Raw genomic sequence first — 52,666 nt, forward strand, 5'->3', positions numbered from 1 at the left:
CGGAAACCGTGCAGTGTGTTTATGTGACTTAATGGCGGAGCGGAGACGAGCAGAGAAGACCAGATTCGTTCGCTGGGTTCAATCGTAGGCGGACCGTTTCTTGCTCCTCTTTTAGGTCTGAACGAGAGCAAACGAGTGAGTCCAACGGCATTTCAACCCAGCAGGTTGCGATGACCTGACAGTCACCTTGCAGAGGACGTGCGAGTTGGTGCCTCGGATGCCGACTCCGGTCAGCACTCGAAGGCCCCTTCAAGCACTTGCCGGTTATATTTTCTGGGCGAAACACAGAAATTCCACTTCCGAAAGCCGAGAACTTCACGTGATGTAACAGTCCCAATCGCAGTCGCCGCCACGCAGTAATATTTCCCAGACTGCGACGTGCGGGTAGGGCTATGCAGCACCCTACGCGTTTGCTCGCGCCATTTTGACACAGAACTACGTATCAGAAGCGTGATCGGGATCTGTTCCATCAACAGCTGTCAACCACAAGACGGCCACCGGCTAACGGTAAGAACATGTTTCTTCATTTTATTCCCTAATCTGATTGATGAAATAAATTAAAGAAGTGAGTTATGAATGCTGTTAATATAAGAACCACTGACATCAACCAAGGATCCATTTATATTCGATAGCCAGTTTCGATGAACTAATAGTGTATTTAGCCATGAAATTATTAACCATCAGTCATAGAATGTATTGATGGAATGAGGTTCCCACCAGCCTGATGTTTTTTAAAACTTGCTGTTGCTATGGTCGCTGTACATACCGTGTCATTGTGTTGCAGAGAGGAATGGAGAAGAGCAAACAGACAACCTCCCGTCTAGGAAGAAACAGAAGAAGAGTGGACGTGGACTGAGCCTCACCTCTTTCCTCTTGTTTCATCAACTGTTGGTGGTCTGACGTGGTGGTCAGTTGTCTTTTTTTGGGTCCTTGCTTTGGACAATCCAAGATCCGTCTCAAAAATGGACAGCCTCAGCTCTCGAACAACAAAAATTCAGGTCAGCTGGGGGAAAATATTCAGTCAAGTTCTTCAGTGAAGAATATAATACAGTATATTTGTCGAATATTTGACAAATGTTTTGCCAGTGGATATTTTTGTTAAATTACAGCTCTCGACTCCAAACAAGTTAAATTTGATAAAAAAAAATCTGACTTAAAATTCGAAGAATTTGGGGAAAAAACATCCCTAAATTATTGAATATGTAGGGAAACATTTGAACGATAAAATTTAATAGAAAGAACAAAAAAAATGACTGAACTTGGATCGAAGTAGAAATATTCTCCTTGGCTTTATTCTATTTTTTGGAAGGACAGTGGAAGTTATTTGTATACAAATTTTCTGCCATTGCAAATGTAATCCCGTTTTATAATCTCTGGCCTTATTTTCCTGTGGTGGTCGAAAGTACTCTGCTCACTTGTCTCTCAACAGATGACGTGTTTTGCTCTGTCAGATAATACTGATTGTTTTTCGTAATAAACGATGTTGAACAAATGTCACCGTATCGGTGGTTTTATTCTGCGTGGACACTCAGTGACACTCGAGGGATTGAATGTAAATAACCTCCAGCGTCACTGTGTTATAATCTGATTGTTGATGTGTGTCGACTGATAATAAGTTTGTGTCGTTTCCTTGTAATAATGCGTTCTGCTGCCGTTGTCTGTGACGCTGCCGGTCTGCAACGACTCACACACCTTCGATGTGCTGACTCACTCTACTACCACGTCAGCGCTCCTCATGCAGGTTATTTGAACTCATCTGTGTTTGAAGTGTGTGTCTCTGTACGTTCACCACTCATTAACCTTCCTTAAAATGCCAAACAGTATGGTTCGGGCTGAGCGGGTTGGCACGAGGATCACGTTCGCTGTTGCGTTCAAAAGCAAATCATGTTCTGTTTGATGGGCGATAAGTTCATGTTTACTTCGTCAGACCAGCCTTTTGTCATCGACCTGAGCCTTTTTCGTTGGACGGACGACACCGACAGGTTCATCCTGCTGCAGTATGATTAAATTTGTTCGAAATAGCACAAAAACTCAATTTGAATTTGTGTTGCCGCGGAGGGGTGAATAACTCACAGTCACACTGCACAAGATGTTCGGGCAGCAGGTGCTTTTGGACATATGTAGAAGAGATAAGTTTCAGGTGCCACACCGAGGGAGTGAGTAAAAAGGGTTTGAGCGACTAGTGTGACATATTTAATTTATCGTTCTTTTTGCTCAAACCATAAAACGATGGTTTTCCTTTTGGGCGGACCGTACAGTTGGAAGTCCTGGTTGTGAATTTCCGCCGCCAGAAAGTGATGCTGATCGGTTTGTGACCACATGAATCCGGAGGTCCCACCGCAGGCTCGCTGGGTCGCTAGGCTGCTTTGCTTCTCGCAACTTGTGAGGTCAGAGATGGAGATGCGGGCCAGCTCTTTCGGAATGAAGGTTTGCCTAGGGTGATACTGCGCTCTGGTTTGGACCTTTACACCTCATCGGCTTGTCAGGGAAGGACACAGTTTGGGGCAATGCTCCTTTTAGTGGTTTAATTTGTATGCAAAGTGTTGGAGTGTCTGAAAATAAACGGGGAGGACTTCAGCAGAGGGGGTCAAACAAAAAGCACTGACCCGCAGCCCCCAGTTCTTCAAATATCCTGTTTTAATATGAATGTCAGCTCATCCAAAACAATGTATGTATGTTTGTGTGTATGTTTTTTGTATGTACACTACTCGTTCAAAAGTTTGGGGTCATCCAGACAATTCCAGTTTTGTAGCTTCTCTAATCAACAGTGTTCATGTGTGCAAACATAATTGCGCAAAGGTTTTTCTAATCACCATTCACCTTTTAACATGATTAGCTAACAAAATGTAGCATTAGCACACAGGAGTGATGGTTGGTGGAAAAGATCTCTGTAGGTGTAGGTAGATATTCCCATGAAAATCAGATGTTCACAGCTTCGAATAGTCATTTACCACATGTCTGGACGAGTCGGATTCGTTTTAACGTTGTCGTCATTGGGAAAAGAAAAAAGCTTTTCTTTCAAAAAGAACATTTCTAAGTGACCCCAAACTTATGAACGGTTAGTGTATGTCTGTGTATAATGTTAAAATAGTAAGAGGATATAACGCCCCCCCCCCTCGCAGCCATGAATAAATGTTTTTTTCTTTCAGTGATTTAGAATCGCAAGGAAAGGTGCAGCTGGCGTGTTTGTGACGATGGAGGCTGATATTTGCGTGAATCTGGTTCGACTGTTGGGATGTTTCCATTAGTTTGAGCAGATGATGTCATGGGAACTCATATCCGGGTGGTTCTTCGTTCTCGCGTCATTGGCTTAAAACTGTCACCGCTGACGGCTGCGCTCGTGCGCCGATTAATGTTGCCAGTGGTAACAGGTTGTGTCGTGGATGGATATTAGAAAAGTTCACCTTGAGCCGAACTACGTGTTCAATAAACCGTTCTAACACACAGCTGTCAGCCAATCAGAAAAGAGTATTCACCCAGATCATTGTGTGTGTGTGTGTGTGTGTGTGTGTGTGTGTGTGTGTGTGTATATACGTACGTAGACATATGTTAAGTTGCTGCTTTGTGCAGATACTGTTGGGTTAATTACGAGCTGCCAGTTTGCCTCGCTGCTTTAAATAAGCATGACTTCATATGTCCTTAAGCACTTAATAGGCTGAAATCATTACCACTCAACCATCATGTGATTCTCCTTCAGGAGAAGACGAATTGTCTTTTTTTTAATGTGCCCATCAGATGGACCATAATGGCTCATATGATCTCATCCGGCCCGGTCATTTTAAAGGTTAATAATGAAATTGCCCTGCTGAAGCGTTGTATTGGGTGTGTGTGTACTAAGTGGATTATATCTGTGTGCTTCCTGGATGACTGATTATTCTGTAATAGCCAGGTCTTACTGACAGTATCTCTTGGTCTTCTCTAGACACACTGCAACAATGAACAAGTCTCTGCTCTTTCAGATACAGCAAACAGCGCCATGGAGGATGCACGCTCCCTGAACTTATATGTGTTCAGTTGGGTGACATGTACGCACACACCTTCGCCGTGCGTGCACTTTTTTTTTTTTTTTTTTTGCTGCAATATTGTGAGGCTGTAAACACGACGCTGAGTGAGACACACCTGCTCCCTTGCTCAGGCGTGCAGACTCATCCTCAGACTGCAAACTCAGGATTACGTAACGGGTGAAATCTCCTGGACCAGCTAATGCAGGAGCCACAGCAGGTTATTCCGCTAGCTTTGTGCAGCACTGTGAGTGGGGGAGGGGAGGGGAGGGGAGGGGAGCCGGTTGGGGTTCAGGAGGTGGAACGGGCCGTCGAGTTTTTTTTGGCTCCTCTAGTCTGTGTGTATTTGAGCATGAACCTGACTGTGACTGTGATTAATGTTTGGGAACTGGTGAATAGTTTGTACATAAACTTGTATAAAATTTGTACATAAACCCTCTGTTGCCATCTCTTGACATTTTCTGTACCCGTTTGAGTGATGTTTCTCAGTAGCAGTTGAGCAATTTGAGGTAGAACTTGGCAAACATGACCAGCTAAAAAATATTCAGCGGCTTGCTCCTATTGCTCCTATTTGTTGTCTGTCTGACTTCATGCTCTTTACTCAACCTTTTTGATTTGGCAATGCTGAAACCGAACCATGGGCGACACGGTGGTGCAGTGGCTAGCCTCATAGCAAGAACCTGACTCGCTTCCTGGGCATCTTTCTGTGTGGAGTTTGCACGCTCTCCCTGGGTGCTCCTGGTTCCTCCCACCTCCAACAGCATGCTGAGGTTCCGTAGGTGTGAATGCGAGTATGAATGGTTGTCTGTCCTTCAGCTGGTGACCCGTCTGGGTTGTTCACTGACATTCAGTCGTTGACAGGATGGGATCGGCTCCAGCACAACCAGCAACGGGAGAAGATGAATGAATGAAACTGAACTTTATCCCCTGTCTCGCCCAGGGATAACTAGTCCTTAGATCAGTTCTTACTTCTTTGCAGACTGTCTCCCATTTATGCAAGTGGAAGATTTTCCTAAAATAAGTTACTCAAATCCACACACACATCACATCACATCACAGAAGTCAGTTCAGGAAAGCGAAAACTATTGTAAGCAGTGAATATCAGCTGATTCTGTCAGAACATCACGTTGATCCTTGTCCAAAAAGCTCAGACGTTGTATTTTATTCGTGCCACCTCGGTGAGTTCTTCCTAACCCCATGGGGGCTTTCACACCCTATATTTTTTCCGTTTGACTTTTCTGTTCGATCCAACCCAAATTTAGAGATGTGAAAGCTTCCTGGACCATGATCCAGCCATCTTTGCTTAGTGGTAAACAGTGCTAACTAGCTAGCTAGCCCCCCTTCCAGCCAATCAATGTCCACGTCCGGGGAGATGCGAAAGACATCAGTAATGACGACAGAACGTCAGTAGATCGTTGGTCCTCTGGTGTTTGTGCAGACTGAAACCAGAACCATATCCGTGTAGGATCTCTCGTCTTTACATGTAATGTGGAGTGCTGAGATGGTCTACAGTCTTCCCCTCCTCGCTATGTAGGCTGCTGTGTTCCGTCAGATGCTCTGTTCTCCCCTCCTCCGCGTGCCACGGCGAATCGGTGATGTCATTCTGCAGTCCGACCCTATTGTCCATTCAGTGGGAGCAGCTCTTTGACTGGACTGCCTTGTCCCCCAGTTGGGGTGAAAGTGGCCTAAATCACTCTGCGGGCGTCCTTCATCCTCCTTATGTTGAGGTCAATCAGATAAAGCCGTGGACACTGTTGCTACACAGTCGGCTGTTTGTGTTTTCTTCTTGCAACGTGTTACATAAATGAAGCAGTAGACTCAAAACGTAACATTTCACAATGCTGTATTGCGTCCTGATAATGTACTAAATGACGTTTCCACTGAAAGTTTACGTAGATTCATCTTGTTTATCCAACATGAACCAACTTCAACTTGCACATGATCACAATATTATAATTTTATACAATTTGTGACATTAACAGATTTCCTTGTGTTTGTCTTGACTTTGAATGAAAAAAAAAAATCATACATTGCCACAACCTCCTCCCCACTGCTGGGGGTGCAGCCTCTGGCAGGCCCCCACCCCCCCACCCGCTGCGTGCTGTCTGCAGCGATTCTCTTGTGACCCACATTCACAAATGAACTGGTGCATGTCTACCAAACCTATTTTTGTGGCAGCTTCAGCAGTGGGGCTGTGTGTTTGTCTTGAATTTTAGAAAATACACAAATATCAAATGCTGCGTTTTATCACAGGACACTTTGTTTGATTGTATGTGTGTGTGGGGGGGGTAGTAGTGTAAATCTGTTAATTTCATTGCAGGTGGTTTCAGCATTAACTTGTTGAAACCTTAGTTGTAACTGATATTCAGCTTGTGTGTCTGGTTTGATGAAACATGAAGAGCAGATGAAATACAGGTTCGTTATATTTATTACAATTATATTATTATAAATGTCACTGCTTGGTGTCAAGTCATTGTGGAAAATCTGGATTGTTGCTTCCAAACTAAAAGATCTGTTGAGCCGAATATGCACACCATTTTTGTACACAGGTTACATATGTGACAGTTCAGCGACACATATTCGTTTCCAGTGTAAGTTGTGCACACGCCCTCTGATCAGGAGTGTATTTGCGTACTGTATACGGTATTTGACAATCATCTCTTTGGTATTTCCAGTGACAGACATTCTGCAGCTCAGTTGCAAGTGCAGTTGTGATGCAATACAACAAGAAGTGGGTCATTGATCTATGTTTATCTTTTTATTAATTCCAGCATTGTGTTGTTCATTATAATTGAAGGACAAGAAGGAACCTCAGTCCTTTGAGGCCCATTTTTGTCCTTGTGCTGTGATTTTATTTAATCAATCTGGTTCTGAGGATGTACATTGTGTTCACGAAATTACCCGTACTGATAATGGGTTCCCTACTTCAAATTTATTTACCACCATATGTTTCCACCTTTTTGTTGGCTGGTGCTGCCTTAAATCACTCTCCCACTCTGCTGAAGAGCGAAAGCAGCTTTTGTTTTCTTCCGTTCCAGTCGTTCCAGTCCAACCACTTAGGTTTTTGATTTGTGCCGAGCACTTTCAAATGTGATTTTCTCCGGTTCAGTTTGGCTAGAAGTGACTTTGACACAGTTTCTCCACTTAATCTGGCTCAGCATGAAGACAAATGAGTCATTAAAGCCAAACAGGCGACACAGAATGGGGAGTTCGACAGTTGGTTGGTGGACTCATTAATCATCACCTCAGATGGATTTTGGAAGATAATACAGCAGGTTTTTTTGTATTGTAAACACAACAAAGGTGACATGTTTTTTGGGACTCTCACCACTCCCTTATTATCTACTGATAAATGTCTCCTGTGGGAAGTAAATATGCAGGCTTTATTTATTTTTCTTCATCTAGTTCACACAGTAAATGTAACTATTGACTCAATATATGGGTGCAATAATGATCAGTCCAATAACTTCTATTCTTTTTTTTTTTTGCACAACAGGAAGAAGTCTTTTCTCTTCTCGGCCCTCTACGCTGCTTGTATCCTCGGCGGACGCCATGTCATGAAGCAGAGGGGAGAAGTTTGAGCTAAGGAAACCGCTGGTGCTATGGTCGCTCACACTTGCAGTATTCAGGTAATTTCTGAGCTTTAGTTCAACATCCATTGCTTTCCTACTTGTTTTTTTTTAAATTGGTAATTAATTGAATACATGAACTAAAGACGTAGTCAAACAATTTCAAAGATGCACACACTTCAGTTTTACTTCAACACATCATCTTAAATGCACTTATAAAGTGAGATAGTGAGACTTGTGCTTGTAACATAAATGTTCTTGCCAGCTGAATATTGTTAATAGACAAGTAAGGATTATACCCATCCATCAGACAGAAGTAGTCTCTGTTGATGTCCCCTGTCCTGTGGTACAATCTCAGTGGGATTCAGTGGATTTGCAAACACGTAGGTGCCAAGTTTCCCCTGTTGATGAACATCTGATGATGGATGGCAAAGGAGTTCAGTCACATGAAGCCAAAAGAGCTCAATCGCCCCCTGGTGGCTGGTTAGAGTATAAGTCACTTACCTTGTGTTGGCAGAGATCAGGACCATACATAGCCCTTTGTTGTATACACAAAGTTTAGACTCTCTTTACCAGCTCATATCTAGTGAGGTCAACAGTATGTCTGTGTTGTTCCTTGTCCATGTAGTATATTTGGTGCCCATCCGCACTGGGAGCTACATGATGTACATCCTGATTGACAAAAGGGCTTAAACAGTCGGTTGTGTGACCAGAGCTTCTACAATGGGCCTGTCAGCAAATTTTGGGCGTATGCATTTGTACTAAGTAAAGCTCCGGAACTGGGTAAGTTTATACTGTTTGTACCAATCCAACTAGTGCTATTGTTTTTAGTTTTGTTTTTTTTTTAAATTATTTGCACGTTTTTTCCATTTGAGTATCATTTTCATTTGACAAGTTTATATCTGTTGTTTGTATATATGGTTTAGTAAAATGTGCATGTGTTTTTGATATTTGATTTGGATTTTACTGTTTGGATCTACCGAAGCAAAGAATTAATATACTTGTCTAATCTAAGTGAAAACCCATGTTAATGGCTTTTTAAATTATTATTAGTGGGCCAGTCAATTGGAGCACCCTGACATCAGAGGACAAAATACAAATCGAATGTAAACATTATACTATTTGTTCAGTCACACTTCCTTCCTTTTTGTTTTTTTCTCCTTCTCACCCACGCGTCTCCCACTGTGTCCTCTCCCAACTTCCTCCTGTCTTGCCCTCAGGTGACACTCTCTTCATCGTGCTGAGGAAACAGAAGCTCATCTTCCTCCACTGGTACCACCACATCACCGTGCTGCTCTACTCTTGGTACTCCTACAAAGACATGGTGGCGGGGGGTGGATGGTTTCATGACCATGAACTACTTGGGTCCCACGCTGTCATGTACTCTTACTACGCCTTGCGTGCTGCCGGATTCAAGCTGTCGCGCCAATTTCGCCATGTTCATCACGCTGACCCAGATCACCCAGATGCTGATGGGCTGCGTGGTGAACTACCTGGTGTACTCGTGGATGCAGCAGGGCCAGGAGTGTCCATCGCACATGCAGAACATTGTGTGGTCGTCCCCTCATGTACCTCAGCTACTTTGTGCTCTTTGTCCAGTTCTTTGTCGGGGGCCTATTTTGGCAAATCCAAATCAGCCAGTGTAGCTGTCACCAAGAAGATCGAGTAAAATAAATTTAAAAAAAAAAAAAAAAAGAAGGGAGATGACGAAGAAAAGGGCAATGAGAATGGATAGCAGGGATCGCTGACTTAGAGCTTGGTGAGTTGGAACGGTGGATTGGAGGCAGGTGGGCAGGAGGGTCAGTAACATGGCTGGTGTTTCTTGTTTGAGCATAACTAGAAATGTGCAAATGTAACAATGTCCCGATGGAGCCGAAATGGAGAAAGAGCGCCACCATGATCGGAAGCCATCACAAGGTTAAATGGTCCGGTCAGAAGTCACTGTTGATAGTTTTTAAAAAATAAAATGACAAAAACACAAAATTAAAAAAAAGATCTTCCACAAGCTTATGTTTGATATCTTAAAAAGATCATAACTGGTGCATATGATGATTGATGACGTAAGCGTGAGCTGTCTGAGTATGTTCTTGTCTGTCTTTTGTCAGTGTTTTTTTGTTTTTGTTCTGATCTGACAAATGTCTTCAGATACTGAGTGTGTTGGTTGATGTGAACTCGTGGGTTGAACGGCACTGTATCGTCTGGTGTCTTACATTACAAATGTGATATTTTTCTCAGGGTCTCAATTACTTTCTTTCTTAAAATGATTATAAAATATGCATATCAAGTAGACGTGTTTAACATCTGCAACAGTTTACAGTATGTCTGTAATTTCACACACACACACACAAACAAAAACTATGAATAGTTGGATGACTCTGATGATCGCACTCCTCTTGGGCATGATGGAGAACAGATGCTGACAGTGCAGTGCCCCGCTTCCCCGCTTGACCTTGCAGATGTTGCCAACTACACTTGGAAAATAACTTGACTTGTTGATTTTCAAATGCTTTTAAATGGTCCCTGACTCATGAAGAACTCTGTTTGAATGATTGAAAGGAGCGCAAACGTTTTTCATTTTAACAAAAGAAACACAAAAAAAATCATGCAGATTGTTAATCTGCTGTATTGACTTAAACATGTGTATCCTTAATGGTGTATGTTGTGCTATTGTGCATTTGCACTGTATTGATGTTACAAAAATGGCAGAGAACTTACCATATGAACAAAGACTGTAAAATGTGACATTCGCCTGTGGTGGTGGTGATTTTATTTTTATTTTCCTGGTTTGTACAAATCCCTGTTGTGAATACTAAAAAACAAACATAAAAAAACTATATTACAGTTACATGAAACTGGTAGGACAACAGATAAAAAGAGCATTCCTCCATATGCGTTGTATTCTTTGCATGCAAAACACTGTAGTTTAGTCTCCTCCCTAGAGGCAAAATTACAGCTCATTGAAGACCTCTTCATCGTTTTTGTTGAGTTTGAGAACATTTTTAACTTTTAAAATCTATACATCATTGATATTGCAAGCCACTCCTTGATTTATAACCACTATACTTGATTATGAATACCACCATTACAGCTTTTGGATGGATAAGACTATGTCAGGCGAAATGTCAGTGTAGACCAAATGAGTATAAACAGATAAGTTACTGAGGTGGATGTGTATAGTGGGCAAGTAATTGGTCTTACAGACCTTGGTGTAAATTCCCAGTGCAGGAAATCCGCTTTACGTCCCCAAGTACGTTAAATTCCTCTGTTAGCCTCGTCACGAAAAGCTAAATTAGCTAATGTAGCTAACGTATGCTAGCCGTGCCAAAGTTGATCTGGTTTACATTAACTCCGGTGTAGCCGCACGCACGGAAAAAAAAAAACATTTGTCGGGTTGAAATAAGGGTAGGAAGTGGAACAACTGGAAGCCAGTGTTGGTCTCATGGCTTCTACTTACTTACACGATGAAAAAACAACCTGCCAGGTGAGTTGATTTCTCCCTAAAACGAAATATAAATATGAAACCGCGAGCTTAGAAATTCCGTTAGATGAATGATTATTAATGATTACTAACAGCAGTCTAATACTGTAGCCTATGTATATTTTCACATTTTTACATCATATTTTAAATATATACTAAGGCCCACAGCACATCCCAGCTCTGACATAATCAAGTACAGATATTTATCAATAAGAATAAACCACTTCTCATGAATATATGTCCACCACTGCGAATGATGTTACTGTGAAAACATCAAATTGGGTTTTTATTGTTGTAATCTCAAAACTAATATAAGGAATTGTGTGTGCAGATGCATGCATCACTTCACACCGTCCTGTAACAAGTAATTTGGATACATTTGCAGCAGGATACTAAAACAACATCCAGACGTGAACTGGTTGATCGGATGTCTACAAAATGCAGTAAATCCCAAATCATTCACACTCATAGCACAGCACTTTTTTGAGTTCTACTTTTGAGTTACTGATGAATCATGTAGATAAAAGAGCTGTTGCTGCTACAGGCTGTCCAGATTGGTATATTTGTATCACCCTTGTATTTGAATGTCCTAAATTCAATCTGTTCCTCAAGACTCTGTCGCCATCTACTGGAAAAGAGAGCACCTAAACTCAGCATATGTTTGATGAATAATTCCTACTGTATATCTGCCTTATTTTTGGACTGTCACGTGACATAAGAATCTGGAAAAGGTTGCGCATGCTGACTTGGTCCGTGTTTGTACATCAAACGTTTCTCAGTTTTTTTTTTTTTTTTTGATGAATAAAATCTGGGGCTCACAGTATCATAGTGTTTTGAGCTTAACAACCATCACAATCTGTTTTACCCATTTACTTGATGTAGCGCTCTGAAAGTTAATCAATTGATAACCACATAGTAAAACACAATTTGATTTAAATCATTTTATAGACGAAAATGACTGATCAGTTTATGGAAGAAACGAATCAACATTATTTGCGGCCTCGATTTCATTATTGTAGCACAGCTGATCTCATTTGACAAAATGTAATTGAATTCCTGAGCAAATTATTGTTTTGAAGACATGTTCATGGATAAAGTATGCACTGCTTGCCACAAAAAGGAAAAGCGGGATTCACATATCCCGTCTTACCTTCCCTCTGGAGGTAAAACTGCCAAGGGAACTTCCAGGTTTGCCACTTTATCCCTCCTGGTGCAAACTATAGATTGTGGCTCATGTGTCCATGTCCAATACATGCATTAGACCCCCCTCCCCCTTTTGATTTCCAAATCTTCCTAAATCCTTGCAAACTAGTATTACTCTGTCCTGCAATGGAGCCAGAGGAACTGAATACTGACCTGGAGGATCAGAGCAAAGCCTTTGAGTGGGTTGCTAATTCCCCATTTAGGCCTCATCAGCTGTCCTCTGGGCTATGATGGAGTTAGGAGTGAGACAGCAAAGCTCGCCCCATCTGGCCGTGAAAACCCACAAAATTAGCTAAAAGAGACAGATTGAAAACACTTTTTCTTGAAGTGTGTTCAATATTTCATTGTGTTCATAAAAGCATTGCAGTCATACTTTTATTCATTTTTACTGCAGTAATCCATTGATACTTGAACTGCTTTAAAAACTACGTTTGATGCAGAGAGAGCCACCTCATACTTTATGGTGTTGTGACTAAATTCCACAGCTGGCTTAAAATTCACTCCAATGAACAATGAGAACCGGGTGGTCACAAAAGGTGGTGGAGTTTTTTGTGCAAACAAATGGATAAAGCTTAATTACTTGCAACTGTAATTATACACGTTAATACATGTGTTATTAACTATTTCAGATACAATGTGCAGAGTAAATCATGAATCTAAACACCATCCACTGTTGAAAGGAGTTAACTTAAGGCCGGGCTCCTTTACATTGTCAGTAACTGTATTGGCCCCTGAATCCCAAGTTGAGGCTTGATACAAGATAAATAGACACAGGCGCCAATCTCATCTTTTCTGTAGGGCCGATCTGCTGCTGTTTAGACCCGGTGCCCTCACCTATCTGTTAGCCCCCTAATGGAAGCCAATATATAGATAAGTGTCTTGCCAGGAAAATCAATATCAATGTGGCTGCTGATGTTTTTTGTGTTTAAGTGCTTTGTTTTCTGCCACAGCCCTTCGAAACAAACAGAGTCCTTTTTATGAACAATTCTCAGTCAACCTTGAGACTGAGTCTCAGACGGACATAGAAATGGAAGTAGACCCAGATGGGAGGTGGTGGTGATGGTGGAGGTGAAAGGTAGACTGATCTGGCCGATATCGCTAGAGCGTTAGATTTGGTGGTGGATAGAAAAGTATCATCAGCTCTGAAGAGGGTCTGATGGAGTGTAACGGGGCAGAGATGAGGTATGAGTGGCCTAAATAATCTTTCAATCATAGAAAAATAATATCATTAAATACGTTTATTTTCCAAAGAAAATTTGAAAAGAACGTTTTTGTGTATCCAGTGGTGTTAAGGGGTGTAGTCATTAACAAACCACCAGATTTTTGAATACACATTTATTCCAGTAAAAGCTTCCAGTGTCCATCCTCTCACCATTTTGCATGTGATTAGTTGTAAACATTAGCGTACTGGAACCTTCCCTTTACAAAACCAAACGATCCATCGGACTAGTCTTCCCTCAGGCTTGTTATAGGAAAGGAAGAAGAAAAACTTAATCGGCATTGTGCTGTACATAAAAAAGATGCAGACTATCGAAAGTTCAACTGAAATATCACTCAACACTGAACTAAACATGCTTCTCATTACACTACATCCTGCCATGTGGTCAGTAATCTGTGTATAAGGAAGTACTTAATATTAATAATAATAATAATAATAGACTAAATCTGAGAATGATATATTCAAATTCATTTAAATAATGGGTAATTATTAATGAATGCTATCCCACTACTGTTAAAGAGCAGGAGCGACAGCCCTACAATTTCCTAATCTCCCTATTAGCAATGGGGATTTATTTAGATATTATCGAATGTTTCTTTGGAACTGGTTTACAGTTCACATTTGGCTTTGGGTGTTTGCACATAAACTCGGCCACTCAACTATAGGATTTCCTTTTTCTGTGGCTTTGTGCATCACAAGACTTTTCTGTCTTGTGATGCAGTGGGTTTGTGTTGGTAGCACACGTTGGTTTTCACAGGTCTCCTGAACGGCTCCACTTGTCACCGTGTGGGAGTAACCTCCTTATGCCGATGTAAAATGTCTAGATAAGTCATCTCTCTGGTCAACTAGAAAGCAGGTGATTCTGGAGCAGGAGGCTTGAAGGTTTTACAGTAATATGAGCTTGGTGACTGACTTGAGGGATAGGTGGTAGGTTGCGTGGTCTCCATGGCAACAGCTGACACCATGGAGCACTCGTACCCTTGGTTGTGTTTGGACAATATTCCTGTCTCTTGAGATGTGGAGTTTTCACCTGATAAAAACAGAAAAGTCTAAGTCTGGCAGAAATTAAAATAAAATCTGTATAGACATGTTGCTTGGGTGTTGATGTCTAAAGATACCTGGCTCTGAGGAGCAGGATGGACACACTGCTCTCCTGGGACAGCCCATAGCTTTTCCCTTTTTCTCTGTTTTCTTCCACTGTGTAGAACTGTATAATTAAGTCATCAAATAATATGTTAATGTACACTGTTTGATTTTATCATAGCTGTGTCATTGGCTTACCTGAGGCACACTGGTTGTGGTTGTCTCTGACACGTCCTCATCAGTCACACTGGTCTCACTCACATTGTCCACTGAGGGCTGCTTACGGAAGAGTCCTCTGGTTCTTCATAGGGGAAGGTAAACACACAGGTATTTTAATCATTTTATAAATCTCAAGGGCCCTGCAGTTCATAGTGAGTGTAGTAGAGAATTAATCCTGATTTAGAAATCCACATATTCAGTGTCTGTGTGTGTTGATTTTAGAGTCCCGGCAACAGTTTTTTTTAGCCCCTGTCACTCTGCACTGTGAGATATTTTCCTTGTGCGTGTGGAATACAGTATGTGAGTTGGAGAGGGAAGTAAACCACCCACCAAACTCTAAAACACTGCACAAGTGCACTTGCAGTGAAGTGCAGAGGCAATTTGAAGCATAGCTATTGGAGGCCATGTAGCGTTTCCACTGGGGTCATACCTCACCGCCTCTATATTGTAGCTGAGAAATGACCTATTTTTATGTGTAATTGCTGTAGAACAAGCTAAACCAAGCATGTAATTGAAAGCGTGCCACTTCCACAGGCGAACTGAGACTGCAAACCGTTCAGAAGTCGTCGGATGAGTGTGTGCGTGTGCTTTGTGAGTCAAAAGAGTGGAGAATGCCAACAGCCTTGTCCATAAGCCAGCGAAACAACAGTAAAGCAAATCAGCTAGAGCCAGAGACAGCTCAGGTGGAAATGAAAAGGGTGGGGGGGCTCCAGTATGTGACCTGTGTATGCCCACTCTCAGCTAACTACAGCTGCATGCTGCCATTCGTTCCACATGTGACCTGCTCCCCGACCCCCCTGCTGCCCTACTGAGACGCCGATTACACGGCTCATGCCACCCTGAGTTTGATAGACACCTCTAAATGCTGTCAGCTCATTCATGTGTGGAGCTGCTCCTCCCGGGCGGTCTGTGTCCACAGTACTGCTCATACATTATTACTACACACACGAGCACACACATACAGAAATGAGTGCTGATATACATAGAAAATAGTCCAAATATTCCCAAAAGATGATGATAGACAATTTACTTTTCAGCATTCTCGTGCAAATGGAACATCACATTGTTGCATTCACACTTTTTTACCTTTTATACCCCCACCAAGGAGGTTCTATGTTTGTCTGTTAGCAAAAGAACTCAAAAAGATTTTTATGAAATGCTCAGTAAATGCCTCTAATGGACCAGGTCCAGATGTTGGTGGTGTTGGTGGTTTCCTATATTTTTCTTCGGTGAATGTCAAATCATCATAAAAAGTGCTCAGTGTTATCTGACAAAACTTTTTTTTTAACTGTCGCTGTATTAAAATACACATAAAAAACAAAGATGCGCCTCATTACTCCATTGTAACGCAGCACTGTCATGTACCCTGATTCTCACCCACCCCCCTTCTCCTCTCTCACCCGTAGCAGTAGGTGACACAGGCAGCCAGGGAGAGCAGGGAGATTAAAACCACCATGCAGGCTGCGATGACCACGTTCCTCCTCTTCTCCTCTTCAGCCTGCTGAAGCTCCCACCACTCCAAGTCGCTGAACTGACAACGTTCCCCCATATAGCCTGACACGCAACTGAAACCAGGTGAACCAGACAAACATTCACATTTTTTGAATAAACCTAATCAAGGTGGTAAGAGAACAAAAACACAATTGTCTTTCATCATAATTATGTACTGGACACAATATGAACATATTTATCTCCACTGATCTCTAAGTCTTTGGTTCTTACATAAGATGAATTAACAGACTAATCCTATGTAAATGTGTAGCTTTGTTACTTATTATGCTGACACAGAATTTTTATATCTGGATGTCTCTTTGTCCCTTTACAATTACAAGAATATTTCTATAATCTTTGTAATCTGGACCTTTCCTGTTGGCTCTACTATGGAACAATGGTGACACCTACTGTTTGAAAACTGTCACAGATGACACGAGGGAACAAAAAAGTAGCTCCATCAGTGGACATCATGATCACACACAAGAAGGTTATTTACTTGCAGGCGTAGGACTCCATCTCAGGAAAGTAGAGCAAACACCCTGGTAACAAACAGTAAGTCTCATGGGTGGAGGGACAACTCTCGACTGAGTTACTGTTTGCGTTCTTATCGGTGACATCACCAGTGCTGCTCGTCGTCACCCATGATGTTTTGGTTAGCAGCTCTGTGGGCAGAGTTTAAGATGCCGTGTCATCAGATTGGGACACGGTTTGTTGTGTCTGACAGTGATGTGAATGGGTTAATGTCTTTAAGGCACAGACAGTGAGAGAGTTTTTGAAGTGAAGAAGAATGTTGGAGACAGCAAACTGCTTTAGGAAAGGGAAAAGAAGTGTTTTGGCTGTTATACCAGATAATAAACATTGAAACATGGAAAACACATGTGTCTAAAAAAGTGTCTAAAAATATTTCTTTTCTAAGTAATTCAAAATATGTATTAGATTTTAAAGCATTTTTAAAGTATTGTTCACTTATTATGACATATTTGAGTTATTGCATTGAAGCAGGGGGAAACACATACAGTATATGAGTAACATAATGCTATTGTTTTTTTTTTTTTACAGAAAACAGCAAGAAGAAGAATGCACAATGTTAATTTCAGGGAACAAACACACAAAAGTTGTTTATTTAATCAGGGTTGTTTAAGTTTCAATAGTTAGCCAAATTAAGGACATTGTTGGTTATGTTTAGAGCCATAAATGGACTTTTGCCAGCAAATTTACACATATTTGTTTTAGATTTAGGTTTGATTATTTTGTTTTAGTGTGGGTGAACTGTTTTAATATGATAGAAGGAGGTTTAATGTTAAACAGCAAAGGGCCAATGGTGTCAAAATGTGGAATTCCTTGGCAATGGAAGAGAAGAGCTATACAAATATTTTTTAAGGTCTAAGATGTTTTATAAGGAAAGACTAGAGAGGCGATATAAAATGAGTAATGAAGTAGTTTAAACTTATGAGTTTTGGATTTTTTGTTGTTGACTGCTGCGTTACAGTTATATCGTTTTCCAAAAGGGGCAGGTTTTATACGTTTACTTCATCCTGCTCCTTTCCAGGCATTCAGATTGGAATGAATAAATAAATGAAATGAGGTGAAAACTGATTAATAACGATGTCCTTTCCTTTGGCCTTTGCCTTCTCTCCCTCTCTCTAATATTATTTAAATATTAACTTAAATTCTTCTGAATAGATTATGTATATCTGAACTGACTGTTATGACAGTGAAAATCATGCTTTAATCTGGAATTCAGGAAATATTACCCACCGACACACGATTGTCCATCACCTGTGAAGCCCTTCTAGACACAAGCAGACATGGCTGCCAGCCGTCAGGCGGCACTGTGCATTCTGACCACATTGTAATGAGTCACAGTCATTCTGGTCTGACAGTGAAGTGGACATGGAGAATTAGGACTGTGATCTGGCCCTGCAACAACCAGTCATTTGCTTTAATAAAGGTAAACTGTCACCTGACACCATCTTCTCTGTGAAGAGCTGTGGCTCCATAGCTGAGTCCGGATCACTCTCCCCTTTCGTCCCTGGGGATGATGTTGTCTGAGGTGAGCTCTCATCATTGAGCGTCTTGTTTCTAAGATCTGTTAAAACAGAATAAACGCTGTCTACAGACTCCATAGAATAAACATCACTATAGATTTCTATCGTTATAGGTTAATACAGTATGACAGGAAAAGGAATAACCTGCTGTTCTATTTGAAGGCAAGCAAGCCCTTCCATCATCAGCGAGAACATATCGTGACAGACAGGAGCAGTGTGCAAACCCCAGCCGGCTTTCACACAACTGGGCACAGCCGCCATTCTGGTGAAGGCAAACGTCTGCCCCTGAGGAATAACAGATGTTCAGGTTCAGATTTTTCAGGAATTTGACAAGAAAACACTCCAAAGTCGAAGTTCACACCTGGAAACACTAATTCAGTTTTTACAGACAAGTCATTGACAAAACATTTTTTTTTGTTGTTGTTTCTCTACCTGGTTTAGCAAGGGGATGAACCACCACAATGGATGCTGGTCGGACCAGGTTGCCATGGATACGCTGAAGCGTCTTCCCAGTCCGCTTGTGTATGCTCCTCAGCTCTTGATGCTCCCTGTCAGAGATCCATAGCCTGTCCTCAAAGACTGCCAGGTCAAAAGGTCGTCCTGGGCCATTCAAATAGAAGGATAGAGTTAACTAACCAGGTGAGAACTACACCAGTTGGTCATGACGAAGCAAGAACACTGCATTTCAAAACAGGTGGAACCTTTGTTTTTCAGCCTGCTGAAAATATACTCTGCTCAAAATATACTTTTTTGCTATAAATATACTTTTAAACTCCGCCTTCATCAGTGAGAGGCAGACTATCTGAAGATTAAAATGGGTTTTACTCATTCTGTGAAGCTTCTCTGATGATTTATCACCGATACATTCGTGTTCTACTTGTTTGCATATGCATGTATGCCCGACACAGTACTTGACACTTGATTCCGCCACAAGGGGAAGCTCAGGAAGCCTCACCTACTTGGTTCTCTGATAGGACCCGTCGGTCTGACCCGTCCAGGGCACAGGTCTCTATCAGGGTCCTCCTGTGGTTGCACCAGAACAGACGATCCTCTGTGAAATCGATGGTCAGACCACTGGGTGACACAAGGTCAGCATTTGCAATGACAATGCGTTCCTTCCCTTCCAAAGAGGCACTTTCCACCACAGGTTGAGCTCCTATGTCAGTCCAAAACAACTTCCTCAAAAAAGGAAAGAAAACATGTAAATGGAAGTGAAAACGAATGATTCTTTTCTGGGGTATTGTCAATGTGACCGGGAATGTTGGCACTGATACGGTAAGTTGTTTTAAAGTAGGATTGTTGTCAAACTCACTTTTCCAGTGGATGAACTGCAATTCCTGTTGGTTTTTCAAGCCCTTTGTTCACAATAGTTTCTCTGTTCAGTCCGTCCAAATTACTGCAGTCAACAGTTGAATGGCTGGAAAAATGTGAAACAGAGAACTGAAATCATCTCACATCTCTAGATATGATAAAAAAAAAAAGAAATCGTAACACCGGACGGAGCAGAAGATGAGGAATGAATGAATAATAACTTAAAACCAAAAAAGTACCCATACCTTTTGTCCGTCCAGTACATTTTGCGATGGACCCAGTCAATTGCCAGTCCCTCAGGAGAGCCCAGGCCTTCAGAAATGAGAAGCTCTCTGGAGCCTCCATTCATATCAACCCGTTCAATTGTCCTCTGGAATTCACTGGCAAAGTACACCTTTGAAATGCATTCAAAAATATGAAATATAACATGTACAAACACTAAAACATGCTAAAAGTCAATTATAAAGTATCTCTCCCCAGTGTGTCTCATGTCTGTCCACTAGATGTCATTAAATATCCATGCCACAACCTGCATTTTGTCAGCATGTGCCACAGACTTAAAAGAGCAGTGCTTTTTTTTTTTTTTTTTACATCAACACTTACACTTACACACCTTTCCTATAACTGCTTCTATTTGAAAGAAAAAAAAAGATCAGGAAAGGATGATTACTTTCCTTCTTACATTAGTTTCAACAGGGTCATAGTCAAAGCTGTAATTGTTCCTCTGGGCTCCTCCACAAGGGTTTGGTCTCCTGTGCCATCAGGATTAATCCTTATCACACCCTCCTAGACTGGCAACTATTAGATATGGAGGCGGGTCCTGAAGAATATAATATATATATACGTTTTTCATTATTAAATGAATTTTATTTAGTGTAACATTTGTTTAAAAATTGTCTGTGGAAGTGTAGACAGAGAGGAGTGTGTTAATAATATGACTCACCAGTGGCTATGCAGCGCCTGCCGTCGTGATGGAGCTGGTAGCCAGGCAGACAACCACACCGCCACCCACTAGGGATAACAGGAGTACAGAGCTGGCTGCAGTCCCCTCTGTCTGCAGATGAGCAGCCTGGAATTTCAGAAAAGCTTCTGTTCTTGTATCTTTCACTGTATTATTCTCTCTAATCGTCACCCATATACATATAATCTACATCTTTATATTTGGGAAAGCAGAGACACTAGATGGCACATTTTCACAATGTGGTCACTTTATCATGAATATGACAGAAATTAGTTTCAGTGTAAAGGGATGATATTGTCTAAATAGAAGTCATACCAGTACAGGCCTGTCCATCCTCCTGCAGTGTAGAGCCCACAGGACAAACACAAACAGGACCCTCATCTGTTTCCAGGCATCCATGACCGCATTCAGTGGTATTGGCTTCACATGGTACGATCTCTGACGGTGGGAGAAAAATTGTATTTACACAAACTAGTTTCTGTCAGTACCAAAGTGTTGACGTGTTGGATTTGTCCGTGTTATTTTTGACACTAGCAGCAGGTAGTAGTAGATTGTAACCGAGCCAGATGGGCAACAATCTTCTTATGTCGTGGCCTGGTAAAATCCCTTTATAAAGTCAGGCCTAATCCTATAAAAATAGGTGAAAGCATGATTAGAAGTAAAGGCCCACACCGTGAGAGTGATGACATGTTCTCTTCCATGGTATCTTCTGCAGTTGTGCATACGGGCCAGGTATACACAGGCATATGAAACATATTGCAAAATAGTTATTGGCATTGCCTTTTGTGGGTAACCTCATCTTAATGTAGTTGATAAAATCAGTGTTTCCAAATTTCTGCATTCTTCTTGGAATTTTTGTCAGGTCCAATGTGTGCCACAGCAGGAAGGAATTGTTGATCTTAAGGCTGCACTGAATAAACGAAATTTGCCACAATAAAATGCACTTACATGCAGTAACAAATGAATGGGGTTTTATCGGAATGGAAAGAAAAGGCAGCAGCTCCGTTCAGCGCTAACCTAATCTAGTGTTGTGTCCATTTCAAGCCTGCTGCTTGACCACATGTTTATTTTCATCTGGACCTTGGCAAAGGTTGTCTGCTAACCAGCTTACAGGGACAAAGCTGCTGACCAGATATGTTCCCTGTTGCAAATGTCACTTCATCATCTAATCCCATTGTCTCTGTAAAGCCTTTCTGTTGTCTTGGCTTCGTGGCTGTGAGATTAGAGGGGTTAGATTGATTAGAAAGTGTCCCTATTTTGAACTGTAATGAATTTAATAAAAAAGGCAATGAAAAACTATTTTAATGTGACAAGTAGCAATGTTAGCATTCACCTTCAATGCTTGAAACAAAAATACAATAATTAAGATTTAAGGAAATTACATCACTGTTGAACTGATTGTGGGGTAGTCCTGTATTAATGCAGTCACTTTTGATTACTATCAGTGTCCCCAGTTCTTGAAATTAAACATTTGACTAAAAGGGCTTATGCTCGAATGGCTAGCTAGTCACGTTATCCACTGCCCTTAGCTTGATTTCAATATATACACCAATCGTGCACTTAAATTGTTTTGGTGGGTGTGCTAGTTTTTGAGGCCCTCCACTTCCCCTTATTAAATATCAAGCATATTTCACCACCGTGTCTAAGGATTTCAATCCAAAAGGGGGTAGTGACATTAATGCATTCACTGCATTTCTTCAGGACAGCAACAAATATGATAGCCAGTACCACAGTGTCTCTAATTCATTTTTAAGCTATACAATAGTTGAGTTCATGTTCGTTCACCACTCTTAAAATGCAGCAGTTAATCAAAATGCTATGTTATTTTTCCCAACTTGAATGAAACTTTGTACTTTACAAAACGTGTTTACAGTCCTCAGCTTTAGGAGCATAACAAAGTGTTAGTGTTTTGAGCCAAGTAACACACAATTGGCAGCTCACATAATGTCGAGTCTGTCTGGCAGTCTGTGACCCAGCATTTTTATTGACTCTCTGGGGTCAAAGTAGTGTCTGGGGGACAAATGCCACCTTTCATAGCACTGCAAATAGGAGATCAGACATGAAATTTGCAGGAGGAACGTGATACAGAATTCTACATGATTTCCAAACCACCTGTTTTTTTTTTTGTTGGTTTGTTTCATCATCACACAGATATGTTTCCACCCTACCTTGGCATGTTCTTCTGTCCGGTAAGAGCGCGTATCCCGCAGGAGCAGGTACAAAAATAGGAGCCTGCCATGTTTTCACAACCAAGAGAGCAGCCATGATTCCAGTGGGCACATTCATTGACATCTGTGGTACACAGAGTAAACAAAAACAAGATTATGATTTCTACACTCTTATTTAAATGTCATGGTGTGTAGGGCCCTGGAATAGAATGACATTCTAAACTGGAATATCCAACTATCTTCTACTTATGGCTATGAATTAGTGACTCCTTGTCATTTCAATGTTAAGGTCCCCTTTTTTGTTCATTAAAAAGAACTAAAACTAACCTTCACAATATGTGGCCTTGCCTGCTCAGAACAAAGCCTTCACTGCACTGGCAAACCCCCTGCTCCGCAACACTGGAACACACACTGACACAGTTTCCACTGTGGTTCCTCACAATCTATGAAAGAGTTTGTTAAAAGATGAATATGTAAGTAAATGCTCTCATGGAGTTTTAACGAAATTAAATGTGCGTACAGGTCAAACATACTGACATTTAGTAGTCAAAGAAAAAAGTTGCCGTAACTGTAAATGGAGTCAGTGAGTCTGCCATTGGCTGATTGCGAAGATGAACCACTTTGATATCAACTGGGGATTTTGCCATTTGTTTCATATTGACATCCAACGGCTGTCCACCAGTGTACTTGTTGACTTGTTTTATAGCCCGAGATTCAACGTCGGTGTAGTATATGTGGTCAAGAAACACCGACAGTCCCAGTGAATTTGACCTGATACAAGAGAGAAACACCAGGAGTCAGAATCATAATGAGTTTTCAGCTTTGTGATTTTACACATTTTTACATTCTAACTTTGCTGTTTTGACCTTAACAGCAACATTCATGATAACTAGTGTAACATACTTACCGAAGTGGCTGATCTATGATGTGCAGGACTTTTCCATTGTAGTTAGATGAAGCAATGACACGTTCTCCGCTCAGACCAAACTGAACCCAGAAAAGTCGTTTGTCTTCCTGGTCAATGGACAGCGCTGTCAGCTGCACTGCAGTCTTTATTAATGTGGTTTTCATCTGTCCTGTCAAGTCTGACCGCTGGATACTTGGAGTCATCCCACCAGACAGCCAAAACAAAAGCCTGCAAAATACATATTTCCACTCTATATTGTTACACTGACTTGTTGGGACTGAATGCAGCAGTTTACAAATATCTCCTACTCATTTCACAGTGTATATCCCCTTTTTGTTCTTTAATAATGCATTCTTTTAAAGAAACACTAATCCTGAGAGATTGGTGCTATAGTTCAGTCTGTTGTTCTGTCTCCATACCTGACATGTTGGATGGATTTTTGATAACCCACAATACATATTGCTAGAAATCTGAAAACAACTACTCATGGGCAATCATGTAATATCTTTACTATATAATGGGATCCCTCTTTTTCCTTACCTGCCCAGGTAAAAAGAACAACATAATAACAAGAAGCACAAAGGTTACATGTACCTTTTGTTGGGGTCAGTCACTATAGAATTTGGTTCAGTCAAGTGTCTTAATAGAGTCCTCTCATTTTTCCCATTTATATCCATTCTCTTGATCCGTCCTTTTCCCGGCTTGTCCAATAAACACTATTCCAAATCCAGTCCACTGCAAGGCCAGAGATATGTTTGTCGGATGCGTAGAGTTTCTGGGGAACAAACGAAAACATTTTTACACCAACCAGATGCAGTGCAAGTGATTGAGAATTTCATTTAATGACATTTATATTTGACTACATAATCACCTGTCTGTGTGCTCCTCTACGGATGCTTTGTGGATGACTCCAGTATGTGTGTCAGCCCAGTAAACTCTCTCTTCTCTGAAATGAAAATCCAGCAGTACCGAACTTCCTACCCTGACACAAGCCGTCGGTGGTTCTTCCCATCAAGATCCATCCTGTGTATGGCTTTACCATGTCCAAATATCAGGAAGGCCGTGTGAAGCTTGATGAAAAACATTTTGTTAGTTAGTCTTTAACTCTCAAAGATGCACTGTGCAGGCTTTGGTCCTTTGGGACTTTTTAACTGAACACACACCACACACACACACACACATCTGTCACATTTCTACCTGAACAACAATACTACAATCAACCAGTAAATAGGTAGTTAAATGAAATGACAGAACGGTAACTATAGCACCAGGTTTCGATAGTGTATACAATGCTCTCTGTGCCGTTAAACTTGTCAAATTATCTGCATCTTCAGAAAAATCCTATTCATTCATTCATTCATTCATGACTGGGGTGAAGTTCAAGGATGCTCATGGGTAAGACATCATCCCTTAGCAACTAATGGCTTTTGCATCTGTTAACTTTCTGAAAATACTTTACAGACTGAAGGTGTCACGGGTGTCTGCTGCAAAAAGTTACTGAACATACTACAGAATACTGAAGGTGGAAATAAGTATTCATTTAATAGAACTTAGGTCCAACATGGAATCATATTTATTAAAGAATTGTCATTTGTTGTCGAGATGTATTTACCCTGACAAATGGAACAAAACAAGATTGTGTGTGCAACCATGGATACTATGCTAAACTCTGTGGAATGACGAAAACAATGAGCAACACCAGACAAACAACATAATGAAACGTCTGGCCTGAGATCCCAAAGACGGCCTGTGACTAAGGTCACAGAGTGGTCAGCGTGTCAATTGATTTAGTTTAAGTGGTATTGGCAGCATGGTGAGTTCATAGGAATTTTCTTTGCAGCCAAATGTTTTTTCACCTAAACGTTCAACTTTGTAACGTTCAACATCACACATTGATAGTTTGACAAAGTATACCGAAATAATAAATATATTTGTGCTTTTGGTAAATCTGGTAGAATATGGCTGTTGTTAGAAAGAATCAGTAGCACTTTAAAAATAATCTGACCCTTGACCCAGACTTTTAACCTCTCTGAGATAACAGAATAGCATTGTTTTTTTGTTTTTTTTTAGCTATGATCTAATGGTATACAACTTCTAAGCAGAACTGGTAGGTAATTTCACTTAATGCACTTTCAAGACTAAACAGTAATTTACATTGGGTTTTTAGTAAATAGCCAAATAATGATGAACTCAGTTTGTGCTCAATAGGGTCTCTATCAATTGTGAGAATTGGCCCTGCCTTTAGCTCACCAAACACTAGAGATCCACATTGGGTTGACTGGATCGGCCCCTAAATGCAGTCAGTATTTTTGATTTGGTTCATGTTACAGTCATCCACCAGGTTTGGTGAAAATCAGCTGGGTAGTTCTTGCGTAATCCTGCTAACAAGCAAATACACACAGCCACAAGCAAACACACAAGGTCAAACGTGACCTCCTTGGTGGGAGGTAACTTGGGTCTCAGTAGTCTCATATGTCAGCAATTTTTATCCACGTATACAACTTTATCTAAAATATCTATGTTTCCATAATGCTAATTGATTGTTATACTTAGTTCAAACTCTTTGACATTCACAAAGAATTGTTTTAAAAATGGTGTAAAACAACATGTGGACAAACTCACCCAGCACAGCTGCTGTTTCTCCCCGCTCGTGTCAGACGCTCATCCCAACATGCTGTGCCAAGAACCAACACTCCACTATTTTGCACTGTGAAGTAGATCAGTGCTGCTGTAATCATCACAGCCAACATAATCCTGCACTCCGTCTCTTCTGTGGGAGCTGCACTCGCTCACTTTTTCTCAGGCATTCCCACTCAGGGCACCGGCGTACAAGAATTTCCCCAAATTAAGTAACATTTGCTCAGGGATGGTTGGCATCCTTGTCCAAGACTTCAGCGTTGGGAGCCGATGGAGCTTCACATACCAGGTGGTATCACACCAGAGAGAGATTGAAAGACCAAATGAAAAGGTGGAATACTCAGAACGAAGATGGCAAAAAAAACCCAGAGTGGATCCCACTCACTCCCTACTTTGGCCCCCATGCTGCCCGTCTGTTTTGGAAGTAAAGTTTTGAAATTCCTGACACCCCCATGGTAAATTTTGCACATGCTAGCTCAGCACTGGAGCAAAATGTCCTTTAAGCTGCAGTCAGTCTCCCAAATAGAATGTGGAATATGCAAGAAATGAGGCTGGGCAAAAGAAATGTCCCATACTATACCAACATCTTACCCTCACTCCACCCCCTCACTCATGTCATTTCTCTGTGTGTCTGGGAGAGGAGGAGACATTTCACGTAACCCAACACCAATGTCAACTTGTATGGGACCATGTTTGACATCTTAAATTAAAAAAAAAAAAAAAAAGCAATATGGATATAGCATTGGGCCAAACAAAAATCTATTATATATATATTTTTTAACCTTAATTGACATTTGTCAGCTTATTTCAAGCAAAAACATGATCGTTACATACAGTACAAGTTCACATGCTGTAGGCAGTAGACACTCTGTTTTGGGTCTGGTGTATTGAGAGGCCAGCGTGGTCCCACTGTCTCCTGTACAAATGTATCCGGCTCCCACTGGGAATCCGTAGAACGAGTAGTTTATAGAGAACGGAGGACTGCATCACATTAGCCCTTAATTGTTTGTCCTCCTTTTACCCAGGAGAACAACTAACAAATGGCAGGAACTAAAACCTCTATTCATACCCGCCATGACTGGTATATTGTCAGCACTAGCGTCAACATTAACCTTGTAGAGGAGCAGTGGAAGATGTACACAGCTGAAAGAGATGCACTCTCTCCAGACTAATGGAAGCAGCAGGGAAGGCTCTGACCTTTTCCCTCAATTTTCTCCCAGGCAGAAGAACAATGAAAATGAGTCTATCTATAATTTGACTTTTGGTGACTTTGCTGTGTCAGAATGACACATGAATCTGAATCATCATTATCAGGAAGAGTTGGTGGAACACACACACACACAGGCATACACTGATACAACATTTATCCCCCACCATACAAACAGGAATGCTCAGCTTCAATAAAAATTGAAAAGCTTTGTAGATGTTCAACTGTCCAAAACGATACTGCCTTATTATACTAAGAAAACATTTTTGTTCATGCAGGTTTATTCGGATAAGAGAATGGTGGATACATCTGGTAGAAAACAATGTGACTGATTTAACATGTTTCACAAGGAATTAAAATATGTCAGATGTGTAACGTTGGTGTCAGAGTGGATAATAGCTGTGAATAAAATGACATCGATGTTCTACTCCCATGCCTGCTAAATTAAAATCGCATTCAGAATTATAGCCTGTTGGGCTGTTGTTGGTGTTGTGTTTCAGTGGCTAATGTCAATGCTGGCAGTCCTGAGGCGTGGCTCAGCTAAGACAAATGCAGCCTTTACCTTTTGTATTGTCACAGCTTCAAAGACCAGATAAAGGCAAATGTAAGGAAACACGTCAATTAAAACTTCTGGTTATTTAATACGTTTAAAATGAATTTATTGTAGAGAATTGGTGATTGTTTCCCTCATTAAAGACGAGGGAGCATGGTTTGCCTCCCAGTCTGAGGGGGCAAAGCCTGGTGGGAGAAGTGACCCTAGTTCTTGTAGTCTTGTAACAGCCTCTCTGTGTTTTCCCAGGAGGGATGATTTAGCCTCCTTTGTAAATTAATACCAAAATTATATATTTTTCTCTCTATTTCCCTTAATGGTATGGCAACAGTTACCCACCAGGGTCCACTGTCTGTTCACTTTGTTTGTGAAAATAACCTGACAGTTGCCATGTTGACACCTGACATCAGATTACTCAGAGCCCCTGGGTCGTACAACTGGTGGCTTAGTGGTGTCCATGTGATCTCTTTTCCAGGAAGATGCGTCATCTTCAGGAGTTAAGGCAGCATAAGATGTTTAGAATGTGTTTCACCGGTTTAAGCCCACACAAGGGCTCCCATCTTTGCTGTAGGGCCTGTACAGCTTAGATTGTTGTGATATAATACCAAACTGTGTTTTGTTTTTGTTAATTATCAGTTTTGGAGTAGCATGTATTCATTTTTTACGACTGGTGAAAAGAGGACTACTAAACCTTTATTTGACATTATTTTCTGAAAGTTGTATTTTTGTATATGAGACAGGTATGTGTCCATCAACCTGGCACAACAGAAGAGTAGCGCATGTATTTTTACAGTTGTCTGGTTTATTAATACAAATATTACACATTTATAGACAAATATATCTGTATAATCATAGAAACACATTTTAGAAGGGTCACATATGTTCTATAAACACACTTACAGTACTTCCTTTCCAGTAAGGCAACAATCTGCTTGATGCTTGAAGCGACAATGGTATCACATTTGTGATGGGGTGTGGATAACACAACTTCTTTGTACCATCTCAGGTAGTCATTTCTGACACTTTTATTTTGGCATTAAATATCACATAAACACCACACAGGTAACTGACAGGCCCTTTGTATGGTAATAGTGAATTTTGAAAGTCTACAAGGGTGCTGTGCTGTAGTGACACCCTTGAAATGTATTAAGCATATATAAGGCTCCAAAATTGGTAAGGACATAAAAAAAAAAAAATCAGTCACTGAATTATCAGTTCTTTGAATAGCAAAAAAACCCTCATCACATACATGTTACAACAATTTACAAAAATCATTGCATAAATCTTTATAAATTAGTATAAAATTAATAATAATTGTGTTTAACTGTTGAAATGTTACTGGCTTGTCTTACAAACCACTGAATGGGAAGATATTAAAAATGTATATTTATAAAGATTTTAAAATGATTTTAGAATTATTAGTTTATCCACAAAGGGCATACAAAGTATGGTAACTGGAAAGTGCCTTTTCCCCTTCATGGCACTCAACACGCTTAACCAAGTTGTCTCATTTACCCAGTCACTGTCATGGTCACTTGCACATTCAAAAACTGAATATATTTCATATAAAGTGTCACAAGCGTGACATTTGGGCACCGTTGTGTCCAGGCATCAGCAGAGATACTCTGACCGGGAGCTGTCGCTCTTATAGGTCATCTGAGAGTCAATACTTGACCTGGAGCACAGGAGCATTCGCTCTGATTCATGGGTTGGTCTCCTTGCCCAAAGCTCTTTTGGGTTTGAGTTCAAGGTTCTTTGCTTCATTGATATTGTCTCAAACTTGACATAGCTTTCTTTTCAAGCTCCTCTTGATCCAAAGGCGTGTTGCTGCCCTTGCAGTAGAGTGCAAGAATTTTATAGAGCAACAGGGCAATGAGAGGCAAAACCAAAGCACAAGCAATGCCACTGACTATCATGAAAAGCTGATTCTGCCCACTGTCCTCTAAATTGTCGAGTGTGGAGAAGTCAATACAAGGGTTCTTTTCCAGCCGAACTGCCCTTTGCTACAAGACAAACCCGAGTACCTCATCCCAGATGACAGTGTCCTCCAGGAGCATTTTACCAGAGCCAGCGGTAGTCTCCACTGTCCTTTTTGCATCCTCTTCACCATAAGGTGAATACACAACTGTGAGTGGGGATTCACTTGGTAACCCATCTGCTTTCCAGAGCAGCACTCGCACTATCAGCTGTCTCCTCCACAATCATCAGATCTTTGACAGACCCCATCGATTTGCTTCCCTCTTTTCATATGCAGTAAGCTTTCTTCCATTATCTTCTTGCTGAATCGGTTTCAGCCCCTTTGAGTGAACCTTTTTGTAGACCTTTTGCTTGGAGTAGTCTTTGTTTTTTTGATAAATGCCGGTAACGTCGTCTGTATTCTTGGAGTGACGGTGGATGTGATGAGGGTTGAGTCAGTTGTGTTGGTCAGGGGGTTAAAAGTCGTTTCTTGGCTGGTTGGTCCAGTTCCGACAGGCTTCAGTGGAGGGAATGGTGGTACTCATGGTCCCAGCAATGGAGAGCGATATGGTAGCCTCGCAGCACCGGGCAACGTTCTTGGCTTTGCATCTGTAGTCTCCAGCATCCTTGTACAATATTTCGTGCAAGCTCATGATGGACCACCGGACTCCCTCTCCAGGAGACTCCTGAACTGTATATACAAAGACAACTAAGACTAATTTGAAAGAAGAGGTTTGCTGACGTGATTATTCTCAAGCCTCCCTATTTTACCTGTGTTGTTGACAGGGGAGCCATCTGATTTAGCCCAGTATAGAATCGGCGTCGGTAACCCTGTGGCATCACATCGCAGAAGAACATTACTGCCTAAAGGGGATGTGATCTTCGTTGCAGAAGTCATGACCGAAGGCTTTACACAGTTATCTAGTTCAGCACGTTGAAAGATAACACCAGCCAGGTTCTCTGGTCCACTGCAGGTCAGGAATAGGTCCATGAAAACCACTGGGGTGTTCACCATTTTGGATATCTCAATCATCTTTGAGATTTTGCAGTCACAGAACCAAGGATTGTCTTGGAGACCTGAAGATAGAAAGATAACAAAAACATGTGTTTATTAAAGAAATAGCAACATCACATTCCATTCATTAGCCCTGCTAAAGAGGTGGTGTCATCGCTGTTTGTCTGTCCAGTAGCATAATTATGCTAGCTCCCATCTAGTTGCAGTACTTGAAAATAAATGTTAATTGACCATAGCATTAGCATGTTTGTAGCATGTTTGTTTTATTAACCTAAAGATTTGACACTGAAGATGTCACAAAACATGGAGGGTTAAGCAGACATGGGTAAATTTGGACACAAAGGTTGCAGTGTTTTTTACTTAAAGTTTGTTGTGACAGTTTGTCCAGTTGTTCAAAATGGACACACACCATAACACATTAGTGTGAGCACCTGCTGCACACAATAGGCGAGCACCTGCGCTAATTAATACCCTAACCAGATTAGCTTCTTTTAGCAGTGGCAAAGCACCTAAGCTGTCGCGGGCCTACTTCAGTTTGTGGCAGCATATTCACCATTGAATTCACATGACTTTAGCCCTTTAAAAGTACCTTTATTGGCTATAATAACTGTGGTTGCAATGTTGTGGTTTTCTGTTAAATGTCCACTATAATTCTTGTTTTCTGCTGTTTCATGATTTGAATGCATTTACAGATATGTTATTTAGTAACAATGGCCATGAGAAAAGCAGTGGTTATATCTTTAATGTAACATGAACAGACAACGGTTTGAGGATACATTGAGGAGGCTCTGCCCTTGGATTGTTTTTCCTACAGCCTAATCCTGTTTCTCCTTCACGTACTTGTCAAGCACACACAGCCTCTTCCTGCATAGATAAACAGCCTAGGATGATGTCCCTCCCTCTTTATTAACTGTTAAATTTATTAAAAATAAAATAAACAAAAATAAGGTACTTTTCGAGCAAACCACTACATTATTTTGTCTTTATGCAGAATTATGTTTTGGGTTGTCCGTACATGTGCAATATGGCTCAGAAATTGTAATTTGGTAGAAACCCGTTATCCAACAGGATAAGAACAAATAAGATATATAAATTAATCCCAAAACAAAAATGTCCATAAAACCAACATGACATATGCTTCAGTAATATTACTATTATCCTAATTACAATGCAACACGCCAGCATTTGTAAGTGTAATGTGAGTCTGCGCAGCTGAGAAACCTGAATCTGATGACATTCCCCAAATAAATAACAACATGCAATATTTTGCACATCTGGGGATTTCTTTTAGTATACCGTCTTTCATGTACACATAGAGAAGTTACAGTAAGTTTTCTGTTTCATTGAAGTGAACACATCACTGGCTTGGAACACTCAGCGTTAAATATTCATCTGTGAGTTAGGATTTAGGATACAAAACCCCACCTTTGCACTGTACTGGCCCTTACATTCTACAAAAGCAAGCAAGACAGACCTTACCTAACACAACCTTCTGGGTGGTGTTTGTAGAGACTGGTGCTCCATTGAATGGTGGCCAGATATCCATGAGGTCAGAGGGTAAGGTGGTTAATTTGTTGCTGGATAGATCCAAGTAGGTGATGTTGAGAAGGTAGGGGATTGCGTCAGTGGGAATGCTAGTAATTCTGTTGTTGTGTAGATCCAGTGTCCTCAACATGGGCATCTCTTTCAGGGACTCCCATGGGAACATGGATATCATATTGCCATCTAGTCTGAGCTCATGGAGCACTTTGAGGTTGTAGAAACTTCCAGTATCCACCGAGGTTATGGAATTGTACGTAATCCACAGGTACTGTAGCTCCACCAGGTAGTAAAAAGCTTCCGTTGGGATCCGACGCACCATGGTTTTCTCAATACGAAGTTTGACGGTGTCCACCGGGACATTGACAGGGATGTCAGACATGTCTGGGTCATTGCAGAGGACAGACCTGTAGATGCAATGTGAAAAATCAATAATATTCTGTAACACAAGCAAATGCGGATGACCTACTTATATTATACCTTCTCTCACCCAAACATGACCGTATGCATGGCTAGAGATGAAGAGCACACTTATACAGATGCCAGTTAGGTCTTTTTCCAAGATTAAGGGAATTGGTCACATCATTGCTAACCAAGGCTCTGAGCTGGATTTAAAAAAGCAAGAGGTTGAATTTAAAAACCAATTTCCCAAACATTTCAGTGTTTGTGTGTAAATTTGTATAGCAAATATGAAATGACAGCACATAGGATGTGACCTGATTCTGTAGAATTCTGCAGGTCTTCATAAGTTGTAAAATTAGCTTTCCTTTTCAGTTTCAACCTTAAAAAAAAGCAAATTTTTACCTGGTTCCCGTTCCATCAGTACGTCCGTGGAACACACATGTGCATTGGGATGGACAGAAGGGTTGAGCCATGCTGAGGCAGCATAATAATACATGCACACAGAGAAGAAGACGCATGATTTCACCAGATACACCTAAAATTCTCACATCGGCGAGAGATCAGGAGAAAAGACATCCGGATTCATTAACAGCTTGAAGAACTCTATCCAAACTGCAAAAAGAGAATAAAGAAAATAGCTTTCCATAAGCGACAACAGTACACAGCCCGGGGATCGACTTACAGCACAGGTGACCTGAGAGATTGACTTTGGGGGGGGAGGGGGGAGGACGATTAGTGGAGGATTTGTTTGTGTTAAGAGGGTCACGCAAGCCAGGCAGCGGGGCAACACCGGACATTTACACATGGCGCAAATCATCCATGTCTTAAGAGGTTTCCCCTCATGTGATGCAGCCACGCCTTCACTGAGCTGTTCCGTTCTCATCTCACCCTTTTTTTGCCAACTTCTTCAGACTATTTATGTAAAAATATGTATATGTAAGTCCCACTGGCTCAAGTGTTTGTGTATTATTGAATCGGAGGCCACGTGTAAGGTGTGTGAGTGAGTTCAGTCTGGCAGTAGAGTGCAAAGTGTAATTTTGGATGTGATTTATGGGCGGACTGGGTGGATCACCGGCGTGTGGTAGAGGCCCCAACTCAAACTGTCTGGTGAAGAAGATTGACTGTGTAACTCATGTACTTACTTTCTGCTCTCACTAGAGTGCGCTCAACCTTTTGTTAATCAATCAAGGATTGATTAACAACAAAATCAAAGCAGTTTCTGCCATGTCATTCAAGCAACGGACATGTGCCTGCACATGTACATCAAAACCTTTAATAAGATTCTCCTTCTCCTGGTGTCGGATGAAAGATCCTGTAAAATCCTTGTAATCCTTGTAAACCTTATAAAATCACATATGTAGATGTAAAATTGTAAAATGTTTTTTTTTTTTTTCTCCATGTGAGGTGGCTCCAATCTTAACATTTTACCAGCAGCATTGCTTCATTACATAAGTCACAGAATAAATGGACACTGGAGACATCAAGTATTTATTAACAAGTACAGAAGTGGATTTTATTTATGCAAGCAAATTTTATCATACAGGTCAAATAAGCCACTTCAAGCTGTTGGCACATGAATGTACAAAACAGATTCAATTTAAAGCCGGCTACTAAGCATTCGTAGTGAAAGTACAAAATACTAATACAAGGAGAAAGCTGAAAGCATTTTTTTCCTGGTTGTTACAGAGAAAGCAATGTTGATACAAGGTTCAAGACATGGTTGAGATCTCATCACAAACTAAATAGACACAACTCAAAGACTACAGTCTCTAACATCAGTAACCTAACGCAGTAAGCGTGGAAGGTTTAGTACTGCACATATAAACAAAGGGTTGGTCCAGCAAGACAGCCAACAGTGTAAAAATAAAGCAGTGAAGTAGCTTTTGAGTCAATAAGACTATATTAATGCATGTCCATGCCACAGAAAACATCTAGATTCACAGTCTTTACTAACAGTACTGTTATCCAACTTTGAGTTGAACGCCAATGCGCCAGCGAGAGCACAGACATGGTCGAAGAAGCGCATGAATGTAGCTTTTGAGACACAACCGGCAAAACACAGTTTGCCTGGCAATGAAGTTGACGGGTCACATTCGTGGTCCTTTGTCAACACGATGTGTAAGCAATACAGTTACTGTCATTCACAAAATTACACAAACTTTTCTCACATCGGATAGTTCTACCAATGAGTGCCAATGCACCAGCAACCTTTTGTTGTCACCAGAGCCTGACGGATGTAAATTGGACTGACCCACAGTGATCTCTTTCGTATTCTTTCTTGAATTTTCCTTAAATTACGGTGCTTAACATATAGGTATGTTTTGATATAGCAGTATATACAGTGCAGTGGCTGCAAAATGTATTTATTCATGTTCAATAAATCAAGAACGGGGATATGAAAGTTTGCATGTGCTTTGTGAGTCGTGATAGTCGAGTCATTCACTGTCCTAATGTATTTAAATGGCAAAATTCCCCCTTTATCATTAAATAACCCACTTTTGTCTTTAATTGACCATATGGCATATATATATATATATATACACACACACACACACACACACACACACACACACACACACACACACACACAGTACAGGCCAAAAGACACACCTTCTCATTCAGTGTGTCTCCTTTATTTTCATAGTAGATTCTCACTGTAGGCATCAAATCTATGAATGAACATATGTGGAATTATGTACTTAACAAAAAAGTGCGAAATAACTCTAAATATGTCTCCTATTTTATATTTCTCAAAGTTGCTTTTTTGATAGAGCTGCAAACCGGTGTTCTCTCAGTGAGCTCCATGAGGTCGTCACCTGAGATGGTTTTCACTTGTGCCTCGTCCGGATTAGTGGAATTTTTTGCCTTATTAATGGGGTTGGGACCATCAGTTGTGCTGAAGTCATGTTGATACACAGCCGACGACCCTGTTGGACGACTGTTCATTCATATTATGACAAGAACCAATCAGCTAAGTAAGAGAAACGAGTGGCCGTCATGACTTGAAGGTCATGAAAGTAAAGGAAACGCATTGAATAAGAAGGTGTGTCCAAACTTTTGGCCTGTACTGTGTGTGTCTGTCTGTGTGTGTCTGTCTGTCTGTCTCTGTGTGTGTGTGTGTGTGTGTGTGTGTGTGTGTGTGTGTGTGTGTGTGTTGTATATATATATCTCAAAGATTGTTTTCCTGTTTAACAGGCATGGCACGTCCTCGAATGATTTGGTATTATTTTTTGATTTGTAAACCAGATTTTTACCTAGTTCCATGAGAAAGAGGTTTTAAATCCCTGGGCATGCTGGTATAACAAAGGCTTGTGATGCTTTATTTTAGTGTTGTGAGAGTTTAAACATTGTCAAAACTAACCACTTGTCCACATACAGTACATCGTACTTAAAACATGACATCCGCACACACACTACATGAGAAATGTGCTTGAAAACCCTTTTTAAGCCCATGTTGACCCCCTCATGAATCAGCAAAAAAATAAATTATGCACAAGAGGAAAATGACACTTCGCATCAAATGAAGATGTAAAAAAAATAAACCAATTATGAGTTATTCAAAGTAAAAAAAAAAAAAAACAGAATAAATACTACTGCTACTTCTTATTCTACAAACGACACTAAGACTACTGTTAGCACTAAACAATTTGTATTCAAGAATAATAGAACTGCCATAATGATAACTGTAACATCCATGAGAGCGGTAAAGGGGCTTCTGAAATGCTGATTGTGACTGAGGAGGATTGTGTGACGCCCCCCCCCCCCCCCCACCCCAGACCACATTGTCAAATGACGCACCAGTGACATCAGGAGAGGCGAGGGCCCTATGCGCCACCCCCCCTCACCCCACCTCTCCCTCGGGAGGGGATGGTAGTGAGAGATATAAAGACAGAGGAGAGAGAGAGAGGGAGAGAGGCCGGAGTAGCAGGGCCAGGCCTCACGCTGGTCTTTATGTGTACGCGTTGAGACGCTCCTTGGAGCGAGTGGAGTGGATGTCGTGGAGCTCCTGCTCCTCCTTGGACTTGATGTCCTCATACTTCTGCATCCGGCAGGCATCCTTTACGTACGCCCAGTTGGCAGAAAGCACCATCAAGTAGTGGATCTGTGAGATGTGGACAGTTCAGACACAAACGTGTTAGTGAATTAAAATTGTAGTATAGTAGTATTTTACATTTGTCAAGGGTATTTTAAACTTTGTGGACTCATATATCATGCAAAAAATTATCAAACCACTTGTCTTCTTCAGTTTCTTGTTCATGCTAATGCCTGGTACCACAAAGGTACATTTGTTTAAACAAACATAAAGATAACAACAAAAATAGCTCCGGAGAGCTGATATCTAGCCAATTTCCATGGTTTTCTTGATAACTTGATAACTACCAAACTCACTTAATTTCTTACATCAATAGCTTTGAATTGATTTTTTTTTCCATGACTGTATGAACAACTTTTACAACTGTCAATATAAAATGCACAAAGCTATTTCCTAATGCTCTTTTTGTGTAGACTAGCCCTTTAAGAAGTCTTCCAGCAGGTGGCAGCATTATACCAGACAAAGTCTTTGGCTTGTGTTTCCATAGCAGCTCTGGCCATAATGCATGTACTGTGCCGTGAGAATGATTGAAACGGAGATTCCCTTCACAAGGAATCACGATTTCAGAAGATCGGTGATGACGTACAAAATAGTCATTTTCATAATACCCGTTTCCCCCATTTGCTGTTGGATTTCCTGTTGGGTCTTGGGTCTGAGACGTTTCAAAAGATTTTGGGGCAATTATTTCATTGCAATTGTTACTTGGCGAGGAACACAGACCGCCACAGTTTGCACAATCATCACTGACAAACACTTCTCAGAAAATGGCTCCTTAGAAAACACTGAGTGATGTTTGCAACAATCGCTGATCCTTTCTTCTCCCTGTTTCCATGACAACACAATGACATGCCAGGCGCCTCCAAAAGAGGGAGGGAGACAAACCCTGTCTTTTCAGTGCGCTAAAATGCCTCCTCTGCTATTAACGGCTTTTCTCTCACAAGCCACGAAGCAGCTACAGCAAAACACAGGCCTTTTTATCCCCTTTGTACTTGATTTGAAAGAGGTCTGTGAAATGGTTGCATCTTTTAAATATGTAGTCTTACATTCTTTCACCTGCATTTTTTTACACATTGCTGCAAAATCAAACGTAAACATGATTTTTTTTTTTCTGCAACCCTGCATAAATATTTGTTTTGTTGGTGTCTCACCATAGCAATAACAGCAGCTCCTGCTCCAGCGAGGGCACAGATGAACAAGTGGAATGTCATGTCCAGCTGTCGTGAAACCAAACCACACATTAGTCTCCACGGCTTTGTGGTAACCTGAACGTGCAACAATCAGTTTCTCTCAAACTGTAATACTTGAATTGTCCAGAGAAATACTCCATGTGTATCTTGTTGTCAGAAATCAGATTTTAGCCTTTACTGTCACAGGCTTTAATCACATCCTCTGAAGTATAATCCTTTTGCACACTGTTTGCTATTCATAGATTGTACCTTACCTCATTGGATTCACACATCTTGTAGAATTTCTCTGATCCGGCACACACTGTTTTCGCCTCAGCAATTGGCACAATACCTGAAACAGGATGATTTATTGTGGCAAAGCATGTAATACTAAGGAAAACACATAAGGAGATAGAGGTTGACGGTGCCTGTATCTCTGCTTTAGCAACACCAATCAAGTAAACAAAAAAATAAATTGATATCTGAGTCAAAAGCAGGACAGTGCAGCACGGGGTGTGAAGGGAAAACCTCCATGTAGAAAGAAATTATTAAGATTTGAGGCATTGATGGTGGAGGAGAAGAATATCCATCGTTACCATACTGCCGTGGGTCCAGGCAGAGTGTCGCCCCCTCCAGCACCGTAGCATTTTGGCAAATATTCCAGATGTTGAAGTATATAAAGACGGGGAGGGATGTAAAAGCCGTCACACCGAGCCAAGCCAGCATGAAGATGTATGTCAGCATGATGAACTGAAAGAGCAAAAGATGGCGACAGACAACAGCTTTGGTTAAAGTCAATCAGTGACTTTGGTTTCACACTTCACACATATCTTTTACATTTTGACCAACATTTGTAAACATTTTCACGGGCAATATACAAATTTCCCGGGTTATTCGCATATAACCCGAAAACATGGGTAGTTTGCAAATAACCTGTCCAGGTCGTATAGGTTAGGGTTAGGGTTAGTGCTACCTAACGGATTGTTAGTTAGCTGGGAATTTAAGCTACCAACCGTAGATAACATTGAAAACATTAGCTAGCTGCTGTAGCTTTGCACATTACCCAAAAACACGGGTTGTCTGCAAACAACCCAGGTAATTTGCACATTCTCATTTTTTCACATTGCCCCTAACATATATAATACGTTTCAATCACTCCCTCACAAATGTGAAGCTTGTAAGGATTTAATGTTGTTTGCGTGTGGGCACTGGTGTACACAAATTGGCTGTTGTAAATCTAAAATGCTTTAGGTAAAGAGGTAACAACAGCAAAAAAAACCAAAAGAGAATGGTATTGTCATCCACATTTCTGCCAATCTGTCCTGATTTAGTGTGGACATTGCCCACAGGATTGGCTCTCACTGACTAAATGAATCCAGTGACCATAGATACCAAAGCACAGCTCACTTCCCTTACCTCCCTGGGGAGCTGCAGATTTGCTAAGCAATTACATCCCATAGATAATCTTGTTAGAGATGCTGCAGGGTGCTTCTGTTCTTTATTTATTTTTTTTTAATTTTGTTATGGCTGAGTTTTGTCATTATGTTGTCAACAATATAATTATAGAACACCTCTGATGAGACTCTAAATGTGTAAGACATTTTAAAATAATCTACACAAACATGTATACTTGAAACAATACTGAATAGAAATGGAAAATAATGTTTTTGTTTGTTGTTTTATTTTACCTGGTTTGTCACACTTGTCTAGTCCCTGTATGGCCTGCATGATAAGAAAAAAAACTGAACTGGAGTTGCTGTCATAGCTCGTCTACTAACAAACCTTGTCTTCTTGGATCTTCTGCAAGAGAAATCTCCAGTGAAATCATCTGATGTGCATTTTCTTCCCACTCTAAAACACATTTGTAGCAAAACTGGGTTTTTTTGAATAGACATGCTGCAATTTGGATGCAGATCATTAACATTTAAATAGTCAGCGTCTTCATCATCCCAGTGCAATATCCGTCACGCCTCCGTACGACGGATGACCCAGTTTACTGTGTCTGCACCATCAGACGGATGCTTCACCAGTCTCAAGAACAGATGCCTGTAGCATATTTGCAGGAGCAGATATGACTGAACGTAGAAATTGACTTTCATCATGTTCAAACGTTTGTCTTACCCAAGCACTGACGCATCGTCCACAGGTGGTGATCTTGAAGTCACCGTACAGGTCTTTAATGGCTCCGCTGGTGAAAAAGCCTTCGACCATCAGCAGAATGCCGTAGACAAAAAAAGCGGAAGCAATGCCGTAGATCACGTACTTGATAATGTCAATTCTGAAATTGAAAATATGTGCACAAGAATTAAGGTTACACTTTGGATTAGGCATCTTAAATATAGACAATGTCCAAGTTGGAGATCTGATCTTCGGTTGATTCATTTGAGGATATTTTCTTCATGAACCAACTTGTCACCCGTTAAAGCCGAAGCAGCTTTCCACTCACATGGTGAAGACGTCCAGCGCGTCCACGGGGCTCCGCACCACTTCAAAGTAGTTTTGGAGGATTGTGACTGTGCCAGACAGTGCCTCATGTCCACAGCCGCAGAACAGAGCTACGCCGGCATAGAGCAAGATGGTGGCTATAAGGGACGGGTATGGGATCCCACCCAAGCATTTGATGCAGCATTCAAGGCACCCTAGAAACACAAACAGATGGAAAGGGTCAACAAAGACGACTTGGCTGAGTTTTCTGTGAGGGTTGCAAGGACACAAAGTTTCCCTAGGTGTTAAGGAGAATCCGTGACTGTACGGAGGAGTTATCCGCGACTGTACACGCTTGTGTGATTAGTGCATCGTTGAACAACAACATGATGGACCTGGGTCATCTTCTTTCTGAAATATGTCCAGCTTATGTCTTTGTGTATCTCCTATCAGTCTATCTATATCCAAAGCCATTATCCATGCCATGGTCTCATTACCTGGTTCTCTGCACTCGACTTAGTCTGTTTGTTTAGCCAACAGGGGATTCTTTTCAGCGCTAAAATATCGGGATCATAAAGATGCACTTAGCAGGATCACTAAGTTATCCTAACCTTTAACCCAATTCCTCTTTGCCCGGCCCTTGGGGCCCTTAAGGTGACTAATCACTGCTCAGCTCAAGATCCAATCTCCTCTCGCAGAGATATCTTGGAGAAGTTTCAGATCTTTAAACACTTTTGCACATGAAATGTCTGTACAGTCATTTCTCAGCGACTGATGTAAACTGTGGGGCTTATTTCCTGCAGAGGCACAGGAGTCATGGCAGTGCACAGAAAGGTTTTCAGCCAAGCCAAGGTGTTCTGAACCCACATCTAATTTTTCATCCAGAAATGGAGACCTGCTTACTGAATATATATGGCCATCTCAAATCCAAATCAATACATTGGCTCACATTGAAAATATGAATGTAATGCTGGATCAGCTGGATCATGGTGGCCCAAGATTCAATTAATCTGTATTCACACGGCCGTCGTCACAGAGTCACTATTCATGTCCATCAAGGGTTTGTTCAGCAGCATCCTCCTGTCTCCACCTGTGCTATATGACAGGAGTTGAAGCAGTATCCCTCTTCCTCCTCGGCTCTGTGCTTCGATCCAAACCTGAGTGGAATGCCAAGTAATGTGTTTGCTTGCTCCACTGTGCTGTGCGCTCTGACGCTTGGTGCAGCTTTAACCCTCGCCCCTTCTTGCCTACATTATCTTGCTGGGTTAAATCGTAGGCAACTGGACTTCTAGTTTACTTGTCAGTCTTCTGAGGGACCCTCAGAACGGGACTGAACGGGACTACCACTAGTCAGTTCAGAACGGGAGAAGCTTCTTGGATGAGTGGCGAAGCGTCTTCAAGGAAACTAGAAGTCCAGTTGCCTACGATTAAACCCAGCAATGTACCACGACCTGAATGACTGAGAACCTTCAAAGACTTGCCTAGATTATCTGCATCCTCCTGATGTAATCCTGTGCTGGACTGCCCTTCCCATAGAATGTGTGTCACTTCCTTCTTAATTTATTATTTTTAATCAATTCTTCTTTTCTGTTTTCAGAGAATGTTCTGTTTTATAACAAACCTGAGCAGCTTTTCTCACAATCTGGGACTCTGCCCAGTTAGGTTTACTGAAATAGTTTTGAATTACATCCCCCGGAGCTTCTGGCGTGTTTTTACTGTTTGTGTTTTCACACAGATTGTTGGTGCAATCTGAATCATGCCAATTTTCTTTAAGTAGATGGTGTGAACTTAACAGGTGGTGTATATCGTACTTTGATGCTCCTCATCACTTTCAGAGAATTTGTGTTTATGCACATATGCATTATATATTTAAACAGTGGGAGCAGGTATCTGATTGTTCCTCATTTTCATTTTTTTCATTTTTTTTAAAGACTGATAAGCTAGCACATTCCATCTGGCAGTACCATTTTATATCTACCACCATTTTAATAGTAGCCCATCCTGCAAATGAGGCCCGGTCTTATACACAGTGACATACACTGTGAAGACTACTCTTGAAAACTCATTTCAGCCCCAAATGGAACACGGTTTGCACTTTTACACATATATACGATTAAAAACTGACTTATTGGAAAAGAACTTTGAATGAAATAACACAGTAAACATTCACGTTTCTATCCACATCCAAATGTTTTTGCAGTATGAATCTTACACTGATACAGTACTGATACTGGTACAGTCTTTTACGCAGATGAGATTGAATTTAGCTGAAAAATTTCATGTAATTCATTCAGTAAAGACACAAAGGGCCTGAACTTTTGAATATTGAGAAGAGATGACACTTGAGTATTTCCTGCCTGACCGTGCTGTCGAAACTAAGCCAGGTAGCCCGCATGAGGGCTGAATCACTCCCTGCAGGGGCGTTGTTACCAGGCGGTTGTGGCAGTGCACCATTAATAAATATTCGGCCTCACAATTTATTTTTTTACATACCACATTATACAGTAATCTGCTCAATCTAATCTCCTACTTGTCTGTTTAATGGCGCTTCAAAATGAGTAAGACACGGAGCATTAATAAACATCCTATTCCAAAGAGTCACATAGGCATGTCTCATTTTAATGTTACAGTCAGCACAAATTCAGTCCCTTGAAACAAAACATTTGGCCTCCGTCTGGCTCTGTAAAAATCAAGCTGGGTAAAATGGCAATTGTTGGTGCGAACGTATTCGGAGAGCTACTGGATGCTTGATCCATAATTTAGAAGCAGCACAGAGCAGCAGAGCACAAGGCTGTCACATTTATTATTCATGCTCTCTGCTTAGCCCAACATTACCTGCAATGAAAATAAAAGATCTCCTGCTTAATGAGCATTCACATTCATTTGAACTGATCTTGCTGGCAGATAGAATTCGAAGCATTCCGACAGACACGCCGCTTGTCAAATCGACACAAGTGACTATGACTATGACTATGCTCAGCAGGAACTGAAAGTGTGGCAATACAAAGATTAGCCTTTAGATTTAGAACAAAGACAATAGAGATTTAAAATATTTTATCCTTCACCAATTTCTAGAAATAAAACCTCTGTTTGGGGGACTGCGGGGGCCACACATGACCCCAAACACAGCAGTCCTATCAACAGAAGGCCTCTCCTGAACACAAAGAGAAAGGATGACCCCCCCCCCCGGCCCCTCCCACCTCCTTCTTCTGCTCCATCTGTCAGTGTCATATCCGACAGGCAAAAGGGACACACACACACACAAACACACACACAAACACACACACTCTAGCTGACCCAGTGAACGACCACACGAGGGACAAGGTTATCCTCAGATAACGCCCAGAGCTAGATAACGCCCTTCTTGGGAAAGAAAGAAAACATCTGGGAGACAGTTGGAGTTAATTAAGGAAGGATTTGCTGGCTTGTTCCAATGACTCACTTGTTCATATGATTTTTCAGTCATTCATTCTTAATCTTCCTGACATTCCCCTGCTGCCTTGAGCTGAAATCACATCTCTTGTAGTGTCTGTGAAGTCATCCAGGTCAGGTTGCCAGGTTGAATCGTAGGCAACTGGGCTAGTTTGCTTGAAGGCCTTTCACTCCTCGTTTGAGAAGCGTCGTCAGTTTTAAACTGTGGAGAGTTGTGATATTTAGCTTCAGTTGTGTCGTTGACTCACACAAAGGGGTGTGACGCTCCCTCTCCCCCTCCCTCCATTGTTGTTTGTCAGAGTTTGTGACAAGCTTCTTGGATGATTGACCAAATGTCAAGTGATATCTCTTGTTGGCTTCATCAGCTCAGAGCATGTCTGGTTGAATCTACATAGACTACAACTACATAGGACATATTGGATTCTTTTTAACCCTTACGGGTCTCTTAAGGTGAAGGAGAGACACGGAGAATAAGTATGAGATTAAATGTGACATTTAGACAATATTTCTCCCAACACTATCAGAAACTTTTGTGTGTTTGAAACTGTTCAAGCACTGTTGAAGCAAAAACTGCACAATTCAAAGTCATTGTGAGCCTACTAACATTTCTTTTATTGGTAAAATCTGAACTTCGAAGGAGTGCACGGTAGGTGCAGAAAATAAATAGTAACATAAGTAACATTTGACTAATAAACAAGCTGCAACTTAACTATTAGGGTGAAGATACAAAGGAAATTCAGAGGCCAAACAGATGATGCACAACAAGAGTTCTGTCATAGATACTGACATAAAACAGCTTAAGACTTCTAACTGACACATCTGTAAGAACATGTAGAACATGGGTGTCAGTTTAGTTTGAAATGTGGTAGGGTCAGAGATGCCCCCCCAACGCCTTGGGGCACTGGCTGCACTGATTCATTCAGCATATAACACACCAGACTTCCCTTGGAATCTTTTTAAACATTTTAAACAGAAATTTAGTCACTGAATGACGGAGAGGAACGCAGATTTAACATGTTAAACATGTTTGACTTTTTTTTTTTTTACTGTTTCAGCACTGATCTCTATCAGATTAAAGATGGCTCAGGTCTCATGTTTGGTGTGTAAATCCATCCACGGTGTACGTCAGTGCATCAGTGATGGCGTCCTGCTCCGTGTTCTCTCTCAGAGTGTCCCCATGAAATCGATGATGTAGAACATATAGGAGGGAGCATTTCGGGGCAGGGGCGATATGATGGGGCACTGGCAAGCACTGTCGCCTCACAGCAAGAAGGTCCCGGGTTTGATTTCCGGCCTGGGGGTCTTTCGGTATGGAGTTTGCATGTTCCGTCTGCATGGGTTCTCTCCAGGTACTCCTTACTCCAGCCTTCCTTATTCCGCCAAAGCATGCCAGGTTAATCAGTCCCTCTTCATTGCCCATAGGTGTGAATGTGAATGGTTGACACTGCCGCTCCCCATTGTCGGCTTGGATCAGTAGAATGACTTCCTGCTCCAGTTTGAAATCTCCACGTGGTGGGAGGACCGATTATGGAGATATTTAGAGATGGGAATCTACCCCTGGCAATTGGCTTCTGTGTTCACCCATCTGCCATCCATAACATCTCTCTATTGTCACTTACTTTACATCTGCTCTTAAAAACTCCAGAGACAAAAGCTTATTGAATAGACCACACATCTCAAGATGGACGAGGCAGGTGTATGGTCACAGACCTAGCTGCTGTATTTGATGTGGTAAGAATTAGAAAGGGCAGCTATGAGGATATACTTTGCATTTTGTTTTCTCTCTGTGTGAAGCTCGGAAGACAGAGTAAGACAGAGTAAAGTTAAACAAAGGTGCTGATCACATTCTGCCTTCCAGCATATCTCTGGTACATGTTGTCGTTTAGAAATCAGACATCAGTTCCTTGTTTTTATGGGGGCGGGGTGAGAATACGTTTGTGTTGGGGTAATGGGCGGGCTTGAGTCTTGTTTCTTTACTATATTTAATGCGCAGCCCCCTTTCCCCTGAAGCAAGCAGGTTTTACAGCCCCCGCACACCCCCATCTCCTCTGCACATGTTTAATCAACCAGTATGGTTGCCATGTCAACCGCAGCACAAAATCTGAGAATAGACTAGAGTACTTCAGTGCCATGACCCACTTACTGTATGTCAACAAATTCAGTGGGACAATAGTGAGTGAGACGCCGCACACAGCTAACCCCTGTGGGCAAAAAGGACCTTACAGGCCAGGTCCGAGAGCTCAGCCACTGATTTCCGCTTTCTCTCAGAGAGATGGAAGAGTCTGAGCATGACTGCGTGACTGCAGAGTGGGGCTGTGTCTCTTTGTCTGAGGGAAGTTGACTCCAGGAACTACGGGGCAAAGTCAGGACAAAAATAAGTGGTCTCCTTTCACGTTAGTGTTGTACTGTTTAAGCTCCTGGTTCCTTTTGTTCAGAATGAAATGAACCTAAATTCTGTGTCGCCGGAATGGTAACAAAGAGTGTTGGAATTCTGCCATGGGGTTTATTTTATCAACTCATGAGTCCTCTGAATGGAAGCAAAGAAGACTGAACAAACTCAGCAAAGAAATAAGTAAACTCGTCGTAGTATCAACTTAAAACGGTGCAAAAAAAGTGTAATATCTGGGGAATGGTCTCAAAGTGCATCACTGAATCTGAGCACCTGTTGTCTCTTATCTTAAATCTACACCAGAGAGCCGTTCCTGCGAGAACAATAAGGAAACCTTCAGAAGCTGTGCACTGATAGCGCAAACCAATTTCACGAGAAACAATTGGTGGAACTTCCTTGGCTTCTATGAGACTGGTGCGAGCAACGATAGAGAACAATGAGACAGAGACGTGGGTTGGTGGGAGTTGGAAATGAGTATACAGGACACAATTTGACTCAACTTTCCAATGAAGACTGGAAGGACCATAACCATAACTCCTCATGTTGCTATAATACAATAATAATATGATTACCGGTAATAATGATGATATAATAATACGTAATTTTCCACAATAGAATTTTTCTCTGCATGCTCCTCCTCTATAAGGTTCTGGCTCGCTGACTGTGGTGCGCAGTACGCCCGGGTACGTTTGGCATCTGAAGTGAGCAGTGCCCACCTGGTCCATCTAACTCATAATCTGAGATCTGCTGCCTCACAAGAAGTCAACAGACGGGCATTAGCTCTGTCGGTGAACTCGCTGACACCAATTCTTCTGTGTGAACTGTGCGTCACTAATTTGTATTCGTTTTATGGGGTGGTGCCTGTCACGTTGTTTCTCCAGTGACATGGTTGTAATTGCTAGAGGCAATTTCCAATCAATTTCACAACATTATAAATGACGACTTCTGTGTAGTAAAGATAACAGTCAGTCACAGTTGTGCTATTGTGGGTTCCACAATGTGACTTGACATTTGTAAGCTTTTACTGTCATATATCTTGCTGCAGTGATTGTTATTTGTCATTATCGTGTATGCCTTGCAACGTATAACTTACTAAACTAAAAAAAAAGAAAATATCAGTCCTCCAATTACATAATTTTACTGGACTTGGAAAGGACATGAAACGAAATGTGACAGGGTGACTGTAAAGCTCATCACGCTTCACCAGCGCAGACACTCCCAAGAGAGAGACTCTGAATTAGGTGACCAGTGAGCCATGGCACCTTTTCATCTTATGTTTCATCACACTCAGTGCATTTCCTAAACTATTTTGCCAGAAGCTGGTAATAAATGACCTCCACATAAACAGCATTAGAAGATTTGAACGTGAACATTCACTTTTGATGTACTCTTTATCGAGAGTTATGTTTGCACTCCTCTAACTCAAAGTATAATCCATGCAACTAAATTGCTGTTTAAAGTAGAACTAGTCAGATTTAGCCTCACAGAAAACTTTGAGTGGGCAGTAATCTGAATGATTCATCGCTTTAATCATATTATTCACACTCAAAAACACAATCTCATGAAACTTGCTCTTCCTCTGAATCGTGTTACTTTAGAAATGTGTGTTATGATCACATCAGAACAAGAAGAAACAATCCAAACTGGATGCACGTTGGCCGTGACATATGGGCAGTGAGTTTTTGAGTGTGTGTCTGTCAGTGGCAGTGTGACCCTCTTCACCGCCAGCTTCACATGATGCTGATGGCCATTCACTTTTTTTAACACCCTTCTTGGACGGTGGTCACCTCTGCGGTGTCACACGTCTGTCAGGCACCGTCACGTTGGCTGTTTGTCACACTGAACTATCAAAATTTACAGAGTGAAAGCGGAAAACAATTACGTCATCTGCAAAACACTGAAACGTTGGCGTTTATGTGAGATCGCTTGAGTCAACAGTTGAAATTGGATTCAATTTATTGGCCTCCTTTTACTCAACTTGAAAATAATTCACCAGAGAGACACATTTGGTTCCATACATGTGAATGTTTTTTAAAAAAAAATCCCAGAACATAACTTAGCTTGCATGGCTGCTTCTTTCAGTAGAATGTGTTTGTGTTCAAGGCAGAAAGACTTCTGAATCAAAATGCCTGAGTACACACCTAGTAATGGCGACCAGGAGCGTTTCAGTCAGATGCTGGAGGCATTTCAGCGGTGCACATGCTAAATATTACAGTCGTCTTATTTTCTTCATCGCCCATCGTTGTAGCACAAGACAATGTATTTTTCTCTCGCAATACACTAGGAGATATATTCCCATCTAACCATCCCTCCTTCATTCCATCTACTTTTTTTTGGGGGGGGGGGGGGGTATTTTTCCTCTGCATCCCTTTTCCATAGCGTTCCCTCCCACTCTCAGACAGAAACAATGTTCCTGAAATATCATCAGCAGGAGTGGATGAAGTGATAATAGATGATGACTACTCCTGGCCAGTGCCATGGCAACTGAGGAGCTGGAGACTGGAGGGGAGATACACATAAACAGACCAAACCTGTCGCTTGAAGTCAATCAAAAAGGTGTGTCATCTAATTATGTTAGGGGGAACCGCTTTCTGCAAGATATAGGTTCCCACTTACAGTATTTCAAAGAAAAAAAAACAAGAAAAACACTCGTTTTGTGACTCCCGACCATACACTGAATGATTCATACAGAGAGAGGACGGTGGTGTGGGTGGGGGTATGAAGTCTAAATAGAAATTCCAAACAGTCCCAAAAGAAATCTCAGAATGCCACTAAGCATCAATGCATACAAGCTCTGGGCATTTGAGCACAAAGGACAGAACCTGAGAGCCGCTGGATTAATGAGTGTACAGACTCGGATTGTTTCTTCACTACTCATGTGTCCCTCTCGCCCATCGCGACAGGCGTGAAAGCCTCATCAAGCGAACAAAGACTGTCTGGCCCTCACAGAAGCAGTTCACACCCCTCTGACTACCTAACCAGCACATACAGACGTGCACTCTCTAGTAGAGCTCAGGCACTCAGTGGACAAAGGAATTACCACCAACAGCTGCTCGGCTGTTCAACGTTTGTGCCTCTGTCTCTGCAGACGCTCTGCTGTTTCACTGACAAGACACATCCACTGCAAAATATACACCAATATAGGCTTTCTTACCTTTTTGGGTCTGCCCCTCATCCATGTCCTCTTCCATTGTGTTGGTTTTGTTATGGAGCAACTAAAGACAAGAAAATGTCTGTTTCAGGTTGAAAGCCTTTTTATTTCAAGGGGTAGTCCACCAAGCGTCGCCTCTTCCCTTGTCTCGATCTCGCTTTTCCACTTTCTAGATGTCCCTACTAGAACGCTGAGCTTGCCTGTCAGCTGTGTTTTCTGTCAAGCGTCTGGGTGACGCGAGGGATCACTGAGTCTTTGTGGTACTGTCCATTGCAAACTGCCGTGACAAGTGCTGAAAACCTCCTTGGTTCCCTTGTGGAGAGGGAGGAGGAGGAGGAGGAGAGGAGTGCGCGTGTGTGTGGGGTGGGGGGCTGAATGGAGCAGAGGGTCTCTTTGCTAGACAGGAAAGCGCATGTGTGATGGGGGAGGGGGGTGAACGGTTGAAAAGGCAGGTTAGTCAAAAATATTGAAGAGGAAATCGCATGCGGGGCTGTCCAGCAGTTCGACTGCACCCTCTGACTTTGTTTTGACAGTGGTGTTCATAAGCATATATCATCACTGATCTTGTCCACACCGAGCAACCCTGGGTTCTCCGACAGAATGGTTAATCCCAACGCCACGCAGTGGCTGGAAAACGCAGCTTTCCTTGAGTAAGGGAGGGGAACATCTGATTTCCAAATGGGATTCTCCTAATCTTATTCGTCATACAGATTCAATTATACGATCACCGACTGGGTTCTTCTGCTTGGTATGAACATGGGGAACATGCTCCGCACCGGTTGCTGGCCCCCTCTGGTCAATTGGAGATTTAAACTGAAGGATTATGTTGTCAATTCTGGTGAATGTGTTTGAATTCATGGAATGCAGCTTAACCCAAAACCCCAAGTGAATTAACTCCAATATGGATTAATTGACTGAGATTTGTCAGTTGTTTGTCTGGTATCTTTTTTTTCTGGTAGCTGTAATAGTAATGCACATGAATGTCATAATGTAAAAAATGCAAAAAAAGGACAGAATTGGAAACAATCTCCTTTTAGACAAAACACTGCAGTTGGTGATTTTCTTCTTATGTTCCCATGGCAGTTGACAATGTTGACAGATAAGTGAATATGTCGAATAGCTCACGTGTGTATTGTTGTTTACTGAGGAAACTGTAAATATACACAGGGAGATTGTTGCCAGGGTGGAGGAAAGATCATTCAGGTGAACTGCTGTGGGAGGAGATGCACTGTATAAATAAAACCTGACACGTCTTTAAGTATGGACAGATGGGTGGATGGATGGATGATCGGACGGTGGATGAGATGAAAGTTTAATGCTCCCTGCGGGGAAATTCAATCCCTGCTGTGGATGAGAATTGAACAACAGTCAGGAAAACAGTCAAATAAAGAGCTCTGTGAATGATGCAAGTGCTGTGACGTATATAGATTGTAAATAATACATAGACAATAGATGGATAGATGGACTGAAATTGTTTTTTGCAATATCTGGACAAACTCAGACCAACATGTTTTCTTAATTGGACAAAGAAGTATCCATGTCCACAGCACACCAGGGCCAAGTTTTTTGAGGTAGATCATTATATGAAGGAATGGGACAGCAAACCAAAACCCCACAGATCACACAAGGGACAAACAAACTCAAACAACTCAAACAAAGGATTAATCTCAATTTAAAGGTGGGAGCGCATAAATGAAGCAGGGAGCGGATTGGTCAGGAAACCACGAGGGAGGGAGAGCCAGAAAACCCAAGGTGCACAGGAGCAAAACACAGAAACATACAACACAAGAGGGGGAAAAAAAAAGAAAAGATGACATGTGAAATACAGGAAATATGGAACAGTCTAGAACCAAACACAGATGTCCAAATGGGACAGGACAGCTGGTCGGAGACTATTTATGCCAATTATGTTAATGTTAAAAATCAATGTAATGAGTTATTAATGGCCAAATGTAATGTTGTATTAATGTTTCCCTGCTTAATGTAACATAATTAATGAATTATTAATTGAGCTTTCTCATTTAACATCTGTACCGTGATGTCAAACCAAAAGTAAAAAAGAAGAGAAACACTTTTATTTTTCTGTAAACGTAACATAATTATGTGTTTTAAGATCAAACCTTGATTTTTCCCAGCAGTCATCAGGAATGGGCAACTTAATCACGCATTTTCATTTTCATATTTTTAAAACTTTGGATTTTTTGGAACGTGACAAATTGGTTTAATTCTTATTATGTCTTTTTTTTCTTTTTAGTGACTATTATAACTCATTTGTTAATATGTAAAATAAGTGACCCCCTGCAGTAACAGGAAACTGTTTAAACATCTCAACTTTTCTAACTTATGCTCACAGACGAACACACAGACACAAAGAGCTGCACCTTTGGCCTGGATAATGACGTCGCACCAGTTCGCCATGGCTTTGTTAATAGGGGTGGGAGATTTGTTGTAAGTAAACAGGGGAGGGCTTCTTCAATCCTCCTCCCCTGCTGCATCCCCCTGCCTTTGCCGCTAGAGCTCCTCCTGTAGGAAGCTGATAGGAAAAATCACCAGATGGTGAAACACTTTCTTGGGGCATTTTAGCTTCATCGGCTTGCAACATCAGTCGTCTTGTATCTCTCATTTCCATCAGAGACGCCATTTTATATTTGGATATTCCTGTATGTTCCAGTTTATCAGCACATACATACAGATGCTGCATGAAATCCTGCAGCATCTGCCAGTGCTCAACAGAAGGAGCCAGAAACGCTAACTTTAAGCTTATTAATGTCCTCCCGGTGCACCTCATTATTGAGCTTGCTAGTTACCATAGCAACCAAACCCAAGATACTGTTCAGTCGATGAAGAAATATAGATATCACCGCATCACTGTTTGATGTGTCTGGGTTTTTCAAAGCAAATGAATGATGCGAAATGTGCAGCTCATCACTGAAATGCAAATCCTGATGCTCATTTCGCAGTGCCTATGCAAGTCAACTGGCGCCAGCACGCTCTCTGTTAAGTGCTGATGTATGTTCCTGCCCAGTCAAGCTGAGGGAAATGAA

General features: G+C 41.4%; 4 protein-coding genes across 4 annotated transcripts; 1 reads left to right on the top strand and 3 right to left on the bottom strand.

The window, feature by feature from the left end:
- Positions 1–433: 433 nt before the first annotated feature.
- On the top strand, positions 434–9,244 carry LOC144741187 (very long chain fatty acid elongase 6-like; the record flags this gene model as incomplete). The annotated part of the gene is given in 10 exon segments (XM_078623800.1): positions 434–507; positions 1,879–1,997; positions 7,498–7,570; positions 7,572–7,630; positions 8,199–8,211; positions 8,213–8,248; positions 8,251–8,353; positions 8,791–8,999; positions 9,001–9,132; positions 9,134–9,244. Coding segments are annotated over 10 exon segments (929 nt in total), but the record flags the coding sequence as incomplete, so codon positions are not given.
- Positions 9,245–13,239: 3,995 nt separating this feature from the next.
- LOC144741185 (pro-epidermal growth factor-like) lies at positions 13,240–24,746 on the bottom strand. The gene is given in 25 exon segments (XM_078623798.1): positions 13,240–13,404; positions 14,752–14,832; positions 16,154–16,337; positions 16,763–16,928; positions 18,025–18,058; positions 18,060–18,142; positions 18,230–18,355; positions 18,459–18,599; positions 18,747–18,914; positions 19,270–19,493; positions 19,627–19,731; positions 19,871–20,019; positions 20,308–20,333; positions 20,336–20,377; positions 20,902–21,024; positions 22,755–22,797; positions 22,799–22,878; positions 23,082–23,088; positions 23,090–23,197; positions 23,324–23,525; positions 23,662–23,889; positions 24,256–24,355; positions 24,358–24,436; positions 24,553–24,647; positions 24,650–24,746. Coding segments are annotated over 25 exon segments (2,856 nt in total).
- Positions 24,747–30,487: 5,741 nt separating this feature from the next.
- Positions 30,488–33,485, bottom strand: LRIT3 (leucine rich repeat, Ig-like and transmembrane domains 3). The gene is made up of 4 exons (XM_078623799.1): positions 33,370–33,485; positions 32,506–32,972; positions 30,783–31,088; positions 30,488–30,702 (listed from the first exon to the last, which is right to left on the bottom strand). The coding sequence occupies exons 1-4, from the start codon at positions 33,483–33,485 to the stop codon at positions 30,488–30,490; spliced, it is 1,104 nt and encodes a 367-aa protein (XP_078479925.1).
- A 3,431-nt stretch (positions 33,486–36,916) lies between these two features.
- On the bottom strand, positions 36,917–49,662 carry GPM6A (glycoprotein M6A). Its single transcript, XM_078623797.1, has 7 exons — positions 49,626–49,662; positions 40,673–40,865; positions 40,348–40,504; positions 38,823–38,976; positions 38,502–38,578; positions 38,209–38,274; positions 36,917–37,069 (listed from the first exon to the last, which is right to left on the bottom strand). The coding sequence occupies exons 1-7, from the start codon at positions 49,660–49,662 to the stop codon at positions 36,917–36,919; spliced, it is 837 nt and encodes a 278-aa protein (XP_078479923.1).
- Between the last annotated feature and the right edge of the window lie 3,004 nt (positions 49,663–52,666).

Source organism: Lampetra planeri, unplaced genomic scaffold (assembly GCF_965212315.1).
Source record: "Lampetra planeri unplaced genomic scaffold, kcLamPlan1.2.h2 scaffold_457, whole genome shotgun sequence".
In the NCBI taxonomy this organism is placed as follows: Eukaryota; Metazoa; Chordata; class Hyperoartia; order Petromyzontiformes; family Petromyzontidae; genus Lampetra; species Lampetra planeri.

Excerpts from the sequence above, each read along its gene's own strand:
- LRIT3 (XM_078623799.1), bottom strand. The coding sequence starts at position 33,485 with ATGCGTCTTCTTCTCTGTGTGCATGTATTATTATGCTGCCTCAGCATG. Across the intron at positions 32,973-33,369 it reads ACTGATGGAACGGGAACCAG|GTCTGTCCTCTGCAATGACC; the intron begins GTAAAAATTTGC and ends TTGCATCTACAG. Across the intron at positions 31,089-32,505 it reads CACCCAGAAGGTTGTGTTAG|GTCTCCAAGACAATCCTTGG; the intron begins GTAAGGTCTGTC and ends TTCTATCTTCAG.
- GPM6A (XM_078623797.1), bottom strand. The coding sequence starts at position 49,662 with ATGGAAGAGGACATGGATGAGGGGCAGACCCAAAAAG. Across the intron at positions 40,866-49,625 it reads TGAGGGGCAGACCCAAAAAG|GGTGCCTTGAATGCTGCATC; the intron begins GTAAGAAAGCCT and ends TTGTGTTTCTAG. Across the intron at positions 38,579-38,822 it reads CCTGGACCCACGGCAGTATG|GTATTGTGCCAATTGCTGAG; the intron begins GTAACGATGGAT and ends ATCCTGTTTCAG.